Here is a 72,089-nt window from a genome sequence, read left to right on the forward strand (position 1 = left end):
AATCGCTTGGTCTGTCCCGGCACGTCCCAGCACCCACTTTCTGTTAATCATCTATGCATAGTCACTTTAACTGTACATACATATTACCTCAATTAGCCAGACTAACCGTTGCCCCCGCACATTGTACCGGTACCACCTGTATATAGCTTCGCTCGGATATTTCCACTGTCATTTTACTATTTGTTTTTCATTTCTTTACTCTTATTGTTTATCTAATGCCTATTATTTACTTAAAAAATTGCACTGTTGTTAAGGGCTTGTAAGTAAGCATTTCATTGTAAGGTGCACGTGACAAATACACTCTGATTTGGGGCATTCAAGTGGATTTTCTCCAACATTATGTGTTGAATGCCACTTTCACACGTGGTTATGCAGCAATAGTTATACATTCTGGTACCCTCCCTTTGCAAACCTAGTCCCAAGTGAAACGGAGATGAAATCCCTCCTCTAATAGTAGTTTCATAAGGGGTTTGGTCTCATCCACTTCTGAGGTCCTCTATGTTATTACACCAGAGGAAAATGTATTCTGATGCTACCTCAGACTCCAACTATGGTACTTGACTAAAGGGGCAAACTAGATATGTGAAAGATATCCAGTCACTCTTAGAGGACAGTGGTAATGATATATTGTAATTATTAAAGAACATTGTGTTTCCACATATAGCCTTCATCGGGATGCTTGTTGTTACACCAAACACTTCCCAGACTCCCCCACAGATTCCCATGTAACCAACCCCACAACAAAGCCCTCCCCAATACAAGACAGTGGGGGATTGTGAAAGTGTATGGGGTGTTTAATTTGTCTGCTTCTTGATACAGAACATTCTGTTTATTATGACCGGAACAGTCTGAGCATAGCAGACAGTAGTAAACAAATAAAATATCTACTATATGTGTTCTTTATTCAGCATGGGAAACTTGAACATATTTGTTGATTTAGATTTGAAAACACAATATAGCTATTGTCTCTCTCTCTATATATAGATATATCCTTCAGTTAATTCCCCCCTGCAAAATTCTCCCCTAATTTTATTGAATGAATTGTCAGTTTAAAATGAGGTCTCTTAAATTGTTCACATGTTGCTTTTTAATTTGTTCCTATTGAGTTGTAACTAAGAAAAGACAACAAACAACGCTATTATGAGTGCATGATCATCGGTTTTATTGGAGTGCTTAACATTTTGGCAGGTGTTAAATATCTATGATTTGCCAATGTCATTTGTTAGCATGTTAATTTGACATTCACTGTAAAAAAGCTAAAGCTCTGTACGTCTAATGGGCTGGCTGAGAAGAATCCTACAAAAGCTTCATGTCTATTTGGTTTTCAACTTAACTCTATCCTTTCTTGATAAAGTTGTGATTCTTTTAGATTTAGGGAGGTCCAAGCAGGAACGCCACCTGGACGCCAGTGCATTCTGATGTGTACACTCCAAAAGGACATTACCAATAGACAATTCTTCTAATGCATATCTGTGGCTGGTATGGTTTCAGACAATAATGTCTCTTGTATTTGATAGACAGAGTGTTAGCTGTGGGAAGAGAGGGGAAGAGATTTAATCACACTTCACATGATGTCTGTATATGTTGAGAATTAAATGTTCACCATATTTAAACATGAATCAGAACCCCCCCCCCCACACCCCCCCCCCCCCCTCGAATTCCTTGGGAAGTAAAGACTACCCACTGGGCACAGATGTCAATTCAAATTCTATTCCACATTAGTTCATCGTAATTTCATTGAAATGACGTGGAAACATTGATTCAAGCAGTGTGTGCCAAGTGGGTAGTTATTACAAAATAGCCCGTATAAGGAAACTAGGCTAATGTCTCAGATCACTACTTCATTAGAAAGCCATTTGAATGTAAACTTAAAAAAAACATTGAAATGCATTTTTTTTTGGCAGAAATGCCTTCTCGAACATGTGAACTTTCAGATGCCTTATTAACGAACATGTATGGCATCTGTAAATACAAATACAATTGTTAAAATTATGAGCCTAGTTGGTTTAGCCACAGAAAAAATAAGCAACCTTACTGCTAACGATGATTGGCTGAGGTAATGAGTGAGCTGGACATGTTGAGAGATAATTTTGGATTGGTCTGCCATTGTCACGTTCTGACCCTAGTTATTGTGTTAATTGTTTGTTTTAGTTGGTCAGGACGTGAGTTGGGTGGGCATTCTATGTTTGTGTGTCTAGGTTGTTTTTCTGTGTTCGGCCTAGTATGGTTCTCAATCAGAGGCAGGTGTCGTTAGTTGTCTCTGATTGAGAATCATACTTAGGTAGCCTGAGATTCACTGTTTGTTTGTGGGTGATTGTTTCCGTGTCTGTGTTTTACACCACACGGTACTGTTTTCGGTTTTGGTTATTCACGTTAAGTGGACACTTAACACGCCGCATATTGGTCCTCCGATCCTACTCGCCTCTCCTCTTCAGGCGAAGAGGAGGAAAGCCATTACAGCCATATAGTATGCTTCTGTCTATTTGAGCTGGTCAGTATGTCTAGGTAATCCTGTCTAACAAAGAATATATTTTTTAATGTATCGCGTATTAAACTGCATAGGTGTTCCTCTCCACTTTCTGGAGGACACACGTTTTGAAATCAGTGGAATTCAAGTATGATAGCTAAGGAGATGGAGAAAACACCTGTCTCCGGATGACATCTTCAAACTAAGGGCAACCATGGCAACCGACAGCAGACGTGTCCATTCATAATGTCTAGCTAGCTACGTTTTCAGATATTACACGTTTCCAATTTTGACAGAAAGTGTTTTAATTTCAAGTTAAAGTGTACTGCTAGCTAACATTACGTGTATGATCTTAATATTCACATTTCAGAGTCATTTGCTAGCTAACATTGGCCCTGGCTGTTTAGCTACCTGCGGATTCATGCAGGGTAGTAACTTCATGAGTTGTGATAATGGTTCATTGTTTAAATAGCTATCTAGCTACATGTCTTAACAAAATACTTTCATCTGAGTGTGCCAGAGTGCAGTATAACAGATACATTTACGAACTCTCAACACCCGTTGAATATGGCCGGTGTCAGTAAACGTTGGCAAGAAAGCATAATGAAATTGTTGCCAGAAACACAGTTACAGTCACCAACGCTCTGGATAACAGCCTAACCAGCTCTGCTAGGGCAAGTTAAATGGTCAGAGTGGGGTGTTCTCTCATTTGTTTCTGGAAGTAGCTAGCAAGCTAGTCAATGTTAGCCAGTTAGCTTGGGTGCTTGACTGCCGTTGTAAGGTCAGAATGTTTGGATCAACCCTACTCATCGGCTAGAACGTCCAGTGTGCGCTCTGAACGCTCTGAGAGCAAAACAGTCTGAATTTACGAACAGATAATCTGACAGCACAGTTGCAGTCACCAAAGTTCTGGATAACATAACAGCCTAACCAGCTCTGCTTGGGCGAGTTATGTTCAATGAGCTGTTCTATCCAGAGTCCTTTGAAGCCCCCTCCCGCTGTTCAAGGACCATCCCCTGGCATTTTCTACAAAGAATCTACCTAAAAAATGTTTAACACCTACTCCCATTACCTGGCGATCTGTTCATCATCTTCCCTGGCCTGTCTCCCCCCGTCTGGTACAGGTACCCCCGCAACACTCCCAAGCTTTTGCTTGCCTGGTGCGAGTGACTCTGAACTTACAATGGCTAGGCCCAAGTCGTTATACTGATTTCTTGTGCTTTATGCTATTTGCCTCATGACTCCTGCATGCTTAGTTTACTTTGAACTTGCTTGTTTACCCAACCAATGGACAGACGGTTTGTTCCCACACTCGGGAGTCTCTCTATTGGTTACACTCTTGGCTTCCCATCTTATTCTAACTACCTCTCGCCGGCTTTGTTTTCATGTTGCCTGATGAAATTGCTGTACAATGTGATCAAGTTGCAATCTAATGCATATTCAAATGTCATAAATCAACACTGCAGAGCTCTCCCTGTCCTCTGCTGTGCCCTGATTGTATTACTGCTGATGATATCTGGCAATGTGCATGTACACCCTGGCCCACCTACTGTTGCTAGCCACAATTCTGATATGTGTTCTGATATCTGCTTCACTGATTTCTGCTTTCGTAAAAGGCTGGGTTTTCTGCAAGTTAACACTGGAAGCATATTACCTAAAGTGGATCAATTGAAAGTGTGGGTTCACAGCTCCAATCCAGATGTGTTGGTCATTACTGAGATGTGGACTTCTTCGGGATCGGTGTCGCTTCCAATGGACGGTTGAGCTAACATAGGCTAATGCGATTAGCATGAGGTTGTAAGTAACAAGAACATTTCCAAGGATATAGACATATCTGATATTGGCAGAAAGTTTAAACTCTTGTTACTCTAATTGCATTGTCCAATTTACATTAGCTATTACAGTGAAAGAATACATGCTACTGTTTGAGGAGAGTGCACAATTTAGAAGAGGGAAAGTTATCTATAAACAAATTAGGCACATTTGGAAATGCAATGGTTCATTGGATCAGTCTAAAACTTTGCACATACACTGACGATCTCTACTGGTCAAAATCTAAATTGCAACTGGGCTGGAATAATACATTATGGCCTTTCTCTTGCATTTCAAAGATGATGGTACAAAAAAACGTTTGGGTATTGTCTTTTACCAGATTTATTGTGTTATATTCTACTACGTTCCTTTCACATTTCCATAAACTTCAAAGTGTTTCCTTTCAAATGGTACCAAGAATATGCATATCCTTGCTTCAGGCCTGAGCTATAGGCAGATTTGGTTTAGATAAAGCAATGAAGAAAAAACACTTTATTTATTTTTGTAATCATCTTTAAAATGAACAAGATAAAACAAACATTCAGATAGGATGATGGGGACAATTTCAGTGAAAAATATAAGAGGGCAACAGTACTTGTGCAAAGTTTCAGAATGATAACTTCCAAAATGAGTGTGCTACATGACATTTATCATGAAGTCATCCAGGTGTCCCACACAAGTAGCCCAAATGTACCCAAAGTGGTCAAATTAGTGAAGGTATACATTTTGAAACAAATAACTATATACAAAATACCAAAATGGTATTCTAACACACCCCCCCCAAAAAAATAAAAAAAATAAATCAAATTAAAAAAATAATGGAAAAAAAATATTTATTGATTAAAAAATACATGAAAAAATATACATTTACAAAATAACATGGGTAACTATTTGCACACTTTCAATATTTGGAAGACCCTCAGTTCTCTATCAAATCAAATCTATTTATATAGCCCTAGCCTAAAACCCCAAACAGCAAGCAATGCAGGTGTAGAAGCACGGTGGCTAGGAAAAACTCCCTAGAAAGGCAAAAACCTAGGAAGAAACATAGGTTATGAGGGGTGGCCAGTCCTCTTCTGGCTGTGCTGGGTGGAGATCACAGTGGTTTTGGAGGGTGCAACAGGACAGCACCTCAAGAGTAAAAATGAACAGTTTAGGGTTCCATAGCCGCAGGCAGAACAGTTGAAACTGGAACAGCGGCAAGGCCAGGTGGACTGGGGACAGCAAGGAGTCATCATGCCAGGTAGTCCTGACACATGGTCCTAGGGCTCAGGTCCTCCGAGAAAGAGAGAATTAGAGAGATCATACTTAAATTCACACAGGACACCGGATAAGACTCCCATTCGGCGTCAGTGTCACTGTGAAAGAAAATGTTCAGTAAGAATAGTTTCACATATGAGTCCTGTATCAACAGGTCAACATGTCGAATAAACTGGTCAAACTAAGTAGAGAATCAATCTTCAGGATGTTATTATCATATATCCAATAACGTTCCAACCGGAGCATTCGTTTTTGTCTACAGAGTAATGGAACGCAAGGCGATATAATGACTACTGTCCATAACCAGGAACTGGCACTCTGCCAGACCAGTGACTCAAATAGCTGCCATCTGGTCCCACATCACACTAGAAGCTTCATTCCACGTTCTACTGACTGTTGACATCAAGTGGAAGGAGTAGGAAGTGCGAACAGATCCATGTCTGATTTGGATGTGAATAGGCGATGAGTTGAAAATCAACCAGCCCCAGAATTTCCACTTCCTGTTTGGAAGTTTGCCTGCCCTATGAGTTCTGTTATACTCACAGACATAATTCAAACAGTTTTAGAAACTTCAGAGTATTTTCTATCCAATCGTAATACTACTATGCATATATTAGCATCTGGGACAGAGTAGGAGGCAGTTCTCTATGGACACGTAATTCATCCAAAGTGAAAATTCTGCCCCCTATCCCTAAAATGTTAAAAACCCAGACTATGGTTTGCAACTGCACATGGGGACAAAGATCGTACTTTTTGGAGAAATGTCCTCTGGTCTGGTGAAACAAAAATAGAAACGTTTGGGCATAATGACCATCGTTATGTTTGCAGGAAAAAGGGGGATGCTTGTAAGCTGAAGAACACCATCTCAACTGTGAAGCACGGGGGTGGCAGCAACATGTTGTGGGTGTGCTTTGCTGCAGGAGGAACTGGTGTCATTCACAAAATAGATGGCATCATGATCAAAGGAAAATTATGTGGATGTTTTGAAGTAACATCTCAAGACATCAGTCAGGAAGTTAAAACTTGGTCGCAAATGGGTCTTCCAAATGGACAATGACTCCAAGAATACAAAATGGCTTAAGCGCAACAAAGTCAAGGTATTGGAGTGGCCATTACAAACCTCTAAACTCAATCCTATTGAACATTTGTGGGCGGATCTGAAAAAGTGTGTGCAAGCAAGGAGGCCTACAAACCTGACTCAGTTACACCGGCTCAATCAGGAGGAATGGGCCAAAATTCACCACACTTATTGTTGGAAGCTTGTGGAAGGCTACCCAAAACGTTTGACCCAAGTTAAACAATTTAAAGGCAATGCTACCAAATACTAATTGGTTGTATGTAAAGTTGTGATGAAATAAATCAATTCTGAAATTAATCATACTCTCTACTATTATTCTGGCGTTTCACATTCTTAAAATAAAGTGGTGATCCTAACTGACCTAAGACAGGGAATTTTTACTAGGATTAAATGTCAGGAATTGTGAAAAACTGAGTTTAGATGTATTTGGTTAAGGTGTATGTAAACTTCCGACTTCAACTGTACCTACTGCAGCCCTCATCCTTCACATCCAACACCCAGTTTGCCAGTCACATTCTGTTAAAGGTCCCAAAGCACACACATCCCTGGGTCGCTTCTCTGTTCAGTTTGCTGCAGCTAGCGACGGGAACGAGCTGCAACACACACTCAAACTGGACAGTTTTCTCTCTCTCTTCATTCAAAGACGCAATCATGGACACTCTTACCGATGGTTGTGGCTGCTTTGCGTGATGTATTGTTGTCTTACCTTCTTGCCCTTTGTGATGTTGTCTGTGCCCAATAATGTTGGTACCATGTTTTATGCTGCTACCATGTTGTGTTCCTACCATGTTGTTGTCATGTTGTGTTGCTACCACGCTGTGTTGTCATGTGTTGCTGCCATACTATGTTGTTGTCTTAGCTATCCCTTTATGTAGTGTTGTGGTGTCTCTTTTGTCGTGATATGTGTTTTCAGCCCCCGTCCCCACAGGAGGCCTTTTGACTTTTGTTCTTTAACTGACTTGGCTAGTTAAAAAAAGGTTAAGTAAAAATAAAAATAAATATTACAAATGTGTGTCTGGAAGTAGCTAGCAAGTGGTGCTTGACTGCTGTTTTTAGTACAGAACGATCAGATCAACCCTTAAAGAGATGGGTGGGGCTAAAGTTCTCCAGCAGTAGTACCAAAACATTCAAAGGCCTCTTTCTCAAAAGCAGAATTACTTTCCCATTGTTCCTCAACTGTAGTGTACAATATAACACGAGTCTCTACTTTTATCCAATGTAAAAAACACAATTTCAAATTTTGCTACATAATAGCGATTTGAGCCGGTCGGTCACATCTTCTATTAAAAACCCTCATGGTGTTGTTTTGCCAAGGTGAAGCATCGCAAGCCTAGCTATTTTATGTTGACTGACTCACAGATATATAAAAAAAAATAATCCACAAGTTGCTCATTTACAGATTGGCCTACTTTGAATCAGCAAGAAACCTCAACATGTCCTTTATCAGTGACCGTTTTCCTCACCTTTTATAGGAATGGTTATTGTGAGACACAACATTACTTAGGGAGTACTTAATGTGACCTTTTCTGATTATGCTGCCTTTTTCGACTCTTTGATGGAAAATCTCTGAACAAAGAATTCCCCATTTCAGACTGGACCAAATCGAGTTTGGGAGGACTTGGACGAAGGGGCAAGGTAGCATGACCAGCCCAAACTCCGATACTGCATTAGCAATACTGTGCTGTCAATTAATGATGGTTCACTTAGGTTATGATTGAGGAGAAACGTTCATATCCACCACACTCCTACACACCGATCCAACAGTCCAATTGTAGATTTGTAGATTTATTTTTCTGAAATGCTTCTGATCGTGTTAGTGATAAAAATAAAGTGTTAGGAGTTGATTCAATCCATAGCACAGAAGATCAGTGGTTATAGCGCGATTAACATTTCAAGGCAATGTTTCTGCATTTGTGCATTCATCGTAAATGCTGCATACGTCGGCTCAACCGGAAATTACCTTTAAACTGTAAACCATGCTACAACACATATCTTCTGCATTACGGATTGAATCGAGCCCTACACCATAGAAAAGTAATGAAAAGATAAGCAAGCTAAAATGACTTCACATGAAACACTTATCTAGTAGTTTCTAGTGGTAGTGACAGGCACCTTTGAATTCGGCAAATGGTCTTGGTTTGTGAGCATATTTGAGGGATTCTACTTCAAATGATATGATCCCTCTCTCTCGGCTTCCTGCCGATGTCATCCTGTTAACACTTACCACCTCCCCCCACCCCCCCAGGAGGAAGTGATCACATATGGACCTTGGTACTGTCCCATGGGCTTGTGCACAATATATGTCCCAGAGCGACATGGGGGAGATGGGAAGACACCGTCAACAAAGAGCTACTGGCCCAATCTGTGAGTTACAGTTCTCTCCAAAAGCATAATGCTGATCTATCTGATCAAACATATTTAATTCGGGGACTGTGTATGGGTGGGATGCAGTGTGTGAGTATTGAAACACCTTGAATAAAAGCATAACAAAACAAAGATCATAACAAAACAAAGATGTAATATACAAACCTCCATCAGTGTTCGAAATCTTTGCCAGATCTCATGACAAAGTACTCAAGGTAAACATGACTCACCTCAATCGAGTAAACTAATGGACAGATTTGTAAATGTCAAGCTAAACAGTCCATAATGTCCTCAATAAACAAATTAACCGATTTACTGACATCCTGTTTTAAAGAGAGAGAGAGAGAGAGGTTTACAGCTTGAATTATACATCTGGTCATATTACGGGAAAGTCCCCTGTCGAAGATGGTGTGCAATGCTGTATTTATTTCAAACACATGTCAAACAAGACTTCCATTGGGTAAGAGGTGGGTAGAGGCTGTTTGTCATTGAGGAGATTTATTTGATCCCTCCTATAAGACTAAACAACCTGCATTTTGCATGTCTTTTTTCTTCCCACGAGGGAGGTCAAATGGGGACTAGCATACAAGAACCATAAATAGCTGAAAGGCTATTTCTGCTGTAGGAGAGACTTACACTCATTTATATATATATATATATATATATATATATATATATATATATATACACAGTTGAAGTCGGAAGTGTACATACTGTACATTTTAGCCAAATACATTTAAACTCTGTTTTTCACAATTCCTGACATTTAATCCTAGTAAAATGTCCCTGTCTTAGGTCAGTTAGGATCACCACTTTATTTTAAGAATGTAAAATGTCAGAATAATAGTAGAGAGAATGATTTCTTTCAGCTTTAATTTCTTTCATCACATTCCCAGTGGGTCAGAAGGTTACATACACTCAATTAGTATTTGATATCATTGCCTTTAAATTGTTTAACTTGGGTCAAATGTTTTGGGTAGCCTTCCACGAGATTCCCACAGTAAATTGGGTATGTTCTAGCCCATTCTTCCAGATAGAGCTGGTGTAACTGAGTCAGGTTTGTAGGCCTCCTTGCTCGCACACGCTTTTTCAGTTCTGCCCCAAAATGTTCAGTAGGAGTGAGGTCAAGGCTTTGTGATGGCCACTCCAATACCTTGACTTTGTCCTTAAGCCATTCTGCCACAACTTTGTAAGTATGCTTGGGGTCATTGTCCATTTGGAAGAACAATTTGTGACCAAGCTTTAACTTTAACTGATGTCTTGAGATGTTGCTTCAACATTTCCACATAATTTTCCCACCTAATGATGCCATCTATTTTGTGAAGTGCACCAGTCCCTCCTTCAGCAAAGCACACCCACAAAATGATGCTGCCACCCCCGTGCTTCACAGTGGGGATGGTGTTCTTCGACTTGCAAGCCTCCCCCTTTTTCCTCCAAACATAACAATGGTCATTATGTCCAAACAGCTCTATTTTTGTTTCATCAGACCAGAGGACATTTCTCCAAACAGTACAATCTTTGTCCCCATGTGCAATTGCAAACCATAGCCTGGCTTTTTTATCAATAGCGAGGCGATTTCGATGTAATACACTGTGTGGCCTAAATGGTCTGCTGGAATAACCTTGTGAGAATGGAGTCGTATTTGAATCAGTGAATCATGAACTGAATGAATGCTTGTAAACAATAGCAATTGTTTGTTTTCTTACATGTAGCCTACTCAGAAGAGACAGTTGCCTAAATCTAATGAATTCTAAATATTGGCGGATAGGCAATTGTGATACAGCTGTGACCATGATTATGATAAAACAAGGCTACAACAGCAATGGATCGAAGTTGTGGGTAGTAATGTGTTTTTTCCTTAAGAATTGTCTGATGTATTTTATACATATGGTGCATTGTCTTGTAGTAAGGAGTGAATAATCATGGTTTGGTTTCTTTTATTTTCTAAACCTTTGGATGGGTGACAGTGACGAAGACGTTGACAAGGAGGATTGATGTAAACTTAGTGAGTGTTGACAGTATGTGAATGGTAATATGTTGTCAGTGTTTTTTCTTGATAGCACTCTAATGATACGATATTTTAGTATTTTGAAAAACTGAGGTTTAAATACAAGGTTAAATGATGAGTAGAGGCCTTGAGATTGTAAAAAAGATTAGCTGCGGTTGAAAGCGAGCAGTGGGACATTTGAAGTAGAGGTATGATAAACATTTTTTTGACAGTTTCTGATTATTGGTTTTGTGGTTTAGGTAACACCAGTAAAATGAAGCAGGAAGGTAAACAATAGTGGAGCATCACTGCAGTCCCCCGTAATTGGGAGTCCCATAGGGCGGCACACAATTGGCCCAGCGTAGTTAACGGTTGAAAGTCATGCTTCCTCCGATACACAACCCAATCAAGCCGCACTGCCTCTTAACACAGCGCGCATCCAACCCGGAAGGCAGCCGCACCAATGTGTCAGAGGAAATACCGTGCACCTGGCAACCTTGGGTTAGCGTGCACTGCGCCCGGCCTGCCACAGGAGTCACTGGTGCACAATGAGACAAGGATATCCCTACCGGCCAAACCCTCCCTAAGCTATGCCAATTGTGCGTCACCCCACGGACCTCCCGGTCACGGCCGGTTACGACAGAGCCTGGGCGCGAACCCAGAGTCTCTGGTGGCACAGCTGGCACTGCAGTACAGCAGTACCCTTAGCCACTGCGCCACCCGGGAGGCCCACTGCCAAGGTATCTTAAAGGGGCACACACACACATGGAGTTTTTATTTTCTGAGTTTTAATTGAACATGTGAACTATTTTGATAAAAAATGTACTGCAGAAACTTACTGTAAACCTGGCATACGAAATGTATGAAATGTTTGACAGTTTAAGATAATTGGTCTGATAGAGAAAGTAACACTTATTTGAAGGGTTTGAATGACCTCTGACCTCTGTCCTGACTTTCCGGTGTGGTTTGATCACCCTCACTGTTAAGCCGTGAGATGGTTGGCTGATTTTAAAAGTCATATTTAATACTGATTTGAAGGTCATTTGTAATGCTGATAATTACAGAGAAGTTTTATAATTACTAGGGGGCACGAGAAGAATAGACCTGTCTTCAGCCTATTTTAATTTGATTTGCAGTGTTGTTTTTACACGACTCATATGGTGAGTCATGTCAAAATGGGTGAATTACCAGCCTTTGTAGTTTTTTTGGATTGAAGTTTACACACCACATATATAGAAATGTAAAGAAAGTATTGTTGCGTTGTTTGTTCTGTTTTGTTTTGATAAATCTCACCAGATTGGGTCTGCTGGATGATCGAGATTACTCCCAAAGGATTAACTGTCTAATTTCCTGATCCTATGACTCTGCGATGAAGTTGACAGTGTGATGGAGAGTATAAACCAATTTGGAATGTGATGTTAATCTTTTTGACATTTGTTTTAGAAATGTGTATCAAGAATCTTGGTCCGAAGTAATAATTTGTCAAATAGTAAATGCTTGTCTGGATTTCTTGAATTAGAGATGCACTGAACTGAATTGATGTTCTGATCTGTCTTTTCTCAAGGTTATGGTGGAGATGGTATCTAGATGCATGAAAGGGATAATTTGACCAAACGGTGTGGACCTCAAAACCCCCTCTAACCGGCTGAAGAGATGGTGTTCACTAGGGCCCAGTCCTCAAATCAAATCCATTTTTATTTGTCACATGCGCCGAATACAACAGGTGTATTTCACTTTATAGTGAAATGCTTACTTACAAGCCCTTTACCAACAATGCAGTTTTATGAAAATATATTTAAAAAGTAAGAGATATGACTAACAAATAATTAAAGAGCAGCAGCAAATAACAATAGTGGGGCTATACATAGAGGGGAAAAAGTATTTGATTCCCTGCTGATTTTTCACATTTGCCCACTGACAAAGAAATGATCAGTCTATAATTTTAATGGTAGGTTTATTTGAACAGTGAGAGACAGAATAACAACAAACAAATCCAGAAAAACGCATGTCAAAAATGTTGAAAAAAATTGATTTGCATTTTAATGAGGGAAATAAGTATTTGACCCCCTCTTAATCAGAAAGATTTCTGGCTCCCAGGTGTCTTTTACACAGGTAACGAGCTGAGATTAGGAGCACACTCTTAAAGGCAATGCTCCTAATCTCAGCTTGTTTCCTGTATAAAAGGCACCTGTCCACAGAAGCAATCAATCAATCAGATTCCAAACTCTCCACCATGGCCAAGACCAAAGAGCTCTCCAAGGATGTCAGGGACAAGATTGTAGACCTATACAAGGCTGGAATGGGCTACAAGACCATCGCCAAGCAGCTTGGTGAGAAGGTGACAACAGTTGGTGTGATTATTCGCAAATGGAAGAAACACAGAATTGTCAATCTCCCTCGGCCTGGGGCTCCATGCAAGATCTCACCTCGTGGAGTTGCAATGGTCATGAGAATGGTGAGGAATCAGCCCAGAACTACACGGGAGGATCTTGTCTATGATCGCAACAAAGCATCCTTCACTCATGCTGCCAAACATACCCTTGTAAAACTGACCATCCTACCAATCCTCGACTTTGGCGATGTAATTTACAAAATAGCCTCCAATACCCTACTCAACAAACTGGATGCAGTCTATCACAGTGCAATCCGTTTTGTCACCAAAGCCCCATACACTACCCACCATTGCGACCTGTACGCTCTCGTTGGCTGGCCCTCGCTTCATACTCGTCGCCAAACCCACTGGCTCCATGTCATCTACAAGACCCTGCTAGGTAAAGTCCCCCCTTATCTCAGCTCGCTGGTCACCATAGCATCTCCCACCTGTAGCACACGCTCCAGCAGGTATATCTCTCTAGTCACCCCCAAAACCAATTCTTTCTTTGGCCGCCTCTCTTTCCAGTTCTCTGCTGCCAATGACTGGAACGAACTACAAAAATCTATGAAACTGGAAACACTTATCTCCCTCACTAGCTTTAAGCACCAACTGTCAGAGCAGCTCACAGATTACTGCACCTGTACATAGCCCACATATAATTTAGCCCTATCAACTACCTCTTTCCCAACTGTATTTAATTTATTTATTTATTTTGCTCCTTTGCACCCCATTATTTTTATTTCTACTTTGCACATTCTTCCATTGCAAAACTACCATTCCAGTGTTTTACTTGCTATATTGTATTTACCTTGCCACCAAGGCCTTTTTTTTGCCTTTACCTCCCTTCTCACCTCATTTGCTCACATTGTATATAGACTTGTTTATACTTTATTATTGACTGTATGTTTGTTTTACTCCATGTGTAACTCTGTGTTGTTGTATCTGTCGAACTGCTTTGCTTTATCTTGGCCAGGTCGCAATTGTAAATGAGAACTTGTTCTCAACTTGCCTACCTGGTTAAATAAAGGTAAAATAAAATAAAATAAAATAAAATCTCAAGGCAGCTGGGACCATAGTCACCAAGAAAACAATTGTTAAGACACAATGCCGTGAAAGACTGTAATCCTGCAGCGCCCGCAAGGTCCCCCTTCTCAAGAAAGCACATATACATGCCCATCTGAAGTTTGCCAATGAATAGCTGAATGATTCAGAGGACAACTGTTGTGGTCAGATGAGACCAAAATGGAGCTTTTGGCATCAACTCAACTCCCTGTGTTTGGAGGAGGAGGAATGCTGCCTATGACCCCAAGAACACCATCCCCACCGTCAAACATGGAGGTGGAAACATTATGCTTTGGGGGTGTTTTTCTGCTAAGGGGACAGGACAACTTCACCGCATCAAAGGGACGATGGACGGGGCCATGTACCGTCAAATCTTGGGTGAGAACCTCCTTCCCTCAACCAGGGCATTGAAAATGGGTCGTGGATGGGTATTCCAGCATGACAATGACCCAAAACACATGGCCAAGGCAACAAAGGAGTGGCTCAAGAAGAAGCACATTAAGTTCCTGGAGTGGCCTAGCCAGTCTCCAGACCTTAATCCCATAGAAAATCCATGGAGGGAGCTGAAGGTTTGAGTTGCCATACGTCAGTCTCGAAACCTTCATGACTTGGAGAAGATCTGCAAAGAGTAGTGGGACAAAATCCCTCCTGAGATGTGAGCAAACCTGGTGGCCAGCTACAAGAAATGTCTGAACTCTGTGATTGCCACAAGGGTTTTGCCACCATGTACTAAGTAATGTTTTGCAGAGGGGTCAAATACTTATTTCCATCATTAAAATGCAAATCAATTTAGAACATTTTTTACATGCTTTTTTCTGGATTTTTTTGTTGTTATTCTGTCTCTCACTGTTCAAATAAACCTACCATTAACATGATAGACTGATAACTTCTTTGTCAGTGGGCAAACGTGAAAAATCAGCAGGGGATCAAATACTTTTTTCCCTCACTCTATACAGGGGCTACAGGTACCGGTGTCGAGGTAATTGAGGTAATATGTACATATAGGTATAGGTATTATTAAAGTGACTATGCATTGACAATAACAGAGACTAGCAGCAGCGTAGAAGGGGGGGGGGGGGGGCAATGCAAATAGTCTGGGTAGCCATTTGATTAGCTGTTCAGGAGTCTTATGGCTTGGGGGTAAAAGCTGTTAAGAAACCTCTGGGACCAAGACTTGGCGCTCTGATACCGCTTGCTGTGTGGTAGCAGAGAGAACAGTTTATGACTAGGGTGGCTGGAGTCATTGACAATTTTAAAGGGCCATCACCCTGACACCACCTGGTATAGAGGTCCTGGATGGCAGGAAGCTTGGCCCCGTTGATATACTGGGCTGTACGCACTACCCTCTGTAGTGCCTTGCGTTCGGAGGCCGAGCAATACCAGACAGTGATGCAACCCATCAGGATGCTCTCGATGGTGCAGCTGTAAAACCTTTTGAGGATCTGAGGACCAATGCCAAAATCTTTTCAGTCTCCTGAGTGGGAATAAGTTGTTGTGCTCTCTTCACGACCATCTTGGTGTGCTTGGACCATGTTAGTTTGTTGGTGATGTGGACGCCTAGGAACTTGAAGCTCTCAACCTGTACCACTACAGCCCCGTCGATGAGAATTGGGGTGTGCTCGGTCCTCCTTTTACTGTAGTCCACAATTATCTTCTTTGAAAATATCAGTGAAGACTGCGCATGCTCAGAGTAGACAGCCTGGTAATCCCTCTGTCCCTGCGGCCTTGTGAATGTTGACCTGTTTAAAGGTCTTACTCACATCGGCTGCTGACAGCGTGGTCACAGACGTCTGGGTTAGCTGATGTTCTCATGCATGTTTCAGTGTTAGCTCATCTGGTAGGCTCGTGTCACTGGGCATCTCTTGGCTGTGTAGACTGTAATAGTTTGCAAGCCCTGCCACGGCCAATGAGCGTCGGAGCCGGTGTAGTACGATTCAATCTTATTCCTGTATTGACGCTTTGCCTTTTTGATTTTTCTTCAGAGGGGATACCTGGATTTCTTATAAGCTTCTGGGTTAGAGTCCCGCTCCTTGAAACCAGTGCAAATGTTGCCTGTAGTCCATGTCTTCTAGTCGAGGTATGTACGTACAGTAACCGCGGGGACGATGTCCTTGATGCACTTGTTGATAAAGCCAGTGACTGATTCTGTACTCCTGCCATCTGAAGAATTCCGGAACATATTCCAGTCTGTGCAAGCAAAACAGTCCTGTAATTTAGCATCTGCTTCATCTGATCACTTTTTTATAGACCGAGTCACTGTTGCTTCCTGCTTTAATTTTTAGCTTGTAAGCAGGAATCAGGAGGATAGAGTTATGGTCAGATTTGCCAAATGGAGGGTGAGGGAGAGCTTTGTACGCTTCTCTCTGTGAGCAGTAAAGGTGGTCTAGAGTTTGTTTTCCCTCTGGTTGCACATTTAATTAGGTAAACCTGATTCAAGTTTCCCTGCATTAAAGTCACCGGCCACTAGGAGCACAGCCTCTGGATGAGCATTTTCCTGTTTGCTTATGGCGGAATACAGCTCATTGAATGCGGTTTTAGTGCCAGCCTCTGTCTGTGGCGGTATGTAGACAGCTATGAAAAATACAGATAAAATCTCTCTAGGTAGATAGTGTGGTCTACAGCTTATCATGAGATACTCTACCTCAGGCGAGCAAAACTTTGAGACTTCCTTAGATATCATGCACCAGCTGTTGTTTACATAAATGCATAGAACCTGTGTCTTACCAGAGGCTGCTCTTCTGTCCTGCCGTGTATAACCCGCCTGCTGTATATTCCTAATGTCGTCGTTCAGCCACGACTCTGTGAAACATAAGATATTACAGTTTTTAATGTCTCGTTGGTAGGATATACGCGCTTTCAGCTCGTCACACGTTTCCTTTTCCAGCTAATCATGGGGATCGGGGCCTGGTCTGTTGTCTGTAGTATATCCCTATTGTCTGACTCATTGAAGAAGAACTCCTCGTCCAATTTGAGGTGAGTAATTCCAGTTCTGATGTCCAGAAGCTCTTTTCGGTCATAAGAGATGGTAACAGCAACATTATGTACAAACAAGTTACGAACAACTCTAAAAGACAAACAAAATAGCATGGTTGGTTAAGAACCGATAAGATGTCAGTCCTACCTTCCAGTGCCATCTGTTGGGTCGACGGTTTCATTATTGCAATAATTATCGATATTACATAAATATAATTCTCTCAACACTATCAGAGGTTCTTTAGTAGGAGACGTGGAGCGAGGGAGGCCCTTCAGTAAGATACTTCACACTCAGCTGTTCTGAGTCATGTCTGAGAGGCTGGGAGGAAACTTTTATACCTCAGTGAGCCTGCAAACAGTACACATCTGAGGAGGCACTCCTCAAACATCAGCACCAATATAAAGGAATTAGCTTTTCATGTGTTAACCTGTCCTCATCAAGGATAGTCTAGATATATTTCATATGTGAGAAGGCTCAGAGTAGAATGTAAGGGAGAGTGGGGTAAGTTGAGCCATTGTTTTTACACACAGCATCACCGTCAAGGGAAATAGTATTCTTTCCAACAAAGATGTCTGCATACATTTCAGGATGTTGTGTATCCATGATAATAATTAGAATTCATGCAAACATTAGTTTTGAAAACATAGCTTGTCCTAAAAAAAGTGATCACTTGGCACAATTTATGGGACAAATTTAGCCACCGGACACAGTAACTTAAGTCACCTCCAAATTTCTGTACTAAATACCACTAGCTTTTTAAAAGCATCTTTATTTCCCAAACACAATTTAACACAATCGCAATAATTGTTTTGTCTTTTAATCATTTGAAGCATATTTTAACACAGGCTTAACACCTAAAAAACATTTGCTACTTTAAAACACTTAACACAGGCCAGGCCCTATCCCAGTGATAATACCTTCAGTTTCAGGAAACTAGGTGTATGTCTCGGGTCACTACTTCACAGTAGAGCCATTTGAATGCAAACTTTTTTTTTATCAAACTGTGTTTTTTTGGACAGAAATACCTTCTCGAACATGTGAACTTTAATAACCTTAATAACAAACTTAATAACAAACTTGTGTGCCATCTGTAAATAAGAATAATATTGTTAAATTACGAGCTAAGTTGGTTTAGCCACATAAAAAGACACCCATCTTCCTGCTAGCCATGATTGGCTAAGATAATTAGTGGGCTGGACATGGCGAGAGATGAGTTTGGACTGGTCTTCCATATAGCGCACGCTTCTGTCTATTGGAGCTGGTCACTATGTCTAGTTAATCCTGTCTAAAGCAGCTTTTTTTGGAAATGTATCGCATATTAAAACTGCAGTGTGTTGCTCACCACTTTCTGGGGGACAGAATTCCTCCTGAACCACTCTCTCCTCACCATGTCACATACCAGTCCCACCCATGGGCATGGATGGTAGTTTGTGGGATTCAGCCGAGCAATAAAGATGCTTCATGTTGACAAACAAAATGTCATTGAATTAACAGTGTGACAGTGTGTTACTAAACTATCAAATTAGTGTAGAAGATGTTGTAAAGGTCAAAGCGTCAGGATTTTAATCAAAGTAGTGTTTGTCCCCAACAGAAAACATTTTCTGTATATTAGCGTATTACTCTCAAATACAAGCACAACCAGCACAATCCATCAAAAACCCAATTTCATTATCGCAGTGGGAATTCCCTCATTTCTTATGGGTAAAGTGAAAGAGACAAGCCCTAAACCTAATTTCATTACACAACACTCACTCAGAGCCTTCACTGTTCTCAGACAAAGAAAACAACAAGCTTGAAGTGAGTAACTGAATTCTTGTACTGTACTGTATCACATATTCCCAACCTATTTCCCAGGGTATCCTGACCTCTGTCATTGGGGTTTAGTTGGTCCATAACTGACATCACTCCATGTCCGACCTGTGACATGAGATCCCAGAATATCCCATTTATACATTTAGGGACAAGGGTTTCAGCCTGTAGTTTGCATCGAACTGTGGTTCATTCATCATGTCTAGAGCTCAAATATGCAGCAAAATTGCTTGGCCTCTGTTGTGGGCTGAATGTTGATGAATGTTGTTGATTGGTGAGAGGTGACTGGATGTCAAAGAACTGTAGACTGGACCCACTAGGCTCCCCTGGCCTTCCCCCTCTCACTGTGGGGGGAATTCTGACCGAGTTAAGCGCAAGTAAATCAAACCTAATTCCCTTTTTATTCACTTCTCTCTGCACCTATTCTGACCTTGAACTTAAGCTTGAGAATATCATGCTATTCGCCCGCTATTCATTTGGGGTGCAGATCAAAGAAATTAAGGTTTTGCGGGGATGTGTCTACAGATATTCCATATTCTGACCTTGATTTAATTCACTCATAATTCCACCACCTTTACGCATGAGGAAATCATGAATAAGTTTGAGCAAATTCGGTGGAAAAAGCATTTACTTTATTGTTTCTATAGAAATAAAAGCATTCCCCATGCATTGTAATTTATACATTGACTAGCGCTAGGTAAATGAGCAATCTGTTTGGAAATGGGATTTGTAAATAGATGATTTTTCCTTATGATCCTTGGAGACAAGTGTGAATCCAATAATATGTATCACGCCCTGACCTTAGTTCCTTAGTTTTTATGTCTCTATTTTGGTTTGGTCGGGGTGTGAGTTGGGGTGGGCATTCTATGTTTGCTTTTCTATGTGTTTGGCCTGGTATGGTTCCCAATCAGAGGCAGCTGTCTATCGTTGTCTCTGATTGAGAACCATACTTAGGTAGCCTTTTCCCACCTGGTGTTTGTGGGCAGTCATTTCCTGTTTAGTGTTTTCACCTTTCAGGACGGTTTCGATTTTCATTTCTTACATTCACTTTATTTTGTATTTTCGTGTTCTGTTATAATAAATAATCATGGACACTTACCACGCTGCGTTTTGGTCTGATCCTTCCTACTCGAAGGAATCATAGAGAGCCTTTATGTCTCTATTTTGATTTGGTCAGGGTGTGATTTGAGTGGGCATTCTATGTTCTGATTTCTATGTCTTCTATTTCTTTGTGTTTGGCCGGGTATGGTTCTCAATCAGGGACAGCTGTCTATCGTTGTCTCTGATTGGGAATCATACTTAGGCAGCCTTTTTTCCCTGTTGTGATTGTGGGAAGTTGTCTTTGTTAAGGGCACTGTTGCCTTTCTAAGCTACATGGTCACCACGCTGCACCTTGGTCTCATTCCGACGACGGCCGTGACAGTTTCAGAAGAAAGTGCGTTGTTTCTGGCCATTTTGAGCCTTTAATCGAACCCACGAATGCTGATGCCCCAGATACTCAACTAGTCCAAAGAATTTCAGTTGTGCTGCTTCTTTAATGAGAACAACGGTTTTCAACTGTGCTACATAATTGCAGAAGGGTTTTCTGATGATCAATTAGCCTTGTTGATGGTTGCTAATGATCAATTGATGGTTGCTGATAATTGGCCTCTGTGCGCTATAATAATGGGCCTCTGTATTCCATAAAAAAGCTGCCATTTCCAGCTACTATAGTCATTTACAACATTAACAATGTGTACACTGTATTTCTGATCATGAAAATGTGCTTTTTTAAGTGTCTCCAAACTTTTGAACAGTAGTGTGTATATCTTTTTTTATGTAATGGAGATTCAAGTGACACCATTAAGTGGCACGAAAAGATTTCTGATCCAAAATACCTAATTCAATAATTTATAATAATTATCCTCATTGTAACTTAAAAAGCATGCTAGTTAAAAACAAACCTAAACAATGACAAAAAAAACATACCAACAATCAAAAGAAAACAAAAAGGGGCACAGGAAGTAGTGCAGCTCAGGATGGAAGGGGTCCATTTTTCTCAAGCTCTAAAGGTTAAATATGTTCAAATAAAGTCACATGACCTGTCAATTAACCAATAATAATCATGTTAGTTAGGGTCAAGACGCAAATACAGTGCCCCCTGTAAATGTTGGGAGAGTGAAGCATTTCTTCTTCTTTTGACTCTATACTTCAAAACATTGGATTTGAAAGCAAACAATGACCATGAGGTTAATTAGATATTTTTGCTACTATAACTCACTCATTATTATTCACAATTCATTCAAGATGATCCATTATAATGGTAGCATCCACATTAGTTTAGAAACATATTCTATTCTTATTTACAATAAAAGTGACCCCAAAATGATACATTATTTACCACTAATTTCTATTGGGCGCAAAATAATCTGAAACAAAACCAAAAGAAACAGCAAATGCATCCAACAAAGGTGTCACAAACTTGATGTAGTCGTTACGTGAATATGGGCACAAATCATTTTTTTTACAAAAATATATAAGTTAATTTGTCCAAATACTTTTGCTCCCCTAAAACGGGTGGACTATGTACAAAAAGTGCTGTCAATTCTAAACGATTCACCCAATATGGATGAAGATACACTCAAATTAAAGCTGACAGTCTGCACTTTAACCTCAGTTATTGATTTGAAATACAAGTTTTGAAGTAAAGAGCCAAAAGAAAATAATGCTTCACTGTCCCAGTTAGAGGGCACTGTAAGTGACTCCTTTGACATAACCACAGGTAGCTAAACCAAGCACCACAGTAAAGCACACAGACTTCTTTCTGAATAGTCTTCAGTCTCCTTACCGCCATTGATAAAGGATTACAAAGCAAAATAACAATTTACTCAATGTAAAATGGTTGACGTAATTATTGTTCTATCCACAATTGTATTAGATGGTGAAGCACAATGGCATGCCACAAATTCAGGGGTGAAGAGAGCAGCCTGACTGTCTAAAAGATACCAATGTCCGCTATGCAGGGTTGGTCAGGTGTGTGTGTGCACATACCCACTTACAGGAGAGTAACAAGAGGAGTAAAAGCTCAGTCGGTCACTTTCACTCCAAAAGATGCAATCTCTTACAGAAAAGTAACGAGTAACTGTGCTTCCTGTGAACCTAGCAAAATGTCCTTGGAGCGATAGCCATGATCTCAACAGCCCTGGGTGGAAGATGTATGTTAACAAGCCCTTCCCACATGGGCCTAAGAGGCCACTGGCTAAGAAGTGCTGTGAACAGTGTAAAATCAAAGCTCTCACTTCAAAGTATACCTGACCTGGTGGGATCAGGGTTGTCAAAGCCCCCTGGTGTCAAAATCTGCATGGGTCAGAAATGCTGCGTGGGTCACGAGCTTAGAACCAATATATTTTGTTAACTAGCTGTCTTATAGTTCTCAGTCCAGTTCAATCTGTGTCAATTTTACATACAGTATATTCATGTTCAATAATTCATTATCAAACAGGCAGCATTAGCTCTGTGGAGGTGAATGCGTTGTTCTTGATGAGCCGATAAATGGTTGATTTAGGTGCAATCTTACTGGCAGCAATATCCTTGCCTATGAAGCCATTTTTTGTGCAAAGCAATGATGACGGTGTTTCCTTGCAGGTAACCATGGCTGACAGAGGAAGAACAATGATTCCAAACACCACCCTACTTTTGAAACTTCCAGTCTGTTATTCGAACTCAATCAGCATGACAGAGTGATCTCCAGCCTTGTCCTCGTCAACACTCATGCCTGTGTTAACGCGAGACACATGATGTCAGCTGGTCCTTTTGTGGCAAGGCTGAAATGCAGTGGAAATGTTTTTTGGGGATTCAGAACATTTGCATGGCAAAGAGGGACTTTGCAGCAAGAGGGACTTTGCAGCAGTTCGACAGTTTCCTCCAGCAGCAGCCCAGAAGTGAGCTGGGAGCTCAATTATAAAGGAGCCTCACTTAGCTCGTTAGTCGTTCAACTCCCATCTCCATGGTGACCAGTCATGGGGGAGGAGGCTTCAATATATCAATTAGTTAACACAAGAGGTAGAGGCACAGCAAAATCATGTTATATTCTAAAATAAGACATGCAACATATGAGGTCTAATGCAGACTTTTTTTTACCATCAACTAATTTCTGGGTAAAAATGAAGTACCTTACTGTAATAGATTTCCATTAAAATGGGCAAAAAAATTTCTCAAGCAAGAATTCTGCTAGGACTGGTCTGATTGGGCAGGGGAAAACTGAAAACTAGCTGTTATTGGCAGAGAGGTTTGGAACTTTATTGGTCGGTTAACCACATTACTGTATGGTGACGTCACCATGGAAAGCCAAAACTCCTGCCCATGCAGGTACTGCTGATTAGAAGGTCCTGTGTATATTGAAAATGCAAACAACTATCAGGAAATAATACTGATCAAATATTTTAACACTTTTAAAGTGTTGGTTTCATCAGTTGTACAATAAGCAAACCAGTCAGTATGTGGTGTGACCACCATTTGGCACATGCAGCGCGACAACTCCTTCGCACAGAGTTGATCATGCTGTTTTTTTCAGATACCATGAATTGTGTACAGATCCTTGCGTCATAGGGCCATGCATAATCATGCTGAAACATGAGGTGATGGCGGCAGATGAATGGCATTACAATGGTTGTCAGGATCTCTTCACTATCTCTGCATTCAAATTGCCATTGATAAAATGTAATTGTGTTAGTTGTCCATAGGTTATGCCTGCCCATACCACAATGAGGCACTCTGTCCACAAAGTACATCAGTCAAACAACTCGCCTACTATCTGTCCGATACAGATGAAACTGACATAAATCCGTGAAGATTTCACTTCTCCAGCATGTCAGTTGCTCTTGAAGGTGAGCATTTGTCCAGCAGTCAGGTCAAGACATGAGCATGCAGATGAGCTTCCCTAAGACTGACAGTTTGTGTGGAAATTCTTTGGTTGTGCAAACCCACAGTTTCAGAGGGTGGCTGGTCTCAGACGATCCCGCAGGTGAAGAAGCCAGATGTGGAGGTCCTGGGCTGGCGTGTGCTGCGTTTGTGAGGCCGGTTGGATGTACAGTCAAATTCTCTAGAACATTGGAGGCAGCTTAATGGTAGAGAAATTAACATTACATTCTCTGGCAACAGCTATGTTGGACACTCCCTCAAAACTTGTCACACAACGCAACAGATGTGACAAAACTGTGCATTTTAGAGTGGCATTTTATTGTCCCAAGCACAAGGTGCACCATGTAATGATCATGCTGTTTAATCAGCTTCTTGATATGCAACACCTGTCAGGTGGATGGATTATCTTGGCAAAAGAGAAATGCTCACTAACAGGGATGTAAACACATTTTTGCAACACATTTGAGAAAAATATGCTTTTTTGCATATGGAAAATGTCTGTTATCTCTTATTTCAGCTCATGAAACAAACTTTACATGTGTTTATATTTTTGGTCAATATACATGTAGCTGGAGAAAGCATTATAGCACATTCAAATTTTGTATTTATTTATTTTACCTTTATTTAACCAGGTAGGCAAGTTGAGAACAAGTTCTCATTTACAATTGCGACCTGGCCAAGATAAAGCAAAGCAGTTCGACAGATACAACGACACAGAGTTACACATGGAGTAAAACGAACATACAGTAAATAATACAGTATATACAAGTCTATATACAATGTGAGCAAATGAGGTGAGAAGGGAGGTAAAGGCAAAAAAGGCCATGGTGGCAAGGTAAATACAATATAGCAAGTAAAACACTGGAATGGTAGTTTTGCAATGATAGAATGTGCAAAGTAGAAATAAAAATAATGGGGTGCAAAGGAGCAAAATAAATAAATAAATTAAATACAGTTGGGAAAGAGGTAGTTGTTTGGGCTAAATTATAGGTGGGCTATGCACAGGTGCAGTAATCTGTGAGCTGCTCTGACAGTTGGTGCTTAAAGCTAGTGAGGGAGATAAGTGTTTCCAGTTTCAGAGATTTTTGTAGTTCGTTCCAGTCATTGGCAGCAGAAAACTGGAAAGAGAGGTGGCCAAAGAAAGAATTGGTTTTGGGGGTGACTAGAGAGATATACCTGCTGGAGCGTGTGCTACAGGTGGGAGATGCTATGGTGACCAGCGAGTTGAGATAAGGGGGGACTTTACCTAGCAGGGTCTTGTAGATGACATGGAGCCAGTGGGTTTGGCGACGAGTATGAAGCGAGGGCCAGCCAACGAGAGCGTACAGGTCGCAATGGTGGGTAGTATATGGGGCTTTGGTGACAAAACGAATTGCACTGTGATAGACTGCATCCAATTTGTTGAGTAGGGTATTGGAGGCTATTTTGTAAATGACATCGCCAAAGTCGAGGATTGGTAGGATGGTCAGTTTTACAAGGGTATGTTTGGCAGCATGAGTGAAGGATGCTTTGTTGCGAAATAGGAAGCCAATTCTAGATTTAACTTTGGATTGGAGATGTTTGATATGGGTCTGGAAGGAGAGTTTACAGTCTAACCAGACACCTAAGTATTTGTAGTTGTCCACGTATTCTAAGTCAGAGCCGTCCAGAGTAGTGATGTTGGACAGGCGTGTAGGTGCAGGTAGCGATCGGTTGAAGAGCATGCATTTAGTTTTACTTGTATTTAAGAGCAATTGGAGGCCACGGAAGGAGAGTTGTATGGCATTGAAGCTTGCCTGGAGGGTTGTTAACACAGTGTCCAAAGAAGGGCCGGAAGTATGGAGGGCGTAGAGGTGGATCAGAGACTCACCAGCAGCAAGAGCGACCTCATTGATGTATACAGAGAAGAGAGTCGGTCCAAGAATTGAACCCTGTGGCACCCCCATTGAGACTGCCAGAGGTCCGGACAACAGACCCTCCGATTTGACACACTGAACTCTATCAGAGAAGTAGTTGGTGAACCAGGCGAGGCAATCATTTGAGAAACCAAGGCTGTTGAGTCTGCCGATGAGGATGTGGTGATTGACAGAGTCGAAAGCCTTGGCCAGATCAATGAATACGGCTGCACAGTAATGTTTCTTATCGATGGCGGTTAAGATATCGTTTAGGACCTTGAGCGTGGCTGAGGTGCACCCATGACCAGCTCTGAAACCAGATTGCATAGCAGAGAAGGTATGGTGAGATTCGAAATGGTCGGTAATCTGTTTGTTGACTTGGCTTTCGAAGACCTTAGAAAGGCATGGTAGGATAGATATAGGTCTGTAGCAGTTTGGGTCAAGAGTGTCCCCCCCTTTGAAGAGGGGGATGACCGCAGCTGCTTTCCAATCTTTGGGAATCTCAGACGACACGAAAGAGAGGTTGAACAGGCTAGTAATAGGGGTGGCAACAATTTCGGCAGATAATTTTAGAAAGAAAGGGTCCAGATTGTCTAGCCCGGCTGATTTGTAGGGGTCCAGATTTTGCAGCTCTTTCAGAACATCAGCTGAATGGATTTGGGAGAAGGAGAAATGGGGAAGGCTTGGGCGAGTTGCTGTTGGGGGTGCAGTGCTGTTGACAGGGGTAGGAGTAGCCAGGTGGAAAGCATGGCCAGCCGTAGAAAAATGCTTATTGAAATTCTCAATTATGGTGGATTTATCAGTGGTGACAGTGTTTCCTATCTTCAGTGCAGTGTGCAGCTGGGAGGAGGTGTTCTTATTCTCCATGGACTTTACAGTGTCCCAGAACTTTTTTGAGTTAGTGTTGCAAGAAGCAAATTTCTGCTTGAAAAAGCTAGCCTTGGCTTTTCTAACTGCCTGTGTATAATGGTTTCTAGCTTCCCTGAACAGCTGCATATCACGGGGGCTGTTTGATGCTAATGCAGAACGCCATAGGATGTTTTTGTGTTGGTTAAGGGCAGTCAGGTCTGGGGAGAACCAAGGGCTATATCTGTTCCTGGTTCTACATTTCTTGAATGGGGCATGTTTATTTAAGATGGTTAGGAAGGCATTTTTAAAAAATATCCAGGCATCCTCTACTGACGGGATGAGGTCAATATCCTTCCAGGATACCCCGGCCAGGTCGATTAGAAAGGCCTGCTCGTTGAAGTGTTTCAGGGAGCGTTTTACAGTGATGAGAGGAGGTCGTTTGACCGCTGACCCATTACGGATGCAGGCAATGAGGCAGTGATCGCTGAGATCTTGGTTGAAGACAGCAGAGGTGTATTTAGAGGGGAAGTTGGTTAGGATGATATCTATGAGGGTGCCCGTGTTTAAGGCTTTGGGGAGGTACCTGGTAGGTTCATTGATCATTTGTGTGAGATTGAGGGCATCAAGTTTAGATTGTAGGATGGCTGGGGTGTTAAGCATGTTCCAGTTTAGGTCACCTAGCAGCACGAGCTCTGAAGATAGATGGGGGGCAATCAGTTCACATATGGTGTCCAGAGCACAGCTGGGGGCAGAGGGTGGTCTATAGCAGGTGGCAACGGTGAGAGACTTGTTTTTAGAGAGGTGGATTTTTAAAAGTAGAAGTTCAAATTGTTTGGGGACAGACCTGGATAGTAGGACAGAACTCTGCAGGCTATCTTTGCAGAAGATTGCAACACCGCCCCCTTTGGCAGTTCTATCTTGTCTGAAAATGTTGTAGTTTGGAATTAAAATGTCTGAATTTTTGGTGGTCTTCCTAAGCCAGGATTCAGACACAGCTAGAACATCTGGGTTGGCAGAGTGTGCTAAAGCAGTGAATAGAACAAACTTAGGGAGGAGGCTTCTAATGTTAACATGCATGAAACGGTGTCAGTTACAGAGTGTCAGTCTGTGGACATTGAAATAAAGGCCGCTCATGAAAACGACTACTGTGGACGTTGAAGTCACAGCCAGACCAAATTTTAACATCACTGTCAGACAGTGCTCACTGGGTTGGTTGTCAGATAGTCAAGTGATATAGATAAAAGCAGCCAATCTGAACAGAAGCATACAACAAAACTCAAATGTATGGGCCCCCCCCTCTGGTTGCAAGGTCATCGGCAGGGGAGTGTGATGTGGTCCCAGTAGAGGCAGCGGTGACAGCAGTCCGCTGCAATACGGCAGTAGTGTTTTAACACCATCAACAGACCCCAAAGCGGAGCTGAAAGCTCCCTTTTCAGTAGTGTGGTAGCTCGTTATGTCAATCAGGCAAACTCCTGTCTCCATGGAGACCAGCCAAGGAGGAGTTTGCAATTAATCAATTATACACACAAAAGGAGGGACATACAAAGAAAAACAGAAAACCATACAAAAGTATATTAGGACACACTCTCAGTTAAAAGTCACAGCAAATGCAAAATGAATAATACATACACACAAGGGCTGGTCTCCAATTAGTGGAAAAACAAGGAGCGGCAACATGTGACACTGACATGCTAACAAGGCAGCACAACCAATGACTGGTCTTGTGTCAATGAGACAAAGCTAATCTACTATTTGACCAACTCTGATTGCTAATTAGAGGGTGGTGACGTAATTTGATTTGCATCATAATTCACTCCTCAATCTGCAATAGCAGAAGAGACAGATTGAAGAGATCATTCCGTCATGACAAAAATAATAGGATATCATTATCCCTTTGGAACACAGTTGGACAAGCCGAAGCTACAAAGCTCGGGTTTTCAGGGTGTGTAAACCAAGTCTCATGACTGAACAATTACTAGTCAAATGTAAGAACTTTAAGCTTACAGAGAGCAGTGTGGGAGCACTGTGTCCTCAACACAGTGCCTCAAATGACCAAGTAGCTGCCAGAGTGTTATAGATGACTGGATGTTTATTCGTGCCATCCAATCATATTTTCCATTTTGACCCAGCCCAATTGCCAACTGGACCGTCATAATAAGAAAGACATTCATACCATTTTGATAGTTCCACAGGTGGGAGAGAGAGATGAGCACAGGTCTCTAAAGACACATGCCCCATGGCCCTCTGCTCTCCACACTTTCAGCGTCCAAGTCCCCTCTTTTCCAAGCTATTTTTTTTAGAGCTTCGGCAGAAAGGGGTCACTTCAGTCCAGGCCTTTTCTCTTGGAAGCTAAACAATAGTCCCTTTTTACACAACACATTGATAAATAATGTCCATTAAGTTCACCTAAAAAAACAGATATCTTACAGAAACATAATACCACAAGCTTCGTGTTTTTCAATAGGCAACGCTGATATTTAGAGACATTTGAACTGTTCTGTGAAATGTTAGTGTAAACAGTGAAACTTATGAACTCAATAAGAACAATCATTGAAGTGCAGGATTCCAAATTGTCATCCACAATGAGCAATAAGTTAAAAGCAATTCAATGTCATCTAGTTTTTATTAGCGAGATGGTTTTCCGAGATGTGAGATGTTTGCTTTCCCCCCACATCTCCAGTCTCTCTCCAATCCAACGGATATGGCACTGACACAATGAACGCACAACCCTTGGCGTAACAAAACACTGACAACACAATGGGTCCCATCCAACCACCCTCTTTCAATTGAAACCAGGACTTGTGACTGTGTTATGTGAAGAACTGGACATCTCCCCTATTGTTGTGCAACCATCACCCCTTGCAGATATAGTAGGTCTCTGTTGATCCAATTGTGTAACTACTAACTTAAAAGCTCATTTAGATACAAACTCCCACAGAGCTGAATTGGCATGATTGATCTGAGTTGTACATACAGAGAGCCCACCGAAAGTATTGGGACAGTGACAATTATTATTATTTTTGGCTCTGTACTTCAGGACTTTGGATTTAAACTTATACAATGACTGTCAGGTTAAAGTTCAGTCTGTCAAATTTAATTTGAACGTATTTCATCCATACCTGGTGAACCATTTCTGTACATGGTCCCCCCATTTTAGGGTACCAAAAGATTTGGGACAAATTCACTTATGTGTATTAAAATAGTAAAACATTATACACTACTGGTCAAAAGTTTTAGAAAACACCTACTCAATGTTTTTTTTTATATTGACTATTTTCTACATTCCAGAATAATAGTGAAGACATCAAAACTATGAAATAACGCACATGGAATCATGTAGTAACCAAAAAACTGTTAAACAAATCCAAATATATTTTATATTTGAGATTTTTCAAATAGCCACCCTTTGCCTTGATGACAACTTTGCACACTCTTGGCATTCTCTCAACAAGCTTCATGAATGCATTTTAGTTAACAGCACATGGAATGCATTTTAGTTAACAGGTTTCAATCTGTCGTTCTGCCCCTGAAAAGGCAGTTAACCCACTGTTCCTAGGCCGTCATTGAAAATAAGTTGTTCTTAACTGACTTGCCTAGTTAAATAAAGGTTGCAAAAAAACAAAAAATAAATAAATAACTTCTTCATTTGTGGAATTTCTTTTCTTCTTCATGCGTTGAGCCAATAAATTGTGTTTTGACAAGGTGGGGGGGTATACAGACAATAGTATCACGGTCGCCATAATGAGTAGACTAAGGCACAGCGTGATAAGAAAACATTCTTATTTATTTACACGAAGACCACTATACAAACTAACAAAACAACCGTGACTCTATACGACACAAGTGCTGACAGGCAACTACACATAGACAATAACCCACAAAACCCAAATTGGAAAAAATGGCAACCTAAATAGGATCCCCAATCAGAGACAACGATAAACTGCTGCCTCTGATTGGGAACAAATTCAGGCCATCATAGACCTACATTTGACCTACAGTAGATGTACAAAAACCCTAGACAAGAGAAAAACACACATACCACCCTCGTCACACCCTGACCTAACCAAAATAATAAAGAAAACAAAGATAACTAAGGTCAGGGCATGACAGATAGCCCTATTTGGTAAAAGACCATGTCATATTATGGCAAGAATAGCTCAAATAAGCAAAGAGAAACAACCGTCCATCATTACTTTAAGACATGAAGGTCAGTCAATATTTTTGAAGTTTCTTCAAGTGCAGTGGCAAAAACCATCAAGCGCTGTTATGAAACTGGCTCACATGAGGACCGCCACAGGAATGGAAGACCCAGAGTTACTTCTGCTGCAGAGGTTAAGTTCATTAGAGTTACCAGCTTCAGATATTGCAACCCAAGTAAATGCTTTACAGAGTTCAAGTAACAGACACATCTCAACATCAACTTTCAACATCAACTTTGTATCGACTTTGAATCTGGAGGCCAAATGGGAGGTTTTTGGTTCCAACCGTTGTTTCTTTGTGAGACATGGTGTGGGTAAACGGATGATCTGAGCATGTGTATTTCCCATCGTAAAGCATGGAGGAGGAGGTGTGAGGGTGCTTTGCTGGTGACACTGTCTGTGATTTATTTAGAATTCAAGGCACACTTAACCAGCATGGCTACCAGAACATTCTGCAGCTATACACCATTCCATCTGGTTTGGGCTTAGTGGGACTATGATTTGTTTTTCAACAGGACAATGACCCAACACACCTCCAGGCTGTGTAAGGGCTATTTTACCAAGAAGGAGTGCGATGGAGTGCTGCATCAGATGACCTAGCTTACACAGTCCCGGGACCTCAACCAAATTGGGATGGTTTGGGATCAAGGCAAAGGGTGGCTATTTGAAGAATCTCAATTATAAAATATATTTTGATTTGTTGAACACTTTTTTGGTTGCTACATTATTCCCTATTTGTTATTGTCACGCCCCGATCTGTTTCACTTGTCCTTGTGCTTGTCTCCACCCCATCCAGGTGTCCCCCATCTTCCCCACTTATCCTCTGGGTATTTATACCTGTGTTTTCTGTCTGTCTGTGCCTGTTCATCTTGTTTGTTAAAGCCTACCAGCAGATTGACTCAGCTCCTGGTTTTCCAGTCTCGTCTTCCTTTTTGACCCTTGCCTGTCCTGACCCTGTACCTGCACACCTGACTACTCTGCCTGTCCCTGACCCTGCCTGCTGTCCTGTACCTTTGCTCCACCTCTGGATTACCGACCTCTGCCTGACCCGACCCTAAGCTTTCCTGTCGTCCTGTACTCTGGCCTCTACTCTGGATTATCGACCCCTGCCTGCCTTGACCTGTCGTTTGCCTGCCCCTGTTGTTACAATAAACATTGTTACTTCACAGTCTGCATGTGGGTCTTACCCTGATCCCTGATAGTTATTTTATAGTTTTGACGTCTTCACTACTATTCTAGAATGTAGAAAATAGTCAAATTAAAGAAAAACCCTTGAAAGAGTAGGTGTTCTAAAACCTTTGACCTTTAGCACATATTTGGTCCCATATTCATAGCATGCACTGTGACTACAAATTTGTTGGATACATTTGCTGTTTGTATTTCAGATTATTTTGTGCACAGTAGAAATGAATGGTAAATAATGTATTGTGTAATTTTGGTGTCACATTTATTGTAAATAAGAATAGAATGTTTCTAAACACTTCTACATGAATGTGGATGCTACCATGATTACGGATAATCCAGAGTGAATTGTGAATAATGAGTGAGAAAGTTAGAAGCACAAATATCATACCCGTCAAAAAAATTCTAACCTCCTCTTTTATTGTAATGGTGAGAGGTCAGTATGTTTTGAGGGTATTATATTTGTGCCGTAATTTCAAAATGTTTCACCCGATATGGATGAATATACTCTTACATTAAAGCTGACAGACTCCACGTTAACGGCATGTTCATTGTATCATTTCAAATCCAAATTCCTGGAGTACAGAGCCCAAACAACAACACAACATGCACTGTCCCAATACATTTAGAGCTCACTGTAGATCACAGTGTGGTGGACTGTAGCCCTTCTAGAAAGCTCATGTTTTATGTCCATGTCTGTTCTGAACTGGTGATATAGCACCTTGGGGTGCATTCTCTACATGTGGCTACCAATCAATGTCGCTTCAGTTCATGGAACAGGTGGTTTAGATATTAGAGAACGATTATTATTTTTTTATTATTGTTAGATTCTCAATGTTCTACACTTCAAATCTGCAATATTGCCTGTCCGCAAACAAACAGCATTTTTCTCTGATCTCTTCTGTCAATGGGTCCATGTATCAATGCAAATAATGTGCATGGGTTAAGTTCCCCCAAATCTACCCATCAATTTTCTTTAATTGATCTGGGCCAGTTTCCCAAAAGCATCATAAGGCTAAATTCATCGTTAATTTGGATAATCATGTGCGGTTATGAAAAAGCTTGATGTAATTTCAGAAACCATTAGCTAGGTTCAATAAGTTCAAGAGTGAGATGTCATATTGTCACACCCTGGCCATAGAGAGGCTTTTATTCTCTATTTTGATTAGGCCAGGGTGTCACATGGGTGGGCATTCTAGTTTCTTTATTTCTATGTTTTCTATTTCTTTGTGTTTGGCCGGGTGTGGTTCTCAATCAGAGGCAGCTGTCTATCGTTGTCTCTGATTGAGAATCATACTTAGGCAGCTTTTTCCTACTTGTGTTTTGTGGGTAGTTGTTTTCTGTTTTGTGTCTGCACCCGACAGAACTGTTTTGTTCTACTTTGTTATTTTGTTTCAGTGTTCAGTTTGATTAAATATAATGAACCCTTAACACAGCACCTTGGTCTCCTTCTACCTCATACGACGGGCGTTACACATATATGACAACAGCGGTGGTCTACTGCTGCACTGAACAACATTATCACATCCAGCTGCGATGAAAATCCTCAAAAACCTCTCAGTGAGGTAAACATTGTAAATGATAATGCAAGAAGCCAGAAACTGAAGGACTGTGAAAAGATGAAGAGGCCTGATATAGTATACTGTACTCTGCCGAATTACTATAACCTCTGGGCTGTGACTTTTATACATTGGAACATGTTCTTGAAGCAAGAGAGTTACCAAGACCCAGCCAGCTGGCTCATACAGTACACCACTTTCTCTATCTGTCTCTGACAGGCTCAAAGCTTCACTCTCCACTTCACCACTGTGGTTTCTAAACGTGCAATTAAGTATGAACAGGCCGTAGATTTTAACTGCCACAGTGGTCGTATAAAAACAAAGACATCAGGGAACCACCACCCTGGGTCTAGCAGTTGTTGGAGAGCAACACATTAGACGATCCTGGAAACCCAAGTTCTCCACTAGTGAGTAACTACCTTCAAAACAGCACTTGTTGTGAATTAAATTACAATACCACTTTGATTCATCTAATTATAATAGGCCTGTCAGAGGACAATCATCATTATCACATAACATATTGGATACAAAAACATCAATGATGTTTTCTATTATGAAGAGGCTCTTGCTAGACTCACCATTGGAATGGATCATGAAAGTGAAGACACAATGAATGTTGACAACATTAGGAACACCTTCCTAATATTGAGTTGCACCCCCCTTTGCCTTTAGAACAGCCTCAATTTGTCAGGGCATGGACTCTACAAAGTGTTGAAAGCCTTCCACAGGGATGCTGGCCCATGTTGACTCCAATGCCTGACCTCCCTAATCTTACCTCATTTGCACACACTGTATATAGATTTTTTTTCTATTGTGTGATTGACTGTACATTTGTTTATTCCATGTGTAACTCCATGTTGTTGTTTGTGTCGCACTGCTTTGCTTTATCTTGGCCAGGTCACAGGTCAACTGGCCTACTTGGTTAAATAAAGGTGAAATAACAATAAAAATGCTTCCCATAGTTGTGTCAAGTTGGCTGGATGTCCTTTGGATGGTGGATTATTTTTGATACATGAGGGAAACTGTTGATCATGAAAAACCCAACAGCATTGCAGTTCTTGACACTCTAAAACTGGTGTACCTGGAACATGCTATAATACCACGTTCAAAGGCACTTAAATCGTTTGTCTTGCCCATTCACCCTCTCTATGGCACATATACACGATCCATGTCTAAATTGTCTTAAAATCCTTCAATTGGCTTAAAATCCTTCTTTAACCTGTCTCCTCCCCTTCATCTACACTGATTGAAGTGGATTTAACAGGGATAAGGACTTTCTTCTGGAGTCACCTGGTCAGTCTGTCATGGAAAGAGCAGGCGTTCCTAATGTTTTGTACACACAGTGTATGCACATACAAAACACTTTTGAGATGTTCATACACTTTCTTTAGCAACACCCATGCAGAAATTATTATTTCCATTTTAACCCTCTGAGCGTCAACAGGAAGCTCTCTCTGTCTCACACCCCTGACCTCTCTGTAAGAGTCCCCCCCAAAAGAAGATTATTACAAACACATTCTCTGGTCAGGAGTCAAATGTCAAATCGCTTGAGATCAGAAGGTCATGCCACAAAAGTATGGTTTGTGTGTGGATGGTCTGTGTGTGGAGGGTGTGTGTGTGTGTGGGGGTGTGTGTGTGTGTGTGTGTGTGTGTGTGTGTGTGTGTGTGTGTGTGTGTGTGTGTGTGTGTGTGTGTGTGTGTGTGTGTGTGTGTGTGTGTGTGTGTGTGTGTGTGTGTGTGTGTGTGTAATGATGTAAAACCATTGGCTTGGAAATCCAACTGACACATTCAGTCTTTTATTTTCTCTGGTCCTCACCCTTTGGCATCACTGTGCGTAAATTCAGACCAGCCAACTCAAATATATTACCAAGAGTCAGGAGAGACTTTACTTCTTACAAGTCTCTTCATGATCAACATGAAAGGGTGAACTGTTGTTTTGGGCAACCTATTCTTGAGTTTTATGCCAGGTAGCCTTTTTTGTCGTTCGCTATTAGTTGAGTTGGAGGATTTAGGCAGATTACAATGAACAGTGCAATTAAAATAAATACCACCTCTGCAATAGTTTGAAAGAGATTGTCATCGTATCCTGGCAAATGTCACAGGAGTTGACATTTGCCAAACTGTTTCAGTATTAGCCAAGCTCATTGTTGATAATTCACATCAATATTTCATCACAGCTCTGCGATACTAGATTGAATAAACAGGGACACTGATGATTCCTTTGTTTTGTCTTAACAATCTGGACCAATCCTATCTCTCTGGCTTCGTAAGGCCTCCATAATGGCATTGCTACCATCACACAGGGGGGAAAAAAAGTGACCTGAGTTCACCGTATCTTTCCTCTTTCATCATCAACCAAGACATTAGCTTGGTCCACTAGCCCAGCACTGTCTCTCAAGTCTTATATCAGGCCTCAGATAGCAGCAGTAATGGCTGAGACTTCTGCTCCTCAGTGGCTCCTGTATCTGCGTCACGGTCTGATTATCACTGCATTACGGGCAGGCTCTGCTTGACGGGTTATCTTAACCGGAATGTACCAGAACGGATACACACTAATATGGTGAATAGAGTTTTCTATTGAAGTATGGTGCGGGGGTGTTGAACAGTGAATGCCGGTTAGGCAATCACAGTTCTTGTCGGTCAACACTTCTGCTCACTCACGTGATTCATGGAGTGTTCTGTAACAACTGAGAATTGGGAAATAGTGTAGGACAATTCTGGTGTGTTCTGGACTGTTGGGCTATTTGCTCTACACGGGCTCCAGAACAACTAGTATTGGGAAGGATTTTGGGATGACACTGCAGTCCCTTTGTTTTAGTTTAATCCATGATGTTAATAACACCTCATTGATACATAGTAGAATAATTTACAGTATTTTTACATTTTCGCAAGAAATTGAAGACAGTTCAAAACTAATTGAACAACGTTGCCTCACTGTCTTGATGCAGGAGACTATGCACCAGAGCCCCAGTGCTGCCCCACAGCCCGGTCCATCTGGTGCCTCCTCCACGCACCAGGCCTCCTGTAGGTCTCCCCAGCCTGGTGGGGAGGTGACCAGGTGACTTACATCCCTGTGGCAGCCCCACGCACCAGGCTGTCTCTCCGTCTCCTCCCTCCAGGTTCTCCCTCTAGTCTGGAGCTGCCAGAGCCGCCCTCCTGTCCGGAGCTGCCAGAGCAGACAGAGCCGCCCGTCAGTCTGGAGCCGCCAGAGCAGCCCGTCAGTCTGGAGGCACCGGAGCCGCCCGTCAGTCCGGAGGCGGCAGTGCCGCCCGTCAGTCCGGAGGCGCCAGAGCCGCCCATCAGTCCAGAGGCGCCACTCACTCCAGACTCGACCATCAGTCCAGTGGCGTCCTCTAGTCCGGGGTCGGCGGTGAGGGTTCCGCTCTAGAGGCATTACTAAAGTGGGCCGAGCCAGAAGTGGGGCGGGGTCCACGTCCCTCACCAGAACCGCCACCGCGGAGTAATGCCCACCCAGACCCTCCCCTATAGGTTCAGGTTTTGTGGCCGGAGTCCGTACCTTTGTGGCCGGAGTCCATACTGCACCTTGCAGAACTGTTTCGGGGGGGGGGGGGGGTACTGTCACGCCCTGACCGTAGGTTTCTTTGTATGTTTCTATTTTTTGTTTGGTCAGGGTGTGATGTGGGTGAGCATTCTATGTGTAGGTTTTGTAGTTCTATGTTTTGGCCAGCTGTCTTTCGTTGTCTCTGATTGAGAAACATACTTGGGTAGCCTGTTTTCCCACTGTTAGTTGTGGGTGGTTATTTTCTCTTTAGTGTTGGTTGCACCTTGCAGAACTGTTTCGGCTATTCTTTTGTTATTTTGTATTCAGTGTTCAGTCAGTTAAGCTAATAAAGATGAACACGTAACCCGCTGCATTTTGGTCCAATGACTCCTCTTCTTCTTCCGACGAAAGCCGTGACATTGAAATTCTATTACCAACCTCTAGCTGAGGTAGAAAGGAAACAATGTTTTGATCCCATGAACAAAGAGAGGGAGAAACTAAGACCTAGATTCAATCAGATCAAGCTTTAACCCGGCTTTAGCAGACACCCGCATAGCAGATGTTTTGGCGGTGTCAAGGGGTGGAACTGAGTTGGAGCCCTCAAATCGGTGAGCAGCTGCAATTGCAATCATTGTCACGAAGCCACACCCGCCCCACTCCTGTCAGAAGTTCAGAATGAACTAGGCTATATAGAAATAATGGAAAAATCATTCATCGAGATATTACATCTCACATTTTAGTGTTCGAACATGGATCTGTTTGAATAGAGCCCTAAGTCATTAAAGCATTTGACTAAGATAGTGGAGGAGACATTGGCCCCACATGGTTGGAGTAAACATTGCACGCACGCGCACACACACACACACACACACACACACACTGACAGACCATGAGTCCCTCGTAAATTGTACACACATCCACACACTCCTAATTGGTGGACAACCATTGACATCAATCCACACTCATACACAGACCCCTTTGCCCTTTCTATTTATCCATGTGACTGGAACCGGGTGTTCTGTTATGCTTTGTGGATCGTACAGTCCATTTCTTCTCCTTTCTCATCCTCCTCTCCACTCCCCATCTGGTGTGCTACTGTATAAAGAGAATACTGAAAGACATAGCAACAAGCAACCATGGGACTCTTACGATCACCTGAAAGTGAGAGAGAAAAGAATAGAGAGTTAAATGTTTAATTTAACTAAATCCTTTTGCCTATCTAGCAAATGTATCATTTGATACTACTACTAAGTCCATTACATCAGATCACAGTTGACACAGAATAAGAATATTTAGTAATCAAACTGAAAACTATCTCACCTGTGTTGAAGTGTACCAGTAGGCTACTGTGTTATAGGGCTGTGTTCTGTCACTCTTAAATAGCACATTTACCTATTAGCAATCAGCTCAAAGAAAAAAAGATTGTACATAGCAGAAATAATAATAATTACTCTATATGTAGAGTGCTTCTCAATACAAGAAACAAAATGTTTCACATCATAAAATAAAAGTACTAAGAAAGTACACTAGTGACCACCCGAAGCTACTGTAGCTTCGTAACTGGGTCTGATTGGTAAATAGTAGTAAAACCGAATGTTATGATTGCGGATGATGTCACCAAGGAGAAGCATGTACAAGGAAAAAAGGATGGGGCCCAGAATTGACCGCTCAGGGATGCCATAGTGAATACATGCTGGGGACGATACTGAACCACCCATGCTCACTGGGAAACGTCTGCCACACAGACATGAACCAGTCGAGGGCAAGGCCGGAGATTCCCACCCACCTCCCCAGCGGATCAACAAGAATGTTATGATCAATAGCATCAAAAGCGGGAATGTTGATCCATCGCCGTGGGAAGTAGGGGTGCTGAGGGTGCTGGAATACCCCCTAATAAATAACCTTAAAAAATCTATATATATAAATAAGACATATATATGTTTTTTACCTCCCCACAAAATTGATGAACTACGCATTTATTGCTCCTGTATGAGAGGAGAAGCATACTCAACAGTTCTGAAAATTGAAATTGGCTCTTACATCAATAAGTTTATTCCAGTTCAGAATAAAACGTACTTATTGCATTTTAACATCAACATTTCCAACCGAGACAGATACAGTGCATTCGGAAAGTATTCAGACTGTATTTGGATAGTTTCTCCCATTCTTCTCTGCAGATCCTCTCAAGCTCTGTCAGGTTGGATGGGAAGAAAAATACATGTCAGTTCTGAAAATTGTAATTGGCTCTTGAAAATATACATTAATTGTGTCTTTAATTATACAACTTAATTACGAATGTAATAACTTAATCATCAAAAATGGTGCCCAAACCCCATGTAAGTCCTCCTCATCCCTCTCCACCAAACCATATCAGCAAAGACAGAAATACTGTACTTGAGTCTGAAGATAGTACTTGCGCACTATCACATCCCTCCTGCTGTAGTGGGCCTAGGGGCAGGGGGCTGTTTAAGAATAGGCCAGGTGCTGAGGATGAGCTGCTGAGCCGGAAGGTGGAAGTCAGAAAGGCCTCTGTCATGGCTTCACTGTGTGTGATAACAAAGGAGAGACACCAGGCCAAGTGCTGAGGATGAGCTGCTGAGCCGGAAGGTAGAAGTCACACATGCCTCGGTCATGGCCTCACTGTGTGTGATAACAAAGGAGAGACACCAGGCAGGAGCGTCATCTCCACAGAGGAAACCCAGACAGGCCAGCCAGTTCCCATCCATGCCCATGTAGGGGCTCTCCTGGTGGGGGTAGAAGAGGAGCCAATGGCCTCTCCTTTAGATCAGCTTTAATACGGCAGACACAGTGCCTTCAGAAAGTACTCATACCCCTTGACTTATTCCACATTTTGTGTTACAGCCTGAATTCAAAATTGATTAAATAGATGTTCTCACCCATCTCCACACAATAACCCATAATGATATAGTTTTTACCCTAGTAAAACTGACTATCCTACCGATCCTCGACTTCGGCGATGTCATCTACAAAATAGCTTCCAATACTCTACTCAGCAAACTGGATGCAGTTTATCACAGTGCCATCCATTTTGTTACTAAAGCGCCTTATACCACCCACCACTGCGACCTGTATGCTCTAGTCGGCTGGCCCTCGCTACATATTCGTCGCCAGACCCACTGGCTCCAGGTCATCTACAAGTCCATGCTAGGTAAAGCTCCGCCTTATCTCAGTTCACTGGTCACGATGGCAACACCCACCCGTAGCACGCGCTCCAGCAGGTGTATCTCACTGATCACCCCTAAAGCCAACACCTCATTTGGCCGCCTTTTGTTCCAGTTCTCTGCTGCCTGTGACTGGAACAAATTGCAAAACTCTCTGAAGTTGGAGCCTTTTATCTCCCTCACCAACTTCATCTGCTATCTGAGCAGCTAACCGATCGCTGCAGCTGTACATAGTCTATTGGTAAATAGCCCACCCAATTTACCTACCTCATCCCCATACTGTTTTTATTTATTTACTTTTCTGCTCTTTTGCACACCAGTATCTCTACCTGTACATGACCATCTGATCATTTTTCACTCCAGTGTTTATCTGCAAAATTGTAATTATTCGCCTACCTCCTCATGCCTTTTGCACACAATGTATATTTTTTTTCTACTGTGTTATTGACTTGTTAATTACTTACTCCATGTGTAACTCTGTGTTGTCTGTTCACACTGCTATGCTTTATCTTGGCAAGGTCGCAGTTGTAAATGAGAACTTGTTCTCAACTAGCCTACCTGGTTAAATAAAGGTGAAATAAAAAAATAAATAAAAATATGTTCATGGCCACCTAATCATACTCACCTTCCAATTGGCTCATTCATCCCCCTCTTCTCCCCTGTTACTATTCCATGGGTCATTGCTGTAAATGAGAATGTGTTCTCAGTCAACTTACCTGGTAAAATACAGAGTTTGTTGTCTAAGATGGGCTCCTGATTGGTGCAGTGGTCTAAGGTACTGCGTCTCAGTGCTAGAGGTGTCATTACAATTGGCCCAGTGCTGTCCGGGTTTTGCTGGGGTAGGCCATAATTGTAAATAAGAATTTGTTCTTAACTGGCTTGCCTAGTTAAATAAATAGATAAATAAAAAAGATGGGAGAACCTGCCAGAAGGACCAGTCTCAACAGCACTTCACCAGTCTGGGCTTTATGGGAGAGTGACCAGACAGAAGCCAGTCCTGAGAAAAAGGCACATGGCAGCATACCTGGAGTTTTCAAAAAGGCACATGAAAGACTCAGAGCATAAGCCAAAAGATTCTGTGCTATGTCTAGAGAAAATATACCATATCAGCCTTTCTTAAAGTGTGGGTTGTGACGTGTCAGAGTAAATGCATAATATATTACTGAAATTGATTTGGCCTAGTGCAACTTCGCTCTCTGCTTAGCAGCGGTGTCTCTGCTCAGTTTGGCAGATCTGCTAGTGGAGGAAGATGACCGTGTGCTTTGCGGTTTCTGCAGTTTTATTGAAGATCACTCTGCGCCCCACACGCTGCAGAGCTGCCGGTCAGCAGCAGATGTCAGCCACAGACTTGTCAATCCAACTGGCCCTCACTCACCGCTCTTATCAAATGGACTCAAGCTAGCCAGAAGTTCTGAGTGAGCTCAATTGTCATGAAACGCAAATACAGCGATGAGTTTATCTCTCTTTGTTTCATACAAACTTTGAGAAATAACGAGGAGCGCCCACAATGTGTTTTGTGTGGGTAAATGCTTAGTAATGAGTCACTCAAAATGAACAAATTCCAACAACACGTCCTGACCAAACCTCTACAGCATGAATAAAAACCCAGGGAGCTCTTTCAGAACAGGGCAGAATGCTTCATGAAACAATGCTTCAACAGTAAGTCAGCTAGCAAGGCATGGTTGTTACTTTATAACAGGTGATGATAAGCAAAAATACGGTAATACTATCTCTCAGTTTCTCTTTCAAACCTTCCCCTGGAACAAGCTGATTGAAGCAAGATGCTTTTTGAGGCAAACACTCAAATAAAGAGGGAAGCGGTCTCCTGGGCGACTGAGAAAGCAGGAGATGTTCTGATCCATTTTGGCACCACGTTTCTACTTGAGTCAGGGTTCTCAACTCTGGCATACTTAAAAAAAACAAGTACAGAAACAAACTCAATGCTGAGCATGACCTCAGGATTGCACTGTCAAAAACTGAGCACGGAATAAACATGCTTGTTGAAAACGTCAACCAGCCACACACATTTCATTAGGACTGTGTGTGTGTGTGTATGTGTGTGTGTGTGTGTGTGTGTGTGTGTGTGTGTGTGTGTGTGTGTGTGTGTGTGTGTGTGTGTGTGTGTGTGTTGGTCGACATCTGTGGGACGTGATCAACACGTTTGTTCCAGATCAGAATGAAACATATACAGTGCCTTGCGAAAGTATTCGGCCCCCTTGAACTTTGCGACCTTTTGCCACATTTCAGGCTTCAAACATAAAGATATAAAACTGTATCTTTTTGTGAAGAATCAACAACAAGTGGGACACAATCATGAAGTGGAACGACATTTATTGATTTAACTTTTTTAACAAATCAAAAACTGAAAAATTGGGCGTGCAAAATTATTCAGCCCCTTTACTTTCAGTGCAGCAAACTCTCTCCAGAAGTTCAGTGAGGATCTTTGAATGATCCAATGTTGACCTAAATGACTAATGATGATAAATACAATCCACCTGTGTGTAATCAAGTCTCCGTATAAATGCACCTGCACTGTGATAGTCTCAGAGGTCTGTTAAAAGCGCAGAGAGCATCATGAAGAACAAGGAACACACCAGGCAGGTCCGAGATACTGTTGTGAAGAAGTTTAAAGCCGGATTTGGATACAAAAAGATTTCCCAAGCTTTAAACATCCCAAGGAGCACTGTGCAAGCGATAATATTGAAATGGAAGGAGTATCAGACCACTGCAAATCTACCAAGACCTGGCCGTCCCTCTAAACTTTCAGCTCATACAAGGAGAAGACTGATCAGAGATGCAGCCAAGAGGCCCATGATCACTCTGGATGAACTGCAGAGATCTACAGCTGAGGTGGGAGACTCTGTCCATAGGACAACAATCAGTCGTAAATTGCACAAATCTGGCCTTAATGGAAGAGTGGCAAGAAGAAAGCCATTTCTTAAAGATATTCATAAAAAGTGTCGTTTAAAGTTTGCCACAAGCCACCTGGGAGACACACCAAACATGTGGAAGAAGGTGCTCTGGTCAGATGAAACCAAAATTGAACTTTTTGGCAACAATGCAAAACGTTATGTTTGGCGTAAAAGCAACACAGCTGAACACACCATCCCCACTGTCAAACATGGTGGTGGCAGCATCATGGTTTGGGCCTGCTTTTCTTCAGCAGGGACAGGGAAGATGGTTAAAATTAATGGGAAGATGGATGGAGCCAAATACAGGACCATTCTGGAAGAAAACCTGATGGAGTCTGCAAAAGACCTGAGACTGGGACGGAGATTTGTCTTCCAACAAGACAATGATCCAAAATATAAAGCAAAATCTACAATGGAATGGTTCAAAAATAAACATATCCAGGTGTTAGAATGGCCAAGTCAAAGTCCAGACCTGAATCCAATCGAGAATCTGTGGAAAGAACTGAAAACTGCTGTTCACAAATGCTCTCCATCCAACCTCACTGAGCTCGAGCTGTTTTGCAAGGAGGAATGGGAAAAAAATTCAGTCTCTCGAGGTGCAAAACTGATAGAGCCATACCCCAAGCGACTTATAGCTGTAATCGCAGCAAAAGGTGGCGCTACAAAGTATTAACTTAAGGGGGCTGAATAATTTTGCACGCCCAATTTTTCAGTTTTTGATTTGTTAAAAAAAATTTAAATATCCATTAAATATCGTTCCACTTCATGATTGTGTCCCACTTGTTGTTGATTCTTCACAAAAAAATACAGTTTTATATCTTTATGTTTGAAGCCTGAAATGTGGCAAAAGGTCGCAAAGTTCAAGGGGGCCGAATACTTTCGCAAGGCACTGTACATTGTATTTTAACGTCAACAGTTCCAACCTAGACAGATGCAGTGCATCCGGAAGGTATTCAGACCCCTTGACCTGTTCCACATTATGTTACATTGCAGCCTTATTCCCTTTATCAGGTACAGTAAATACACTGCTTCAAAAAGGACAGACAGTGTCTTCTCAGTTTCTCCACGCTCGCCACCAGGTCTGAGTCTCACCAAATGGCGGGCATCAATCTACACACAACACCCCATATTGACGAAGCAAAAACAGGTTTAGACATAAAGAAACTGAAATATTACATTTTCACAAGTATTCAGAACCTTCACTCATTACTTTGTTGAGACCCCTTTGGCATTGATTAAAGCCAGAGTCTTCTTAGGTATGACGCTATAAGCTTGCCAAACCTGTATTTAGGGAGTTTCTCCCATTCATCTCTGCATATCCTCTCAAGCTCTTTCAGGTTGGATAGGGAGCATCACTGCACAACTATTTTCAGGTCTGCCCAGAGATGTTCGATCGGTTTCAAGTCGAGGCTCTGGCTGGGCCACTCAACGAGATTCAGAGTCTTGTCCCGAAGCCACTCCTCCGTTGTCGTGGCTGTGTCCATAGGGTCGCTGCTCTTTTGGAAGATGAACCTTTGACCCATTCTGAGGTCTGGAGAGCTCTGGAGCAGGTTTTCATCAAGGAGCTTTCTGTACTTTGCTCTGTTCATCTTTCCCTCGATTCTGACTAGTCTCCCAGTCCCTGAAAACATTCCCATAGCATGATGCTGCCACCACAATGCTTCATGTAGGGATGGTGCCAGGTTTCCACCAGACGTGACGCTGGCATTTAGGCCAAAGAGTTCAATCTTGGTTTAATCAGACCAGAGAATCTTGTTTCTCTTGGTCTGAGAGTCTCCAAGCGGGCTGTCATGTGCCTTTTACTGAGGAGTAGCTTCCGTATGGCCACTCTACCATAAAGGCCTGATTGGTGGAGTGCTACAGAGATGGTTGTCCTTCCGGACGGTTATCCCATCTCCACAGAGGTACTCTGGAGATCTATCAGAGTGACAATCGGGGTTGTCAGGGCCCTGACCAATTCCTTTCTCCCCCAATTGCTCAGTTTGGCCGGGCGGCTAGCTCTGGGAAGTGTCTTGGTGGTTCCAAGCTTCACCCATTTAAGAAAGGTGGAGGGGGGGTCCTTGGGGACCTTCAAAGCTGCGGAAATGTTTTGGTACCCTTCCCCAGTTCTCTGCCTCAACACAATCCTGTCTCTGAGCTCTACGGACAATTCCTTTGACTTCATGGCCTGATTTTTGCTCTGACATGCACTGTCAACTATGGGAACTTATATAGAAAGGTGTGTGCCTTTCCAAATCATGTCCAATCAATTGCATTTACCATATGTGGACTCCAATCAGGTCAATAAGAAAGTTGTCAGATGAAGCAGATGCTAAGCTACAGGACTGTTTTGCTAGCACTGACTGGAATATGTTCCGGGATTCTTCCGATAGCATTGAGAAGTACACCACATCAGTCATCAGCTGATGACACAGCTTCATCAATAAGTGCATCGGTGACGTCATCCCCACAGTGACTGTACATACATACCCCAACCAGAAGCCATGGTTCACAGGCAACATCCGCAGTGAGCTAAGGTGTAGGCTGCTGCTTTCAAGGAGCGGGACTTTAACTCGGAAGCTTAAAAGAAATCCCGCTATGCCCTCTGATGAACCATCAAATTGGCAAGACAGGACTAAGATTGAACCTTACAACACCGGCTCCGACGCTCGTTGGATGTGGCAGGCCTTGTAAACTATTACAGACTAAAAAAAAAAGCACAGTCACAAGCTGCCCAGTGACAAGAACCTAGACGAGCGAAATTACTACCATGCTCACGTTGAGGCAAGTTACACTGAAACATGCATGAGAGCACCAGCTGTTCTGGACAACTGTGTCATCACGCTCTCCGTAGCCTATGTGAGTAAGACCTTTAACTTCTTTCAGCTCATTGGGACGCTATCGTCCCACCTCGACGACATCCTGTGAAATTGCAGAGTGCGAAATTCAAAAAACAAAAGTATTAATATTAAACATTCATAAAAATACAATTGTTGTAAACCATTCTTTAGCTCAGAATCTTGGTAATCGAACCACTTTGTCTGATTTACATTAGGCTTTACGGCAAAAGCGTAGCATTTGATCATCTGAGGACAGCTCCTCACCCACTTCCTTCATTAACTTCACTAGGGTAGGGGGCACTATTTTCACTTTCGGATGAAAAGCGTGCCCAAAGTAAACTGACTGTTACTCAGGCCCAGAAGCTAGGATATGCATGTAATTGGTAGAGTTGGATGGAAAACACTCTAACATTTCCAAAACTGTTAAAATGATGTCTGTGAGTATAACATAACTGATTTGGCAGGCGAAAACCTGAGAAAAATCCATCCAGGAAGTGGCATTTTTAATGTTTTTTATTGAATGCCATAAAAGTATCCATTGACTTAGGATTCAAATTGCACTTCCTATGGCTTCCATTAGATGTCAACAGTCTTTAAAAATGGTTTCAGGCTTGTATTCTGAAAAATGAGGGAGTAAGACCTTTCTGAATGAGTGGACACAACAGTGTCTCAGAGCTTTTTCATATGCACAACCGAGAGCACGCCTTTGTTTACATTTATTTTGGCGTGTTCAATGTGAATTTTTCAAAAGCATAACATAGCGTATTTTGATGCAACTTTTATTTTGAAACGTTGCTGAGATTAAGTTAGGCCTATCTGTTTTAGGACTGGCTAAGGCTAACACACGTTCATTGACGATCCCCTGCACATATTCTAGATTCTTCGAGATTTATGGCATTTTTAGAGCTTTTTGAATATTTCATTTTTTATACTCTATTTTACTTCAGGAATTATGTTGAACACCTGCTCAGATGAAACCTCTCTCCTGGATTAACCTGTTAGATCTCTAGGGGCGCTATTTCATTTTTGGATTAAAAACGTTCCCGTTTTAAGCGCGATATTTTGTCACGAAAAGATGCTCGACTATGCATATTCTTGACAGTTTTTGAAAGAAAACACTCTGAAGTTTCAGAATCTGCAAAGATATTGTCTGTAAGTGCCCCAGAACTCATTCTACAGGCGAAACCAAGATGATGCATCAACCAGGAAATTAGCAGAATTTCTGAAGCTCTGTTTTCCATTGTCTCCTTATATGGCTGTGATTGCGCAAGGAATGAGCCTACACTTTCTGTCGTTCCCCCAAGGTCTTAGCAGCATTGTGACGTATTTGTAGGCATATCATTGGAAGATTGACCATAAGAGACTACATTTTCCAAGTGTCCGCCTGGTGTCCTGCGTGGAATTCGGTGCGCAATTGCCAGCTGCTTGTACTTTTCCATTTGATATAGGGGAGAAACCATGCGTCCAAGAACGATATATCAATGAAGAGATATGTGAAAAACACCTTGATGATTGATTCTAAACAACGTTTGCCATGTTTTCAGTCGATATTATGGAGTTAATTTGGAAAAAAGTTTGCGTTTTGAGGACTGAATTTTCGTTTTTTTTTGGTAGCCAAATGTGATGTATAAAACGGAGCTATTTCTAATACACAAAGAATCTTTTTGGAAAAACTGAGCATCTGCTATATAACTGAGAGTTTCCTCATTGAAAACATCAGAAGTTCTTCAAAGGTAAATTATTTTATTTGAAGGCTTTTATGTTTTTGTTGAAATGTTGCGTGCTGGATGCTAACGCTAATGCTAACGCTAAATGCTACGCTAGCTAGCTATTTTTACACAAATTATTGTTTTCCTATGGTTGAGATGCATATTTTGAAAATCTGAGATGACAGTGTTGTTTACAAAAGGCTAAGCTTGAGAGATGGCATATTTATTTCATTTCATTTGCGATTTTCATGAATAGTTAACGTTGCGTTATGGTAATGAGCTTGAGGCTGTAGTCACGATACCGGATCCGGGTTTGGGAGATCAGAGAGGTTAAACAGTTCCCCATCCTCACCTACAAGTACTCCTGGCTGGCTGAGTCAGTGCTGCATAGCCTATTACTCAGCCAGTGCAAACACATCACGATTTAGGATATTGTTTATTTCATCTTTATTTAACTAGGCAAGTCAGTTAACTGCCTCGTTCAGGGGCAGGATGACAGAATTTTACCTTGTCAGTTTATGGACTTGATCTTGCAACCTTTCGGTTACTAGTCCAATGCTCTAACCACTAGGCTACCTGCCGCACCACATCTAGTTTATCTAGTTTAATATAGTTATATCCAGTTTATTCAAATGGTATAATGACACACAAATCCTGAACAAGCTGCAAAGCAATTGTGGTCCCACAGTTACCCTGTTTATAGTGTCTGTAGGCTATCCAGGGCTTTAAAAGAAATCAAGACATAACTACTAAATATTTACACAATAGTATTTATTTCACTTTTCAGGAAATCTCCCCGGCAGACTCCAGCAGGGAAACTCCTTCCCCTTCTCGTGCCTCAGTGGCCTTGGTCTCATCTGTCCATTGATTTCATCATAGATCTCCCCTCGTCTGATGGTTTCACAACTATTATGGTCACTACTATTATGGTCGTTGTAGACATTCTCTAAATCCTGCCGCTTTATCCCTCTCTCTGGTCTCCCTACCACTCTTCAGGTTGCTGAGGCAGTGTTCCAGCAGGTCTTCCAGCACCATGACCTTCCAGAGGACTTTTTCTCTGACTGTGGCCCCCAATTCACGTAAGGTGTATGGAAATAGAGAAGCTGAGGGTCACGGTCAGCCTCACTTCCGGGTACAGGCCTCAGTCCAACGGGCAGCTGGAGAGGATGAACCAGGAGCTGGGGAGGTTCCTTAGGAGTCACTGTCAGGACCGGCAGGGGGCCTGGTTCCTTTCCTGGGCGGAGAGTGCCCAGAATTCACTACGTCACTCCTCCACTGGGCTGACCCCCTTCTAGTGTGTCCTGGGATATCAGCCAGGCCTGGCTCTGTGGACCCGATCCAGACCAAAGCTCCTGCGGTGAACAAGTGATTAACGGAGCCAAGGATGGCTGATATAGCGGGACAAACTGGATGGGGGTCAGCTCGGTGGAGGAGTGACGTAGTGAATTTTGGGCGTACTCTGCCCAGGGTAGGAACCGGGCCTCTGTAACGTATACACAGGTAGTGAGGGAGCAGGTGCAGAAGGTGAATTTTTTTTTTTTAAAACATGACGAACATCAAAACAGGAATAGCATGCCGAATGTAAAGAAAACCAATAATGCCTGAAGACTGGGGTTACTGAGGGCTAATAAAGGGAGAGTATTCAGGGTTATGATGAGGTCCAGGTGTACGTAACAATGGGGAGAAGGTGTGCGCAATGATGGTTTCCAGGTGTGTGTAATGTGGGTTGCCAGGACCGGTGTTTAGTGAACCGGCGACGTCAAGTGCTGGAGCGGGAGAGGGGGAGTAGGCCTGACAGTTTCCATTAAACTTTCTTGTCAATAAAAACAGCTGAACATAATGACTTCACAACAAAAAATACTAGTGTAAAATAAAAATGAAGTGGTTGAAGTGTTTCGATTATCCAAATTGTGCATTGATAAATTTGTGACAGCCTGTATGCCCTCCCACCTATCTGTTTCATGTCTCATAATAGAATCCAATAATTTACAAATATTTGCCATATTCTAATAATTTTCATGTGCCAACATATCACCAAGGTCCATGCCATGGTAAAACTTGCACTCCCGTAAATGTTTAATAAATGGAAGGCAATCCAGACAATCATAAAAGCAAGGCAAAGCAATTCAGGCATTCCTGAAAGTCAGGACAATCCTTGTCCTGCAAAAAACTATTTTTAAAGTTGAAAAAATTGATTCAGCAATTAGTCCATCATTGAAATCAGAAACAATGACTGTCGCCTAGGGTAGTATTTTCAAGACTGGTTGGGATCCCCTGATATGGAGAAGATGAGAAACTCATTGCTACAATTACTACATTGAAGTTTACTGGCAATGATGAGCTCTCTTTTTCTCTGACGTTAGACTGAAATGCTTGTGGTAATGTTTTCACAATATGCCCCATGCCTCCAACCATGCAAAGAAGACCAATCGACTTTACTGCAATTAAACCATGTTTTATGATCTCCCCAATCCCTGCCTCTATTTGAACAAACCTAATGCAATGGGATATGCATTTAAAAAAATATTATAAATATAGTTAATTTATTTATTGTCTTATCATGATGGAGCGGTCCCCCACCCTGTACCCTAGACACACACCTGAGCAACCCACACAGTAAGTATACAGCCTTGTATATATGTTTTATAAGCCTACAGCAAGTAGCCTACAGTGGGGCAAAAAAGTATTTAGTCAGCCACCAATTGTGCAAGTTCTCCCACTTATAAAGATGAGAGAGGCCTGTCATTTTCATCATAGGTACTCTTCAACTATAACAGACCAAATGAGAGAAAAAAATACATAAAATCACATTGTAGGATTTTTAATGAATTTATTTGCAAATTATGGTGGAAAATAAGTATTTGGTCAATAACAAAAGTTTATCTCAATACTTTGTTATATACCCTTTGTTGGCAATGACAGAGGTCAATCGTTTTCTGTAAGTCCTCACAAGGTTTTCACACACTGTTGCTGGTACTTTGGCCCATTCCTCCATGCTGATCTCCTCTAGAGCAGTGATGTTTTGGGGCTGTTGCTGGGACACACGGACTTTCAACTCCCTCCAAAGATTTTTTATGGAGTTGAGATCTGCAGACTGGCTAGGCCACTCCAGGACCTTGAAATGCTTCTTACGAAGCCACTCCTTCGTTGCCTGGGCGGTGTGTTTGGGATCATTGTCATGCTGAAAGACCCAGCCACGTTTCATCTTCAATACCCTTGCTGATGGTAGGCTTTGTTACTTTGGTCCCAGCTCTCTGCAGGTCATTCACTAGGTCCCCCCGTGTGGTTCTGGGATTTTTGCTCACCGTTCTTGTGATCATTTTGACCCCACGGGGTGAGATCTTGCGTGGAGCCCCTGATCGTGGGAGATTATCAGTGGTCTTGTATGTCTTCCATTTCATAATAATTGCTCCCACAGTTGATTTCTTCAAACCAAGCTGCTTACCTATTGCAGATTCAGTCTTCCCAGCCTGGTGCAGGTCTACAATTTTGTTTCTGGTGTCCTTTGACAGCTCTTTGGTCTTGGTCATAGTGGAGTTTGGCGTGTGACTGTTTGAGGTTGTGGACAGGTGTCTTTTATACTGATAACAAGTTCAAACAGGTGCCATTAATACAGGTAACGAGTGGAGGACAGAGGGGCCTCTTAAAGAAGAAGTTACAGGTCTGTGAGAGCCAGAAATCTTGCTTGTTTGTAGGTGACCAAATGCTTATTTTCCACCATAATTTGCAAATAAATTCATAATAAATCCTACAATGTGATTTTCTGGATATTTTTTCCTCATTTTGTCTGTCATAGTTGAAGTGTACCTATGATGAAAATTACAGGCCTCTCTCATCTTTTTTAGTGGGAGAACTTGCACAATTGGTGGCTGACAATACTTTTTTTGCCCCACTGTATATGCAGCCAAGGCAGAAAGATAAACGCAGTCAGAGACCCACTGAAGCAGCACTGCCTCCTCAAGAGTCTGAGCCTGCCTGGCAGGGTTGGTCCAACAAATCCAAAGCCCCCGGATGGGTGACCATAATTTACAAGGAATTTCTCAAAGCTGCGAATGAGAACATTGATGACCTTGTACCAAGAATGACGAGACAGCCAACAGGGAAGTGGTGAGGGCCCTGGCGGAGTGGTGCCAGAACAATAACCTCTCCAACAACGTCAGCAAAACGAAGGAGCTGATAGTGGACTTCAGAAAACAGCAGAGGGAGTACGCCCTTTTCTACTTCAACGCGACTGCAGTGGAGAATGTTAAAAACTTCCCTGTTGGCTGTCTCATAATTGTTGGTAATCAGGCATACTACTGTTGTCGTTTGCAAACTTGATCATTTAGTTGGAGGCGTGCATGGCCATGCAGTCATGGGTGAACATGGAGTACAGGAGGGGGCTGAGAATGGGCCCCTGTGTTGAGGATCAGCGAAGTGGAGGTGTTGTTTCTGACTTTCACCAACTGGAGGTGGCCATTCAGGAAGTACAGGACCCAGTTGCACAGGGCGAGCTTGGACGGTACTATGGTGTTCAAGGCTGAGCTGTAGTCAATGAACATCATTCTTACATAGGTATTCCTCTTGTCCGGATCGGATAGGGCATTGTGCAGTGCAATGGCAATTGCATTGTCTGTGGATCTATTGGGGTGGTATGCAATTTGAAGGTCTAGGGTGTCAAGTAAAGCAGAGGTGATATGATCCTTAACTAGCCTCTCAAAGCACTTCATGATGAAGTGAGTGCTACGGGGTGATACTCATTTAGTTCAGTTACCTTTGCTTTCTAGGGTAGAGGACCGATGTTGGACATCTTGAAGCATGTGGGGACAGCAGACTGGGAGAGATTAAATATGTCCATAAACACTCCAGCCAGCTGGTCTATGCATGCTCTGAGGACACGGCTAGGGATGCCATCTGGGCCGACAGCCTTGCGATGGTTAACACGCTTAAATGTCTTACTCACATCGGCCACAGAGAATGAGAGGCCGCAGTTCTTGGGAATGGTCCGCGTGGGTGGTACTTTGTTAAGCGGGCGAAGAAGGTGTATAGCTTGTTCGGGAGCAAGATGTCAGTGTCCACGACGTTTCTGGTTTTCTCTTTGTAATTCGTAATTGTCTGTAGGCCCTGCCACATACATCTTGTGTCTGAGCAGTTGAACTGCTTTGTTGAACTCCCCTTTGTCTCTGTACTGATGTTTTGCCTGTTTGATTGCCTTACGGAGGGAATAACTACTGCACACTGTTTCTAATTTACCATATTCCCAATCACTTTGCCATGGTTAAATGCAGTTGTTCACCCTTTCAGTGTTGAGGAAATGCTGCCATCTACCCACGGTTTTTGGTTTGGGTAGGTTGTAGTGGTTACAGTGGGAATAACATCCCCTATACACTTCCTGATGAACTCAGTTACTGTGTCCATGAATACATCAATGTTAATCTCAAAATAATCTCCAGATTAGTCAGAACAGCCTTTTGTACTTTATGGAAGTGAGGGAGGTGAGTAACATTGGTCAAGCATTTTTGCTGCGTGATTACTACAGACAAATTGTTGATGGAACTTCAATATAATTTTCCTCAAATTTACTTTGATAAAATCCCCAGCTACAATAAATGCAGCACAAAGTCCAGTGTAGTTCCTTGAGGGCCATCGTGGTATCGGCTTGAGGGGGAATATACACATCTGTTACTATAAGTGAAGAGAATTCTCTTGGGAGGTAATACGATCTGCATTTAATTGTTAGGTATTCTAGGTCGGGTGAACAAAAGAACTTGAGTTTCTGTACGTTATAACCATCACCACATGAATAGTTCATCATGAAACATACACCACCTCATTTCTTCTTTCCAGGGGGAGTTCTTCATCCTGTCTGCAAAATGTACTGAGAACCAAGCTGGCTGTATGGACAGGACAGTATATTCAGAGAGAGCCATGATTCCATGAATCAGAGTATGTTACAGTCCCTGGTGTCTCTCTGGAAGGAGATTCTCACCCTGAGCCCATCTACTTTATTGTCCAGAGACTGAACATTAGCAAGTGATACTCGGAAGCCATGGATGGTGTGCACGCCTCCTGAATCGAACTAGAAGTCCACTCCGAATACCTCTTCTCCGCCGGCAGTGTCTTGGAGCAGCCTCTGAGATAAGTTGCAGTACAAGCAAAGGATCCAATTCTGGAAAGTCGTATTATTGGTCTTAATACTGGTGAGTTACTGCCGCTCTGATATCCAAACGTTATTTCCGTCTGTATGCAATAACACAAAAAACATTCTGGGCTAATAATGTATGAAATAACACACAAAAATACAAACAAAGTTGTTTAGGCGCAAGAAGCAGAGCTGCCATGTCTGTCAGGAATGGCTGAAAAATTGCAACATTTACCTGGAGCGAACTCTGCAAACACCACTGCTGGGTGATTTAAAAAGTCATAATCAATTGATCAGTATTTTAGCTAAAATATGTATCTTTACTTTACAATATGTCAAATCTATGAGAATAGTAAGGTTCAGAACTTTTGTGAAACATCCCAGTATAGAAAAATATATGGAAAATAGAAACTGGATGTTGTTCAGAGATGGATGGGAGGGTTTGAGTGGAGCTGAAGGATGGGAACAAAAACAAACAAAGATAACTATTGTAAACATTCTTTTTTATGGATAATTGGAAACGATGCAGACAATTACATTGATGGAAGCCTTAAACTATTTGCAATATTGAGGTCTGGGGTGTATCAGAAATTGTTTTTCTATTTTCACAGATGGAATTTTGAGTGCAATAGCTGGCGTGGCGTGAAAAGGCTGGATTTTGATGGAAAGAAGTTGTAGATGTTACGAGGGCTTGCCCACTCACAAGCCAATCAACGCATTACTTGGCTAAATAATGTATGCATTCATTTCAAGTTCTGTAGGATATTGACGGTCTTTGTATTTTCATTGTCTCCGTTTTGGCTGGTGGCACGGAATATTATCCTCCTGATCCATTGTGGATTGATTTTACTGTTTAATAAATTGCATAGGCCGCTACAGGGGCCAGTAACCAAAAGGTCGCTGGTTTGAATCCCCAAGCCAGCAAGGTGGACATTTTGCCTTGAGTAAGGCAGTTAACCCACAAGGACAACTGCTCCATGGGGGCTGGTGACATCAATAAAGGCAGCCACCCGTACTTTTCTGATTCAGAGGGGTTGGATTAAACGTGGAAGACACATTTCGGTTGAATGCACTTATTTGTACAACTGACTAAGTATCCCTTTTCCATAACGAGTAATAGCAACAGTAACAAAACAATTCATTCCAGGGCTTGCTCAATAGTCTGAGTTGGCAGTCAACATTGTTGTAGCCTAATCCCTAATTAGCTTCAAAAATCCTTGTAATGTCTCTTGGGTTTATAACCACGTCTTTATAACAATTCAATAATGATGAGACGGGAGTTAGGAATTAGTTCAACCATTTACGAGTAAAAGCAACAGTAAAAAAAAAATGTTTTCCATTGTTTGCTCAATAGTCTATGTTTGGAGTGTTGGCAGACAACATTGTTGTAGCCTAATCCCTAATTGGCTTCAACAAGCCTTGATATGTCTTGTGGGTTTATAACCACGTCTTTATAACAATTGAATAATGATGTGACGGGAGAGGAATTATTTCAACCATTTATATGAAAGTGCTCATCTCAACAAACATATTACCCAGGAGATGAAATCAGTTCTCACATGTCCAAGCATCTATCTCTTGTAGGGTAAACCCCCCTACAGTCGATGTCCGATGCCCTCGCATGAAGCGAATTAGCACAATAACAACATCCCTTTAAAAATCTGTCAGTTTAAAATAGAGATATCTTTTTCGCAACTCACAGCATCCGCAGATGTCGGCCTTCTGCATTTGCGGTGAAAGGTGGCATAGTTACCGCTGTGTTTGTCAGACCATAAGAAATCGCGAAAATCGGTCTTCTCACAAAAACGTCTGTAGCATCCGAATGATGGTGTTCTCTGTATAGCTCTACTACCCCCACAAGCGTCACAGGACTCATCTGAAGTCGATATCGCTGATCTGCCAACTTAGCTCTGTAGAGTCCTAACTGTTTGGGATACACACTAATATGACCCCTTTTTAGAGAGGTGAGACTCTCTTAAACACGTACATGTTGGTTGTATTGCTCTAGGCCATCTCACAAGACTAGTCTGAAGGTAACCTGGGACCAGTTAGAAAACAGATATAGAAATATATATTTTTTATGTTTGAATCTGTTATTCAATGTGTTTCTATGGGCTAATAGCAGTAAGACCAAATCTAATGTTTCATCAAATAAAAAAAATGTTATACCCAAAGTGGTCTTAAAATTCTAAATCAACCAGATGAGAACGTGACTGTGAGCCCTTAGGTGACAACTGCTGGGTCAGAGAGTCACCCAGTAACAATTCTGTACCACTCACGTCGAGTGGTTATGTTAGCGTGGCTTTACTCAACACTAACTGATCTGTGTGCCTTCTCCAGCTGATGTCCTCTGGACAGTGTAAGACACAGGACGAGTCTAGCAATGACTGTAGCAGGAACTCACTCTGGTCCGTTGAGGTTATTGACAGTATCTCCAAAATTGAAAGCTCTGTCCTTTGCTCTCAGTTCACTACATTTGACTTGACTCTCATGTTGACGTCTCCTTTGCATTTTGCGGTTAGAGTAGGTCTGCCCCGTATCATCCATCATCCATAAGGCTGTCAGAGAGGTTTGTACCGCCCATTAAACACATCTTAAAATCGACTCAGGGTCAACGGACAATGCACCAACGCTTGAACAGCTTCCTGCTATACTACAGGAACACACCTCACGCAACCACCAAGGCTTTGCCTGCATCGCTACTCATGAAGCGAGTAGCTCCGACCTACTCCTGCTTGAATTTTTGCTTGTAAGCAGGAATCAGGAGGACAGAATTATGGTCAGACTTGCCAAATGGAGGGCGAGGGATATCTTTGTATGCGTCTCTGTGTGTGGATTATAGGTGGTCCAGAGTTCTTTTTCATCTTGTTGCACATTTGACATGCTGATAGAAATGTGGTAAAACGGATTTAAGTTTCCCTGCATTAAAGTCCCCAACTAGTAGGAGCGCTTCCTCTGGGTGAACGATTTCTTGTTTGCTTATGGCGGAATAAATCTCATTCAATGCTGTCTTAGTGCCAGCCTCTGGCTGTGGTGGTATGTAAAACAGCTACAAAAAATACAGATGAAAACTCTCTCAGTGGGTAGCGTGGTCTATACCTTATCATGAGATTGTTACGGTGAGTGAATGAGGACCCAAAAGCGAACTAACTTAAACAGAGCTTCTTTAATAACCAAACATAGGTAGGCTCAGATAGACCGGCAGATTCCGACAGGACAGGACAAGGTTACAGCAAACATGACGATAGTCTGGCTCAGGCATGAAACACAACAAACAAGAATCCGACAAGGACAGGAACAAAAACAGAGAGAGATATAGGGGACTAATCAGAGGGAAAAAGGGAACAGGTGGGAAACGGGGTGACGAGGTAGTCAGGAGGAGACAAGGAACAGCTGGGGGAAAGCGGGGGAGAAAAGGTAACCTAATACGACCAGCAGAGGGAGACAGGGTGAAAGGAAAGGACAGAGACACAACATGACAATACATGACAGAGATACTCTACCTCAGGCCAGCAATAGCTCAAGACTTCCTTAGATATCGTGCACCAGCTGTTGTTTACTAAAATAAATAGAACGCCGCCCCTTGTCTAACCAGATGCCACTGTTCTATCCTGTCGGAACATCGTATAACCAGCCAGTTGTATGCTGATGTTGTCGTCGTTCAGCACCAACTCTGTGAAGCATAAGATGTTACATTTTTTTATGTCCCGTTGGTAGTTTAATCTTCCGCTTAACTCGACGGTTTTATTCTCCAAAGATTGCACATTTGCTAGCAGAATGGAGGGAAGTGGGGGTTTACTCGATCACTTACGAATTCTCAGAAGGCAGCCCGACCTTCGAATCCTCTTTCTCCGCCTCCTCTTCATGCAAGTCAATGGGATCGGGGCCTGTTCCCGAGGAAGCAGTATATTCTTTGCGCCGGGCTCGTCAGAGCTTACATTAGAGGCCTGGGCCCCACCATTAGATATGGGCCCCACCAGCGGATATGAAGTGTTTGTTAAAAACCTCTACAACATCGGCTTTATCCCTCACTTCATTAGAATCCTTCAATAAATGGTCAGGAAGGCCAGAGGATACATTAGAACCTGACACGGATTTGATTAGCTTCCAGAACTTAGTAGGATTGTTTAGGTTCTCTGTGACTGCACTTAAATAGTAATCTGTTTTGGAATTCCTGATCAATCCTGTGCATTTGTTTCTTAGCGCTCTGAAGGAGGCCCAGTCAACAGCAGCATGTGTATGTCTAGCTTGAGCCCAAAATATATTTCTATTTCTAATTGATTCTGCCAAGTTATTTGAAAACCAAGGATTGTCCCTTCCACTGATGAAAAATGTCTTCACAGGGGCATGCTTATCACACATCGACACAAATGGCATATAAAAATAGTCCCAGGCAGTGTCAACATCGGGAATCAGACTTGTAAGAATGCTTGCTCATCAAACTATCTAAAATGTCTTAAAAAATATAATGGGGGTTTGGTTTTGGTCATTTTTGTATTTCTAACAAAATAAATTGCCTAGTGATCACTGATATCATTACAGAATATCCCAGTCGATGTGTATTTGTGAGGGGTAGTTGTAAGAATAATTTCCAATAGCGTTGATTTGTTAGGTGCTCTGGGATTCGATCTTGTAGGCGCATTAATTAATTGGGGGAGATTCAGAGAGTCACACAGTTCTTTAAAAGAGTCCGATACAGTTATAAGCATGTCCCAATTCAAGTCTCCTAAATAAATGAATTCGGAGTCATTTAGCTAGTGCAGGACATCAGAAAGAGAGTTAAGTATGTCTCCCGAAGCCGAGGTCTGTCTGTAGCAGCCGACTGCAGTGATGAGGGAGTCCTTATATAAGCTCACTTTAAACGCAAGCAATTAAATATGTTTGGTTTTGGAAATCGAGATAATTTACGAGGTGTTAAACTCTGATTTCACATAAATTGCAACCAATCTTCCTTTACTCATCCGATCCGTTCTAAAAACTGTGTACCCCATCAATAGAAATCGATTTATTTGACACAGATTTCTTTAGCCAAGACATCTTTAGCCAAAACCTGCTCTATTTTTTAAATCATAGGGAGTAGGTAGAGATTGCATGGTATCTACCAGCCCAGGGTTTGGTCGCATATTACCAGAGATCATCAATAAAAGCATAACAATATATCCCAGTTGCCCAATGCGTGAGGACTTGGTGGATGGGCATTTACCAACAAGTATTGGACATGCTCTAATATATTTCAGAAATGCCAAATTGACTGACTTGTTGAACTCGGGATGGCCTAGCAGTGATAGAGGTTCCTCACCATCGCTTGTTGGTGTTGAATTCAGCCTGTCCATTTGGTGATGGTAAATCCCTCATCAAATAAATTAGAAATGTACACTGTCCATTTGCAATATAAAATGTGCAATGCCAATATATCATACTGCCATCAAGTCAGCCATCAGTCAATTAATATCATACTAACACCACACTTATACATACTGACACCATACTGACTCACTTTGTCCAACTCTTTTAGAAGCCAACTACCACATATTTCAGAGCCGGCCCATAATTCAAAGCGCCTTCTGTTAAAACCATAAAAAATCTTCAAAGACATAGTTACATTCGAGCTGCGGGTCCAGTTCTGACATTATGTGTAGACCTAGCTGAGGCGACTCTGAAATCCGAGTTTCGGTTTCATAGGTCATTCAGAGCCCAAGCAGCAACCTTATTCAGTGCTGAGAATTCACTTATTCCGGGGGTTGCTACGGGGTCCATGAACGAGCTATCGGCCTGAAACGTGTACTACCAACTTAAGCTCTAGAACAGGTTTATAGCGTTCCAAAGCTCTAGGTCTGATGGTTATTTGATGGTTTGAACGCCGGAATCTATTGAATGCTCTGTATGTCTGTAAGCCCCATGCTGTGTTACTCCATCCTGGCTGTGTGTGTGTGTGTGAGTTTTTTCTTGGCTATCTGATGGAAGAACTGACTGATTTACAGTTCATGAGGGTTGCCTAATCACACATATGACATTTTGGAAAGATGTGACCTTTCTAACCCTTCAAAACAGCCCCTATGACCCCAATTTAAAGCAGTTCCGCTTGTCACAGGAAGCTGAAAGTAAACACATTTCCTCATTGGTGCTTTTATAGAATCCTGAGAACTGACTGATTTACAGAGGGTTGAATGCAATGTTTTTTTTCACTAATTGTAGGCTGTGAAATCAAAACCACTATTAGGATCAATTTAACCACTTACGGTTGTTCCAAAAAGCTTAAAATCAATGCAGGAAACCTTCATAGTAGCCTGATGGATTGTCATTGACAGTTTGAAATGGCAATCATAATCCACATAGGCATCAGGTTAGGGGAGCAGGCAATGTATTCCTATAGGGAGAGATGTCAATGTAAACTGTTAGAAGAAAACACTATGTTTTCACTGTTAAGGATTAATTCCATATGGTGAAGGTTAGGCTTGCACAGATCGGGAAGACCTGTGGCTGAATTGTGCTTCTAGCCTTAACGGTTCTGTCACTGTCACCCAAAAGCACCTCAAATTTAGGTCAGGCTTCATTTTGGGCCAACTTTTTTGCACGCTCGCTGCGGTCAGACCGAGCGAGCGAGCTACAGTCAAGTGGGACATCTCCTTGAACTCGGCACGGCCTAGAGACTATGGTGATGCCATTTGTTTCCCTTTCTATGATGATTTAAACCTGCACATTTTAGGATTTCAGCCCTATTTCATGGTGAAGTTCATACTTCCCCTTTAGGACATGAAGGGAACCATTCAATCTTTTCATATTGATATCTGTAGAGATACAGGTGACCCTGATCAAAATAAATTTAGAAAATTGCCTGCACAGAAGCAGAGTTAGAGCATAACCTGTCAACCCACGTTATCCTTAGGGAGAAACTCGGATGTGTCAGACGACATGAACCGGCGCACGCAGCTAGAATGACTCTGTGGCTTATCCACCCAACCCCCCCCCCGCACCCCCCGATGAGCCCATTGACAACCGCGTGTCTCTGTGTGACCCAGAGGCCGCAATATGTCCAAAGCATCATTAAATCACTACCAGTCAGGCTTCATTCCGGGCCTACTATTTGCACGCTACGGTCAAGTGGGGCGTCTCCTTGAACGGCCTAGAGACTATGGTGTTGCCATTTGCCAACACATTCAGTGTTGATTTCAGCCTGTCCATTTGGTGTTGGTTCATCACTGTTTAAACTTATTGGAAATGGACAATACGTCAGCTATCAAGTCAGCCATCCATCAGTCAATAAGATATCATACTGACACCAAATGTATACATACCGACACCAAACCCACTTTGTCCAACTTGTTTAGAAGCCAACTATCACATAATTCAGAGATGTTTTTTTTTAAATGTTTCGAACGCAGGTAACTATTGCAGGCTCTGTGGGTCTGTATGCCACACACTGTGTCACTCCATATTGACTGTGCGTGTGTGAGTACAGAAAATCACAGAAAATCACAGAAATCGCATAGAATGGAAGGTATTCAACGTTATTGGGACATTTATCTGGTGGGGGAGGGGATTAGCTTCATGAAATAGGCCAAGTAGCAAAAGAAAGTCATAATAGGGTCTATTTCACTGTGCTGTGGTCACGCTTCCAAAGTGCTTTCTTTGATGTTTCCACCCATAGGCAAATCATCAGTTTTGCACGTGCAGAGCATGTTGGGAATGTGAGTTAAATACACTGCTGGTTGTCCAGGCTGTGGCTGGGGTGGTTTGCTCTGTGTTATTAGAGAACCACTTATCTCTGGGAAGCACCTTGAATTAGTGGCTGGGGTTGTGTTTGACTTCACCCCAGTTCTACCAACCATAACTCATCCTCTATGGAGAATGACCTTTTATCACCTAGGCCTAGTTCACAGTTGTCAGGCAGCTCAATGCGGCCTCTACAGATCACAGAGAACATCACAGGCTCATGATACATTTCTTTCTCCAGGTACTTTCTCCATTTGTTTTTGACAAAATATTTGCCCTTGTGTCATAAACAATTATCATACAATGATTTGTAATGTTGATTGAATGCCAGTGTGTAACAGTTGTACAGACCAATATATATTTGACTTTATCTTAGTATGAATCAGAGGTGAGTAACACAACAGTGGGTGGCCTGATAACCGACAACGACGAGACAGCCTATAGGGAGGAGGTCAGAGACCTGGCTGGGTGGTTCTCGAATAACAATCTATCCCTCAACATAACCAAGACTATGGAGATGATTGTGGACTACAGGAAAAGGAGCACCGAGCATGTCCCCATTGTCATCGACAGGGCTGTAGTGGAGCAGGTTGAGAGCTTCAAATTCCTTGGTGTCCACATCAACAACAAACTAGATTTGTCCAAACACACCAAGACAGTCGTGAAGAGGGCACGACAAAGCCCATTCCCCCTCAGGAAACTAAAAAGATTTGGCATGGGTCCTGAGATCCTCAAAAGGTTCTACAGCTGCAACATCAAGAGTATCCTGACTGGTTGCATCACTGCCTGGTACGGCAATTGCTCGGCCTACCACCGCAAGGCACTTCAGAGGGTAATGCGTACGGCCCAGTACATCACTGGGGCAAAACTGCCTGCCATCCAGGACGTCTACACCAGGCGGTGTCAGAGGAAGGCCCTAAAGATTTGTCAAAGACACCAGCCACCCCAGTCATAGACTGTTATCTCTACTACCGCATGCAAGTGGTACCGGAGTGCCAAGTCTAGGGCAAAAAGGCTTCTCAACAGTTTTATACCCCCAAGCCATAAGACTCCTGAACAGGTAACCAAATGGTTACCCGGACTATTTGCATTGTGTGCCCCCCAACCCCTCTTTTACGCTGCTGCTACTCTCTGTTAATCTTATATGCATAGTCACTTTAACTATACATTCATGTACATACTCCCTCAATTGGCCCAATCAACCAGTACTCCCGCACATTGGCTAACCGGGCTATCTGCATTGTGTCCCACCACCCGCCAACCCCTCTTTTTACACTTCTGCTACTCTCTGTTCATCATAGTCACTTTAACGATACCTACATGTACATACTACCTCAATAAGCCTGACTAACAGTTGTCTGTCTATAGCCTTGCTACTCTTTTTTCAAATGTCTTTTTACTGTTGTTTTATTTCTTTACTTACCTACACACACACACACACACACACACACACACACACACATACCTTTTTTTCCCACACCATTGGTTAGAGCCTGTAAGTAAGCAGTAAGGTGTTGTATTCGGAGCACGTGACAAATACATTTTGATTTGATTACACAGAGAAATACTGTATATAAATATAAGGAGACACTTTGGACAGAATTCTAACTCTAACATGATCAAATAAAACAGCAGCTATTTAAAGAGACTTGTAGACTTTATGCATCCTCGGTGCATTCTGTATTCAGAATATGAAGTCTTTGCAGGGGGCAGAAGTTTGTAAACAAAGACAGTGTCAACAGTCGAAGGAGATTCAAGTGAATTCCAGCCATTGTTAGGATGACTGACTCAGTAGACAGACCATGCCTGTGAAATTAGACCAGGAGCGATGGCCTCAGTAGGTTGCACCTGGGGAACTACAATATGAGTCATATTGTGTTAACATTTTCTATGAGTGATGAGAAGTTCTCTTATCTGACTTTGAACTTTTCGACTCATTCAGTCCCCCCAAAAAATATTTGGACAAATGTTATTAATTTGAGTCAGTGATGCCCAGAGAATGACCATCTACCGGCGAATGATGAACTGAAAACCTGAAAGAGTCATGGTTCTACAAGCCTCTCCTTCACATGTCGTTCACCATGGGAACCTTATTGGAACTGTCATTTGTGACCGCTAGGCATACAAATGAGATTATTTAATGATACATTTGAAACAAGGTCTAGTTGTGCCCACAACCTGACAATATCGTTCTCAAACTGCACCCCCCCCCAAACGATTTTGGCATTTTTTTGAGAAGAGACTGTGCATGTTTGGTTCTACAAAACCTTTTCCATCATAACATTGAACAGCCAATTAATTGTACTCATTATAAACAGGTATTTTCCTTCTCAATTTTCCTGCACACATATAACAGACGGTTGTTGGTTGGAGCATGTCTCTGGAGCCGCTGAGCGTGTATCAATCCTGCTGTACACATATTGCAGCAGCAGGTCAAACAAACTCCTTAAATGAACGAATCACTCAGAACAACAAATGATCAGTCATGAAAAAATAAGGAATCGTTGGCAAACTGCACATCATCACCAATGACGATCACACCCATTTCGGGAACCATGTCAGTTTTATCAATGTTTTAAAAAATGTCCTCTTTTGTTCCTTCCGGATCTTTCATTGCGTTCATTATTTCATCCATGGGCTATAGAAAAGTATTTTGGCCTCTGTTCTTTATTTATCTTATGTCCAGAGCAACGCTAACTGTCACTCAAACTAATCTGTCATATCTTCTGTCATACTTCAGACACCAGCACTTGCTCACCAAATGTGTCTCTGTGTTAGGACATACTCAAGTCACTATTACTCAGTTCGCACAATTTCTATCCCTCTCATTGGCTTGACCAGCAGTTTCGCCACTTCCCACTGGACACCTACTGGTTGAATCAATGCTGTCTCCACATCATTTCAATGAAACGCGAAAAAAGACATTGAATTGACGTCTGTGCCCAGTGGGTTGTGACTTTCACTTAAAAAGAGCCTGGACTGAGCATTGAGCCTCTAAACGTATTTCACCTTTGGCTCTGAGTCTCATTTCACTTGTCTGTGTAGTCCTCCTCGGGCTTTTTAAGCTTGGTACTCTAGTATTCTCGCCCTACAGATCAAGATAATCAATGTCTTTAAACAAGCTATACATAGAGAAGCCGATGCTGTTGATCTGGTGTTGCTGGATCATTCTGTCACGTTCTGACCTTTTATTTCCTTCGTTTTGTCTTTATTTAGTATGGTTGGGGTGGGCAGTCTATGTGTGTTTTTCTATGTTGGGGTTTTGAGTTCAGCTTAGTATGGTTCTCAATCAGAGGCAGGTGTCGTTAGTTGTCTCTGATTGAGAATCATGCTTAGGTAGCCTGGGTTTCACTTTTGGTTTGTGGGTGTTTGTTTCCGTGGGAGTGTTTGTTGCCACACGGTACTGTTTCGGTTTTCGTTCATGTTCACGTTTATTGTTTTATATTTCATAGTGTTCAGTTTATATCTTTTAATAAACATCATGGACACTTACCACGCTGCGCATTGGTCCTCCGATCCTTCTCGCTTCTGCTCCTCGGAGTAGGAGGAATGCCGTTACACATTCAAATCATATTAGCAAGCTAACCAGATTATGTTTACAATGGGGTTGTGGGTTGTTGAAGCAGAGTTTGTTACATGATCAATAAGAAGAAATTGCCATTAAAACAGTGAATAAATTGATTCAGTTCTCAAATACTGAAAGTAGCTTATCCTATATGTTGCATCTGATAATGAAAAGAAAATGGGAGTGAACAGACAATTAAATGAGTAGTGTAGCGGGGCCATTGTTTATCAGGGTTCATTATTTATCTTAATGGTTTGTGGTCACATGATCCTAGGCTTCCCCTTGATTGGTCTGTCTGTCTCAGAGCTTTCTTCCTACAATAAGGTACGACACCATTGAGACTTCAACCATTGAGGCCAGAAGAGGATGGAGAAAGGAGAGAAAAGAACATTGGAGAAGACGGGAGGACAACAAAGAATCGCAGAGTTAGTGAGACGAGAATAGGGTAGTGAGGGGCTGGAGGTGAAAGGGAGTTTGTTTCATAATTTAGGGATGCAGTGATTGTGTGTAAGGGATGTGAGACGGCCAGAATTCGAGCACTAGCTTTGAAGCTCTGTGTGGGTATTGCTCCATTCCTGAGACAGCACAGTGTTTATTTAACTGGAGTGTCTATCTGTCATTACTGCAGAGTTGTCGTCCTTTAAGAGCAGATGTTACAGTAACTAATGAAAAGCTAGGCTCTCTTTATAAGGTTAAAGTTGACCCCACCCCCTTCCTTCCCCCTTTACCCATCGCTCCTGCCAAACCAAACCCTCAGAGCACAAAGGGTCAACTTTAATCTGCTGAGAGGGGTGTGTGTGTGTGTGTGTGTGTGTGTGTGTGTGTGTGTGTGTGTGTGTGTGTGTGTGTGTGTGTGTGTGTGTGTGTGTGTGTGTGTGTGTGTGTGTGTGTGTGTGTGTGTGTGTGTGTGTGTGCCCGTGTGTGCCTGTGTGTGTGAGAGAACAGGTCTCAGCTGTACCACTCATGTTTAATCACCTTTACCTGCTCCTTGGGCTTCTTAAAAAAAAGTGCAGACACATCATAACTTACGCATAGCCGCAGGAAGTAGGGGTGCTGAGGGTGCTGCAGTACCCCCTGAAAAATATGAATATGAATGAATACAAAAAGTATTGCACTGGGCCTTTAATATTGCTGTTTTAGCTGAGCTACTGTATTTAGCATATGTAGCACGGGCAAACATAATTTTTCAGCACCCCCCTTGAAAATACAATGAATTCACTTTTTTTAAACACAGCCCCCCCCACCCCCAAACTACTTCCCACGGCTATGAACTTATGGCTCCCTCTCTGAAGGGATTAATTTACATTCTCCTCCCCCCCCCATAAGTGTCCAAATGGCAAACTGACAATTAAGCTGTTCTTTTCTCTCTGCCTCCACACACGTTGCCATACAGAGTTAGGATCTTAATATGACCCATTTCATCGCAGGAGGATAATAATCCTGCAGCAGGAGGATTTTAATGAATATTTAAGATGTGTAAATGTCATCAGGGGGCAGCTGGAAGCAGTGTTTGTAGGCTATACAATGCAGTGCCCTACATGGTGGGCTATGGTTTGTGCTATTGTTATTCCTCCACCAGTTTTGATCCTTTAAATTTAGCAGACCAGTTCCCTACCTCCTCCCGCTGCCACCTGCCTCCTCCATTTTTGGGGTAATGCTGTAATCAATTGGTTGTATTCTTGGAGACCTTGAGCAGACCTTCCCATACAATTCTGATAACTCCATGGAGGACATAACTCTACCATTGTCACGCCCTGGCCTTAGTTATCTTTGTTTTCTTTATTATTTTGGTTAGGCCAGGGTGTGACATGGGTGATTTATTGTCTATGGGTTTTATTAGATTAATGGGGTTGTGTTCAGTTTTGTTGTCTCGGTAAGTCTATGGTTGCCTAGAGTGGTTCTTAATCAGAGGCAGGTGTTTATCATTTTCTCTGATTGGGAACCATATTTAGGCAGCCATATTCTTTGGGTATTTTGTGGGTGATTGTTTCCTGTCTTTGTGTTTACTGCACCAGATAGGGCTGTTTCGGTTTTCACGTTTCTTGTTTTGTAGTTGTGTTCATGTTTGAGTTTTCCTATTAAACCATGGACACTTACAACGCCGCATATTGGTCCTCCGATCCTTCTCGCCTCTCTTCTTCAGACGAAGAGGAGGAAAACCGTGACAGAATCACCCACAACAACAGGACCAAGTGGCGTGGTGACAGGCAGCGCCAGCAGGAGCAGCGCAATCAGGACTTCTGGATGTGGGAGGAAATCCTCGACGGGAGAGGACCCTGGGCAAAGCCAGGGGAGTGTCGCCGCCCCAAGGTGCAGCAGGAGAAGCGGCAGCAGGAGCAGCGCAAGGAGGAATTGACGAGTTTGACGGTGATGGACCCTGGACACATCCGGGGAAATATCGCTGCCCCAATGCAGAGCTGGAGGCAGCCAAAGCAGAGAGGCGGCGGTTTGAAGAGGCAGCACGGAAGCAGGGCTGGAAACCTGAGTGTCAGCCCCCAAAATATATTGGGGGGGAGCACACAGGAAGTATGGCGAAGCCAGGTAGGAGACCTGCGCCAACTTCCTGTGCTTACCAGAGAGCGAGAAAGACCGGGCAGGCACCGTGTTATACTGTGGAGCGCACGGTGTCCCCAGTGCAGGTGCATAGCCCGGTGCGGTACATACCAGCTCCTCGCATCGGCTGGGCTAGAGTGGGCATCGAGCCAAGTGCCATGAAGCCGGCTCTACGCATCTGGTCTCCAGTGCGTCTCCTTGGGCCGGCGTACATGGCACCAGCCTTACGCATGGTGTCCCCGGTTCGCCTGCACAGCCCAGTGAGGGCTATTCCACCTCGTGGCACTGGCAGGGCGACCGGGAGCATTCAACCAGATAAGGTTGGGCAGGCTCGGTTCTCAAGAGCTCCAGTGCGCCTGCACGGTCCGGTCTATCCAGTGCCACCTCCACGCACAAGCCCTCCGGTGGCAGCCCCCCGCACCAGGCTTCCTGTGCGTGTCCAGAGCCCAGTACTCCCTGTTCCTCCTCCCCGCACTCCCCCTGAGGTGCGTGTCCTCAGCCCAGTACCACCAGCGCCGGCACCACGCACCAGGCCTACAGTGCGCCTCGTCTGTCCAGAGCTGCTAGTCTCATGTCTGTCCAGAGCCGCCAGAGTCTCCCGTCTGTCATGATCCGCCAGAGTCTCCCGTCTGTCATGATCCGCCAGAGTCTCCCGTCTGTCATGAGCCGCCAGAGTCTCCCGTCTGTCATGAGCCGCCAGAGTCTCCCGTCTGTCATGAGCCGCCAGAGTCTCCCGTCTGTCATGAGCCGCCAGAGTCTCCCGTCTGTCACGCCCTGGCCTTAGTTATCTTTGTTTTCTTTATTATTTTGCTTAGGTCAGGGTGTGACATGGGGGATTTATGTGTTTTGTCTTGTCTAGGGGTTTTGTAAGTTTATGGGGCTGTTCCCTTTCCAGGTAAATTGTATGTCATTGGTTGCCTAGATTGGTTCTCAAGTAGAGGCAGCTGTCTATCATTGTCTCTGATTGGGAACCATATTTAGGCAGCCATATTCTTTGGGTATTTTGTGGGTGATTGTTTCCGAGTCAGTGTTTGTGCCACACGGGACTGTTTCGTTGCCAGTTCACTTTGTTATTTTGTGTCTGTGTTCATGTTTAGTTTTTCTTATTAAAAACCATGGACACCTACCACGCTGCGTATTGGTCCGATCCTTGTTTCATCTCTTGAGAGGAAGAGGAGGAAATCTGCCGTGACATAACTGACTTTCTTAGTTAAATAAAGGTTACATTTTTTTCAAGTAGGTGTTCTAAAACTTTGACCGGCATTGTATATATTCTTAATTCCATTCCTTACTTAGATGTGTGTGTATTGGGTATATGTTGGGAAATTGTTAGATATTACTAGTTAGATATTTCTGCACCGACAGAGCTAGACACACAAGCATTTTGCTATACTCACAATAACATCTGCTAAACACGTGTACAGTATGTGACCAATAAAATCATATTTTATTTTTCTATCCTTTTCATTTGGGCAGAGCTGGCACCTCTTCCTCTTCTGGCCCTGGCTGCTCTGATTGGTGGTGGCATGACTCTCTTTCATCACCCCAAATCTTTCCATTGCCTCAGTTCTTCTGTGAAGATGGGGGAACCTTCCAGAAGGACAACCTTCTCTGCAGCACTCCAACAATCAGGCCTTTATCGTAGAATGGCCAGACGAATGCCACTCCTCAGTAAAATGCATAAGACAGACCACTTGGAGTTTGCCAAACGGCACCTAAAGGACTCTCAGACCATGAGAAACAAGATACTTTTCTCCATGCCGGCGAGGAGGGTTAAACCACTAAAGGCCTTTAGTTCCTATTTGTTAACATCTCCACTCTTTCCCTTTTGCTGTCGCTATTCTCCGTCCTAAATGTGTATCCATACTGTGCTACCCGTAACTTTACGGAAAATGGCGACATGAATGTAAAGTCTGCAAGTTGGAAACTGCACTCATTGCTCCAAAGAAACTATTGTTGGAGCCCACACCAGCACTAATCACAGCCATATCCCCTGGCTCAAAATATGATGCATCTCTGGAAAACAAGGATGTGTGTGTGTCAGAGGAGGCTTGAGGGAGGAGCTATAGGAAAACAGCCTCATTGTAATGGCTCGAATGGAATTCATGGAACGGACATAAACGTGGTTTCTGTATGTTTGATGTGTTCCATTTATTCCATTCCAGCCATTACAATAAGCCTTTCCTCCTATAGCTCCTCCCACCAGCCCCCTCTGGTGTGTGTGTGTGTGTGTGTGTCAGAGCAAGCCACAGAGTCCACCTAGGAGAGGCGGTGAGGAAGATAAAGAGAGGGAAGTGAGAGGCGGCAGTGCCCTGCTAAAGACTGATAATTTGAGCCTTCCTAAAGAGGGGAGGATGAGCATGTCCCTACAGTTATGAGCACAATATTGTATGCCAGCAGCCACAGAAGAGCTATGAATATACTGTATCTATATAGCCATGGAACATGATAACACTAAACGGGTGGTCACATTTAGGGCTGTGGCGGTGACAGTATTACTGCCACACCAGCAGTCACGAGTCATGAAGGCAGTCATTTTCCATGTGACCGTTTATTCATGGTAATTAGGTTTCTCCAAACTCTGATGCTGCTGATGGTCATTAGTAGCCTACCAGACTTGCTAACTGCCTGGTATTCAACACTTAATTGTCCCTCTAATCACTTTGACATCAATGCAAATCGTAAAATCTAATCAAACACTTCATAAGAGCCCATGAGCTCATGTTGCACAGCATTTCTATAGGCTATGCAATTGCACAAGTGATGGCCTCTATTAAAAAGAGGAGGATCCCATCAGATTTCTATAGGCTTACAATATGTATTTGTCAAATGTCCTAATATTTAGCACATTGTTTATCTTTACAACAGGAGTATAGCCTTCCTGGCTGGCATGAAAATTAACCTCTATTTCGAGACACGTGCATAGTAATGGTTCATTATATACGAGAACAAATTTCGCAAAGATATTATTTAGTATACAGTGGCAAGAAAAAGTATGTGAACTCTTTGGAATTACCTGGACTTCTGCATAAATTGGTCATAAAATGTTTTCTGATCTTCATCTAAGTAAAAAAAAATAGACAAACACAGTCTGCTTAAACTAATAACACACAAACAATTATACTTTTTCAAGTCTTTATTGAACACACCGTGTAAACATTCACAGTGCAGGGTGGAAAAAGTATGTGAACCCTTGGTTTTAATAACTGGTTGACTCTACTTTGGCAGCAATAACCTCAACCAAACTTTTTCTGTAATTGCGGATCAGACCTGCACAATGGTCAGGAGGAATTTTGGACCATTCCTCTTTACAAAACTGTTTCAGTTCACCAATATTCTTGGGATGTCTGGTGTGAACCGCTCTCTTGAGGTCATGCCACAGCATCTCAATCGGGTTGAGGTCAGGACTCAGACTGGGTCACTCCATAAGGCATATTTTCTTCTGAGATTTCTTTAAGTCTTTAGCTAACACTCTAAGATTCTTCTTAACCTTAAGCATTCTGCGTTGTGCTCTTGCAGTTATCTTTGCAGGACAGCCACTCCTAGGGAGAGTAGCAACAGTCCAAGTAGACTGATGGACATCAAGGCATTTAGAGATACTTGTGTAACCCTTTCCAGCTTTATGCAAGCTTTATGCAAGTCAACAAATCTTAATCTTTGGTCTTCGGAGATCTCTTTTGATCGAGGCATGGTTCACATCAGGCAATGGTTCTTGTGAATAGCAAACTCACATTTTGTGAGTGTTTTTTATAGGGCAGGGCAGCTCTAACCAACATCTCCAATCTCGTCTCAATGATTGTACTCCAGGTTAGCTGACTCCTGACTCCAATTAGCTTTTGGAGAAGTCATTAGCCCAGGGGTTCACATACATTTTCCAACCTACACCATGAATGTTTAAAATAGGTATTCAATATAGACAAGAAAAACACAATAACTTGTGTGTTATTAGTTTCAACAGACTGTGTTTGTCTATTGTTGTGACTTAGATGATGATCAGATCTAATTTTATGACCAATTTATGCAGAAATCCAGATAATTCCAAAGATTTCACAAACAAATGTTTTGCCTCTATACGTAAAGACAAGAATAGTCTGATGGGTGATAATATTAGCCTGTCACTTGTGAATTATATATTATCACTTGTGAATGATGCCCAGCATGAGGCAAGAAACAATGGCTTTTTTTCTTGCAACTTTTTCTAATCAAAGTCACACACCTCATGTAGCCTGGCCCATAGGCCTATATATTTTGATAAGGTTTCTAC

The sequence above is a fragment of the Oncorhynchus mykiss genome, chromosome 11, assembly GCF_057628025.1.
Source record: "Oncorhynchus mykiss isolate SJ-2025 chromosome 11, ASM5762802v1, whole genome shotgun sequence".
In the NCBI taxonomy this organism is placed as follows: Eukaryota; Metazoa; Chordata; class Actinopteri; order Salmoniformes; family Salmonidae; genus Oncorhynchus; species Oncorhynchus mykiss.